At 45.2% G+C, this 72,089-nt stretch overlaps 3 protein-coding genes across 3 annotated transcripts; 2 read left to right on the forward strand and 1 right to left on the reverse strand.

Annotated features, from left to right (window-relative positions):
- The first annotated feature begins 12,259 nt into the window (after positions 1-12,259).
- On the forward strand, positions 12,260-16,457 carry LOC123181126 (uncharacterized). The gene is made up of 7 exons (XM_044593350.1): positions 12,260-12,404; positions 12,897-12,944; positions 13,641-13,815; positions 14,117-14,283; positions 14,705-15,020; positions 15,745-15,911; positions 16,020-16,457. The coding sequence occupies exons 2-7, from the start codon at positions 12,923-12,925 to the stop codon at positions 16,163-16,165; spliced, it is 993 nt and encodes a 330-aa protein (XP_044449285.1). The 5' UTR covers positions 12,260-12,404; positions 12,897-12,922; the 3' UTR covers positions 16,166-16,457.
- Positions 16,458-18,924: 2,467 nt separating this feature from the next.
- Positions 18,925-22,207, forward strand: LOC123181128 (uncharacterized protein YpgQ). The gene is made up of 7 exons (XM_044593353.1): positions 18,925-19,227; positions 19,337-19,367; positions 19,495-19,513; positions 19,713-19,813; positions 20,283-20,381; positions 21,052-21,227; positions 21,825-22,207. Exons 1-7 carry the CDS (start codon positions 19,063-19,065, stop codon positions 21,909-21,911), a joined length of 678 nt encoding a protein of 225 aa, XP_044449288.1. The 5' UTR covers positions 18,925-19,062; the 3' UTR covers positions 21,912-22,207.
- An 88-nt stretch (positions 22,208-22,295) lies between these two features.
- LOC123181127 (cytochrome P450 86B1) lies at positions 22,296-25,253 on the reverse strand. The gene is made up of 2 exons (XM_044593351.1): positions 23,859-25,253; positions 22,296-23,000 (listed from the first exon to the last, which is right to left on the reverse strand). Exons 1-2 carry the CDS (start codon positions 25,122-25,124, stop codon positions 22,617-22,619), a joined length of 1,650 nt encoding a protein of 549 aa, XP_044449286.1. The 5' UTR covers positions 25,125-25,253; the 3' UTR covers positions 22,296-22,616.
- Positions 25,254-72,089: the final 46,836 nt, after the last annotated feature.

A 72,089-nucleotide genomic window follows, 5' to 3' on the forward strand; every position in this document is an offset into this window, starting at 1 on the left:
CTAGGTATTGAGATACCGACGATCGAATCTCGGGCAAGTAACATACCGATGACAAAGGGAACAACGTATGTTGTTATGCGGTTTGACCGATAAAGATCTTCGTAGAATATGTGGAAGCCAATATGAGCATCCAGGTTCCGCTATTGGTTATTGACCGGAGAGGTGTCTCGGTCATGTCTACATAGTTCTCGAACCCGTAGGGTCCGCACGCTTAACGTTACGATGACAGTTATATTATGAGTTTATATGTTTTGATGTACCGAAGGAGTTCGGAGTCCCGGATGAGATCAGGGACTTGACGAGGAGTCTCTAAATGGTCGAGACGTAAAGATCGATATATTGGACGACTATATTCGGACATCGGAAAGGTTCCGAGTGATTCGGGTATTTTTCGGAGTACCGGAGAGTTACGGGAATTCATATTGGGCCTTAATGGGCCATACGGGAAAGGAGAGAAAGGCCCCAAAGGGTGGCCGCACCCCTCCCCATGGACTAGTCCGAATTGGACTAGGGAGGGGGGGCGCCCCCTTCCTTCTTTCTCCTTCTCCCTTCCCTTTTCCTACTCCAACAAGGAAAGGAGGAGTCCTACTCCCGGTGGGAGTAGGACTCCCCCCTTGGCGCGCCCTCCTCCTAGGTCGGCCGCCTCCCCCCTTGCTCCTTTATATACGGGGGCAGGGGCACCCCATAGACACACAATTGATCATTGATCTATTAGCCGTGTGCGGTGCCCCCTCCACCATATTACACCCCGATAATATCGTAGCGGTGCTTAGGCGAAGCCCTGCGTCGGTAGAACATCATCATTGTCACCACGCCGTCGTGCTCACGAAACTCTCCCTCAACACTCGGCTGGATCGGAGTTCGAGGGACGTCATCGAGCTGTACGTGTGCTGAACTCGGAGGTGCCGTGCGTTCGGTACTTGATCGGTCGGATCGTGAAGACGTACGACTACATCAACCGCGTTGTGTGAACGCTTCCGCTCTCGGTCTACGAGGGTACGTGGACAACACTCTCCCCTCTCGTTGCTATGCATCACCATGATCTTGCGTGTGCGTAGGAAATTTTTTGAAATTACTACGTTCCCCAATAGTGGCATCCGAGCCAGGTTTTATGCGTTGATGTTATATGCACGAGTAGAACACAAGTGAGTTGTGGGCGATATAAGTCATACTGCTTATCAGCATGTCATGTTTTGGTTCGGCGGTATTGTGAGATGAAGCGGCCCGGACCGACATTACGCGTACGCTTACGCGAGACTGGTTTCCCAATTGCGAGCACTCGTTTCTTAAAGGTGACTGGCGGGTGTCTGTCTCTCTCACTTTAGTTGAACCGAGTGTGGCTACGCCCGGTCCTTGCGAAGGTTAAAACAGCACCAACTTGACAAATTATCGTTGTGGTTTTGATGCGTAGGTAAGAACGGTTCTTGCTAAGCCCGTAGCAGCCACGTAAAACTTGCAACAACAAAGTAGAGGACGTCTAACTTGTTTTTGCAGGGCATGTTGTGATGTGATATGGTCAAGACATGATGCTGAATTTTATTGTATGAGATGATCATGTTTTGTAACCGAGTTATCGGCAACTGGCAGGAGCCATATGGTTGTCGCTTTATTGTATGCAACGCAATCGCCATGTAATTGTTTTACTTTATCACTAAGCGGTAGCAATAGTCGTAGAAGCAATAGTTGGTGAGACGACAACGATGCTACGATGGAGATCAAGGTGTCGCGCCGGTGACGATGGTGTTCATGACGGTGCTTCGGAGATGGAGATCACAAGCACAAGATGATGATGGCCATATCATATCACTTGTATTTGATTGCATGTGATGTTTATCTTTTATGCATCTTATCTTGCTTGGATTGACGGTAGCATTATAAGATGATCTCTCACTAAATTTCAAGATAAAGGTGTTCTCCCTAAGTATGCACCGTTGCCAAAGTTCGTCGTGCCCAGACACCACGTGATGATCGGGTGTGATAAGCTCTACGTCCATCTACAACGGGTGCAAGCCAGTTTTTGCACGTGATAATCAACATAGTGATGTTCACCATTGAAAACTACTCCATTTCACGTGATGATCGGTTATGGTTTAGTTGATTTGGATCATGTAATCACTTAGATGATTAGAGGGATGTCTATCTAAGTGGGAGTTCTTAAGTAATATGATTAATTAAACTTAAATTTATCATGAACTTAGTCCTGATAGTATTTTGCAAATTATGTTGTAGATCAATAGCTCGCGTTGTTGCTTCCCTGTGTTTATTTTTGATATGTTCCTAGAGAAAAATTATGTTGAAAGATGTTAGTAGCAAAGATGCGGATTGGATCCGTGATCTGAGGATTATCCTCATTGCTGCACAGAAAAATTATGTCCTTGATGCACCGCTAGGTGACAGACCTATTGCAGGAGCAGATGCAGACGTTATGAACGTTTGGCTAGCTCAATATGATGACTACTTGATAGTTTAGTGCACCATGCTTAACGGCTTAGAATCGGGACTTCAAAGACGTTTTGAACGTCATGGACCATATGAGATGTTCCAGGAGTTGAAGTTAATATTTCAAGCAAATACCCGAGTTGAGAGATATGAAGTCTCCAACAAGTTCTATAGCTAAAAGATGGAGGAGAATAGCTCAAGCAGTGAGCATGTGCTCAGATTGTCTGGGTACTACAATCGCTTGAATCAAGTGGGAGTTAATCTTCCAGATAAAATAGTGATTGACAGAATTCTCTAGTCACCATCACCAAGTTAGTAGAACTTCGTGATGAACTATAGTATGCAAGGGATGACGAAAGTAATTCCCGAGCTCTTCGTGATGCTGAAATCGACGAAGGTAGAAATCAAGAAAAACATCAAGTGTTGATGGCTGACGAGACCACTAGTTTCAAGAAAAGGGCAAAGGGAAGAAGGGGAACTTCAAGAAGAACGGCAAGCAAGTTGTTGCTCAAGTGAAGAAGCCTAAGTCTGGTCCTAAGCCTGAGACTAAGTGCTTCTACTGCAAAGGGACTGGTCACTGGAAGCGGAACTACCCCAACTATTTGGTGGATAAGAAGGATGGCAAAGTGAACAAAGGTATATTGGATATACATGTTATTGATGTGTACTTTACTAGTGTTTATAGCAACCCCTCGGTATTTGATACTGGTTCAGTTGCTAAGAGTAGTAACTCGAAATGGGAGTTGCAGAATAAACAGAGACTAGTAAAAGGCGAGGTGACGATGTGTGTTGGAAGTAGTTCCAAGATTGATATGATCATCATCGCACACTCCCTATACTTTCGGGATTAGTGTTGAAACTAAATAAGTGTTATTTGGTGTTTGCGTTGAGCATGAATATGATTTGATGATGTTTGTTGCAATACGGTTATTCATTTAAATTAGAGAATAATTGTTGTTCTGTTTACATGAATAAAACCTTCTATGGTCATACACCCAATAAAATGGTTTGTTGGATCTCGATCGTAGTGAAGCCAAAAGATGCAAAGTTAATAATGATAGTGCAACTTATTTGTGGCACTGCCGTTTAGGTCATATTGGTGTAAAGCGCATGAAGAAACTCCATACTGATGGGATTTTGGAATCACTTGATTATGAATCACTTGATACTTGCGAACCATGCCTTATGGGCAAAATGACTAAAACTCCGTTCTCCGGAACAATGGAGTGAGCAACTGACTTATTGGAAATAATACATACTAATGTATGCGATCCGATGAGTGTTAAGGCTCGCGGCGGGTATCGTTATTTTCTGACCTTCACAGATGATTTGAGCAGATATGGGTATATCTACTTGATGAAACATAAGTCTGAAACATTTGAAAAGTTCAAAGAATTTCAGAGTGAAGCGGAAAATCATCGTAACAAGAAAATAAAGTTTCTACGATCTGATCGTGGAGAAGAGTATTTGAGTTACGAGTTTGGCCTTCAGTTAAAACAATGTGAAATAGTTTCACTACTCACGCCACCTGGAACACCACGGTGTAATGGTGTGTCCGAACATCGTAACCGTACCTTATTAGATATGGTGCGATATATGATGTCTCTTACCGATCTACCACTATCATTTTGGGGTTATGCATTAGAGACAGTTGCATTCACGTTAAATAGGGTACCATCTAAATCCGTTTGAGACGACACCGTATGAACTGTGGTTTGGCAAGAAATCAAAGTTGTCGTTTCTTAAAGTTTGGGGTTGCGATGCTTATGTGAAAAGGTTTCATCCTGATAAGCTCAAACCCAAATCGGAGAAATGTGTCTTCATAGGATACCCAAAGGAGACAGTTGGGTACACCTTCTATCACATATCCGAAGGCAAGACATTCGTTGCTAAGAATGGATCCTTTCTAGAGAAGGAGTTTCTCTCAAAAGAAGTGAGTGGGAGGAAAGTAGAACTTGATGAGGTAATTGTACATGCTCCCTTATTGGAAAGTAGTTCATCGCAGAAACCAGTTTCTGTGATGCCTATACCAATTAGTGAGGAAGTTAATGATGATGATCATGGAACTTCAGATCAAGTTATTACTGAACCTCGTAGGTCAACCAGAGTAAGATCCACACCAGAGTGGTATGGTAATCCTGTTCTGGAGGTTATGTTACTAGACCATGATGAACCTACGAACTATGAGGAAGCAATGATGAGCCCAGATTCCGCGAAATGGCTTGAGGCCATGAAATCTGAGATGAGATCCATATATGAGAACAAAGTATGGACTTTGATTGACTTGCCCAATGATCGGCGAGCCATTGAGATTAAATGGATCTTCAATAGGAAGACAGACAGTGATAGTAGTGTTACTGTCTACAAAGCTAGAATTGTCGCAAAAAGGTTTTCGACAAGTTCAAGGTGTTGACTACGATGAGAGTTTCTCACTCGTATCTATGCTTAAGTCTGTCTGAATCATGTTAGCAATTGCCGCATTTTATGAAATATGGCAAATGGATAAACAAAACTGCATTCCTTAATGGATTTATTAAAGAAGAGTTGTATATGATGCAACCAGGAGGTTTTGTCAATCCTAAAAGTGCTAACAAAATATGCAAGCTCCAGCGATCCATCTATGGACTGGTGCAAGCATCTCGGAGTTGGAATATACGCTTTGATAAGTTGATCAAAGGATATAGTTTTATACAGACTTGCGGTGAAGCCTGTATTTACAAGAAAGTGAGTGGGAGCACTACAGCATTTCTGATAAGTATATGTGAATGACATATTGTTGATCGGAAATAATGTAGAATTATTCTGCAAAGCATAAATGAGTGTTTGAAAGGAGTTTTCCAAAGAAAGACCTCGGTGAAGCTGCTTACATATTGAGCATCAAGATCTATAGAGATAGATCAAGACGCTTGATAAGTTTTTTCAATGAGTACATACCTTAACAAGATTTTGAAGTAGTTCAAAATAGAACAGCCAAAGAAAGAGTTCTTGCCTGTGTTACAAGGTGTGAAATTGAGTAAGACTCAAAGCCCGACCACGGCAGAAGATAGAAAGAGAATGAAAGTCATTCCCTATGCCTTGGCCATAGGTTCTATAAAGTATGCCATGCTGTGTACCAGATCTATTGTATACCCTACACTGATTTTGGCAAGGGAGTACAATAGTGATCTAGGAGTAGATCACTGGACAACGGTCAAAATTATCCTTAGTGGAATAAGGATATGTTTCTAGATTATGGAAGTGACAAAAGGTTCGTCGTAAAGGGTTACCTCGATGCAAGTTTTGACACTAATCTAGATGACTCTAAGTCTCGGTCTAGATACATATTGAAAGTGGGAGCAATTAGCTAGAGTAGCTCCGTGCAGAGCATTGTAGACATAGAAATTTGCAAAATACTTACGGATCTGAATGTGACAGACCCGTTGACTAAAATTATCTCACAATCACAACATGATCACACCTTAGTACTCTTTGGGTGTTAATCACATAGCGATGTGAACTAGATTATTGACTCTAGTAAACCCTTTGGGTGTTGGTCACATGACAATGTGAACTATGGGTGTTAATCACATGGTGATGTGAATTATTGATATTAAATCACATGGCGATGTGAACTAGATTATTGACTCTAGTGCAAGTGGGAGACTGAAGGAAATATGCCCTAGAGGCAATAATAAAGTTATTATTTATTTCCTTATATCATGATAAATGTTTATTATTCATGCTAGAATTGTATTAACCGGAAACATAATACATGTGTGAATACATAGACAAACAGAGTGTCACTAGTATGCCTCTACTTGACTAGCTCGTTGATCAAAGATGGTTAAGTTTCCTAGCCATTGACATGGGTTGTCATTTGATTAATGAGATCACATCATTAGGAGAATGATGTGATTGACTTGACCCATTCCCTTAGCTTAGCACTCGATCGTTTAGTATGTTGCTATTGCTTTCTTCATGACTTATACATGTTCCTATGACTATGAGATTATGCAACTCCCGTTTACCGGAGGAACACTTTGTGTGCTACCAAACGTCACAACGTAACTGGGTAATTATAAAGGTGCTCTACAGGTGTCTCCAAAGGTACTTGTTGGGTTGGCGTATTTCGAGATTAGGATTTGTCACTCCGATTGTCAGAGAGGTATCTCTGGGCCCACTCAGTAATGCACATCACTATAAGCCTTGCAAGCATTGTAACTAATGAGTTAGTTGCGAGATGATGTATTACGGAACGAGTAAAGAGACTTGCCGGTAACGAGATTGAACTAGGTATTGAGATACCGACGATCGAATCTCGGGCAAGTAACATACCGATGACAAAGGGAACAACGTATGTTGTTATGCGGTTTGACCGATAAAGATCTTCGTAGAATATGTGGGAGCCAATATGAGCATCCAGGTTCCGCTATTGGTTATTGACCGGAGAGGTGTCTCGGTCATGTCTACATAGTTCTCGAACCCGTAGGGTCCGCACGCTTAACGTTACGATGACAGTTATATTATGAGTTTATATGTTTTGATGTACCGAAGGAGTTCGGAGTCCCGGATGAGATCAGGGACTTGACGAGGAGTCTCTAAATGGTCGAGACGTAAAGATCGATATATTGGACGACTATATTCGGACATCGGAAAGGTTCCGAGTGATTCGGGTATTTTTCGGAGTACCGGAGAGTTACGGGAATTCATATTGGGCCTTAATGGGCCATACGGGAAAGGAGAGAAAGGCCCCAAAGGGTGGCCGCACCCCTCCCCATGGACTAGTCCGAATTGGACTAGGGAGGGGGGGCGCCCCCTTCCTTCTTTCTCCTTCTCCCTTCCCTTTTCCTACTCCAACAAGGAAAGGAGGAGTCCTACTCCCGGTGGGAGTAGGACTCCCCCCTTGGCGCGCCCTCCTCCTAGGTCGGCCGCCTCCCCCTTGCTCCTTTATATACGAGGGCAGGGGGCACCCCATAGACACACAATTGATCATTGATCTCTTAGCCGTGTGCGGTGCCCCCTCCACCATATTACACCTCGATAATATCGTAGCGGTGCTTAGGCGAAGCCCTGCGTCGGTAGAACATCATCATTGTCACCACGCCGTCGTGCTCACGAAACTCTCCCTCAACACTCGGCTGGATCGGAGTTCGAGGGACGTCATCGAGCTGTACGTGTGCTGAACTCGGAGGTGCCGTGCGTTCGGTACTTGATCGGTCGGATCGTGAAGACGTACGACTACATCAACCGTGTTGTGTGAACGCTTCTGCTCTCGGTCTACGAGGGTACGTGGACAACACTCTCCCCTCTCGTTGCTATGCATCACCATGATCTTGCGTGTGCGTAGGAAATTTTTTGAAATTTCTACGTTCCCCAACAAAATTTGGGGTGCCAAAATGTTTTTTGTAAAATATGGGAATTTCCCACATAAATACAATGCAATGTTTGGCACAGCCACAAAAAGTTTTGAATCTAATTGAAGCTGTTAGAATTTTGCATAAATGGAAAAGCAATTAACTTGCTGATTTGGCACTGTTTTAAATTGCTATAGTCCATCTTGGCTTGGAGGTGATGTTGTTTTCCTTAACAATCAAATGTTATGGAATTTTGGGTAAAAGATGAACTATTTTGCAACAACTTTTGTGCAACTCCATATTTCACTTGCAAATTGAATTTGACTTGAAAGTGGAAATTTCAAAGGATATCTAAATCAAAGGTGATCAATCACTGTTTAATAAAATGATTAGCTTAATCACAGAGGGTTACTGTAGCATGACACTCGGGGTGTTACATGGGGCTAGGGCAATTTTACCAAAGAAACATTTGTGCATTATTTCTTATTTTCTCTATTACGCAAACTTAGTTTATGGACGATGGCAAGTTTAATACAATTGCCATGGCAAATTTCATTTTTGCGTCATGGAAAATTTGTTTTACATACAAGGCAATTTCCTTGTACAAAGCATGAAAATTATAAATGAAACAAAAATGTCATCTTTCTAATATGCATCTGCCATGACAAATTTTGTTCATTTTTAATTATGCCCCCTTCAGTTTCTAGTTTATTGAGCATATCATGGCAAAAGAAAATTTGTATGCATTGGTCGCATGGCAAAAAAAAATCCAAAAGTGCGTCTCATACATCATAGCAAATTTTCAAACATTTTTTTGGAATATCACATGATAAATGCAAGAAAATTTGATCATCATAACATTTTACCCTTTAAGAACATGGCTAATTTTACTTTGCAGTATGGCAACTTTCTACTTGATTCGCATGGCAAATTTTACTTTTTAAATTTGCCATGGAAAATTTACCTATATTGCCATGGGAAAGATTTAACTTTTATTGCCACGGCAGAATTACCTACATTGCCATGAAAAAAACTTTTACATACATGTCAATTATACTTTAATAGTTCATGGAAAACTATTTCTTATTTTTTCAGGACGCCGATAACGCCCACACGTGTGGCATACTAAATATCCGCCCACACACCGTGTATGGCGTGAGCAGGAGGCAGCCCACACGGGTTGTGTGAGCGAACATTAGAATTGCCCACATGTGTGGGCGCAGCTACTTCGTGCCACACGCCCAACAAGTACTACTCATCTCCACCCCGCGCGTGTGGCATGAAGCAAAAATGCCCACACGTCCTGCCGCAACTACGTTACCCCCGCGGGATGACGATTTAGTTGCTATCCGGGATGGCAGATGTAGTTACCCGGGATGACAAATGTAGTTACCCGGGATGACAAATGTAGTTGTAAAAGCATGGCAACTCTATCTGTTCTGGTTAACTATAGTTGTCATGTCTAATTTATGGTAGTTGCCGCGTGTAATCAAACCATAGTTGTCGGGTGTGATTAACTACTTGCCACATATGGTCAAACAGTAGTTGCCATGTGTGTTTACCTAGTTGCCACGTGTGGTCCAACCACAATTGCCATGTATGGTTAGTCACAGTTGCCGTGTGTTTATCTGGTTGCCATGTACGCGTAACTACAGTTGTCGTCTAGCAACGAATCATAGTTGTCATGTGTGTTTACCTAATTGCCATGTACGCATAACTACAGTTGCCATCGAACAACGTATGAGTCTCGTGTGGGCGGTGGTGGCTGTGTGGGCAAAAACTAGTTCGCCCACACAGTGCAGCTGGCAAACCGCGTACTGCGGGGCGTGTGGGCGAACTCTTAAACGCCCACACACCAGCCTCGTCCTACGTGGCACACAAAATCCGCCTCAATGTGTCAAAATTCGTGCAAACTCGACTGGACGGTGATCCACGTGGACGAGTTGCAAAACTGCCACACGTGTGGGCGTTAGTATTTTTATTTTTTCATGGCAATTACTCTTATGGTCCATGTAAAATTTTACTTTTAATGCCATGGTAAATTTCACCTTCATCTTTTCCATGGGATTTTTTGCTTCTAATGGGACATGGTACATTTCCTTTATGAAACATGACAATTACTGCCGAACAATATATGGTACACTTTTTTGTGTTCTACATGGCAATATTTAATCCACATTTTTTGTGTGTAAAATACCTCACAATTTTTAATGCACATTTTTTCTACCACTATGTACAAATGCAAGTTGCTATGACTTTTTCATTTTTGCGCCGTTGAACAAATCTTGAACCATGGCAAAATTTGCTTCTAAATATTTTTTGGCAATCCTTTTTTTGATGGTCTATTGGAATTTGTTCTTTTTGAACCATGTATTTTTCTTTTACTAAAACATTCCATGGTATTTTTTTTCCACAATCCTACACAATAAAATTTTGAGTATAAGCAAAATGCCCCGAATCCGGGAGCACAACCGAAGCTAAACTAGCACATACCCCATCATCTTTACACTTGACGAACACCCATCCGGGATATTCCGGCGTCGTAGACACGCGGCGCAAGACCTTCCGTGGACAGTCGTCGCACTTATGAGCGGCAATGGTGCGTCGACGAGCCTTTGGGCCAGCACTGAGCCCGGACGACGGTCGTTGGTGTATTTGCCGGCGAACAGACGACAGGGTAGATCCGAGCGACTAGAGGCGGAGTCTATACCTACATGCGGCCTAGGGGCATTGCTGGGGCTGTGCGGTCTGGTACCCGGCCAGTCCATGGCACGGCGCGGCCTCCGACAGCTAGGTGAGCTCAAATCCGTCCGGGTCCGCCCCAAATCCGACTGTCGGATGCACTAAAATCAGGCGGCCGCGGTTGGACAGCTCGGGGCGTCGAGGAACGGGGGTTGCGACAAGGGTAGGGGCGGGCGCGCAGCCGTGCTGGACAGCGACACGGCCGAGAAAAATGGCAGCGGTGGTGGCTAGGGACGAAAGGGGAGTGGGCGCGGGGTGCGGCTGGAGTGGGGGGATAGAAAAAGGGGCGCATGTGTCCCGACGGGCGGGCCAGGGAAGGACACGAGTAGGCGCCGCGCGTGTCCGTTCGACCGCAAACACGGCCAAAAGTTGGGTCGTGAATGGGTCGAAAGCGGACCGAAAAGAACAATGGTCCATTTACTCCCGCGCGTTAGGCCGCCTGTTCTGTCCATTTACACCCAAACGGACGCGCCGGACCATTTGGGTCATGCGTTGGAGTTGCCCTTAGTCACTCCTTGACACTCCCCTCCACTCCACTCAGCCACCCAAACTCTCGCCGGACGATCTTCGGTCTTCTTCGACATGGAGGGCAGTGGATCTGAGTCCTACACCTCTAGATCCGTCGACGCCGATCTCAACCCATGCGGCCCTAAGGAGGAGATGACCGTCCGGCTTGCGCTCGGCCGATTTGGGGAGGAGGCCACCCGACGGCAACGCTCAGACTCCTTTCGTTGGGAATCCATTGAGTCCATCCAAATGGCGCATGGATCCGCTGCGAGGTGTGTCGTCGCTGCCTCACCGGCTTCCCAAAGCGGTGGCAGACGCGCAACCCCTTGGCGCGTCGAGGCAGAGGTGAACGCAGGGGCGTTGTCCGACGCAAATATGGTGCGGCGTGCCCGCCGTGCAAGGCAGCGAAGCGGAGACTGCGGCAACCCTCGCTGTGGTGGACGTTGACGAGGCGGAGTCGCATTCTCCCGCGCCCCGTATGGTGCACCAGTCCGGGCACCACAACCGCGTTGTGGTGGATGTCGCCGGCTCCTCTCATGACGGATTCATCATAGATCTCACGTCCACCGGCATTGTCAAGGTACCGGACTCTGACGAGGAAGAGTAGGGAATGGGAGAGGGCGGCGCCTTGAGTCCTGTGAGCTGGTTCGTGTCACACGTCATACTGTACCTCGCTGATGACCAGACCAACACTCCGAAGGGCGCAGCCGGCCGCTGGATATGGGCACAACGGAGTCAGGCGAGCTCCACTTAGATTATGTTTTACATTGCATATAATAGTATGGATTTGAGATTTTTTTTTGCGGATCATGGATTTGAGATTTCTAAATTGGGGTATTCGATTGTGAAAAAATATATTTGACGACTTACCAATCACTGTCCACGGGGTGCCCCATAAGCGTCGGCGAATGTTTGAGAAATCGAATTTGCTTATCCGGCTGTAGACGCTCTATATCTCCCATTCGCTACTGAACTGAAAAGCCAATTAAATTCCGAGCACGCAGAGCCTAATAGGTAGAAACAAACAATCCAAAAAAAACAGCGCGTAAGATAAGTAAAACATGTATAAAAGTTGATAAGTTATAGATATGCCTTGTGGAAAAAAATCAGGGAAAGATGTGCCTTGTATGAGTCGCAGTACCTGGGTGGATGATGAATTGGCAAATTGTCTTCAGTGATCTCGCCCACCAACGGGAATACGCCGAGTGCTGTTAAAAAAAAAGCAGAGGGGTAAGAGGAAAAAAAAAGAGATGGGGAGGAAAACGGAGCGACCGACGGGCGGAGAGAGAGGAGAGGAAAGTGAGGGGCGTGACTGGTGACTGGAGCGTGGAGAGGCAAACCCCCTCCGGGACCCCGACGAACGCCGACGAACGCCATTGTGAGGTACTCTCGGTCTGCCCCCAAAATCCAGGTCTCTCTCTTCCTTCGCTTCCTCATGGGAGTCGCAAATCCCGTCTCGTTGCCGCGGATCGCGCGCTTGCCATCCTACTGTTCTTCACTTTTTTCTTCTGTAGTCGAGGGTTTTTCAGACTTCCAGTTCTTCCCTTTTCACGAAACAGGGGTTTCAGGGTTTTGCGCTGCAAGTTCTTGGCTTCCTTTCGTGATCGACCGAGGGGCAAAGCGCGTAGCCGTAGCTTTTTAATCGACCTGCTCGTGGAGTGTGATTTTCACTTCCTGTTCTCCCCTTTATTTATTTATTTCGCGGGTAATGATTTTTCTACGGCGTGGCAGTAATTATTTTGGACCTAGATTGGCTCTACCTCTCAAGATTCTGTTAATTACCTTCTTTGTCTACCGTGGTTCTTAGTACTAGTATTTTATATGCTGATCTGCTACCTTTCCCTGAGATATGGTATGATTTAATCTCACTTGCAGAGGAGAGAAGAGGAAGGAGCAGATCCATGGGCAACTGCAGGAGTTCATGTATGTATGCCTGGTCAATCGTGATGTTTGGATTGTGTCTTTTATAAACCAAATTTTGGATGCAATTTGCAGCACTAATTCCTTGGCAAAAGTCAAGGTATAAGAACATGAGATCCTAGCTCTGAATTGAGGAAGCACTTGCCTTCACCATCATGTTGATATATTACCAAGATGGCTAAGAATTTAGTATATTCTTTAAAAGTATTCTATAAAAAATATTCTGTAAAAAATGAAAGGATAATAAGAAAATTCCAAAAAAGGAGAACTAATTAAAAACATTTGATTTTTATTTTCCCATCCTCATGGCCTTTCTATCTTTCTAATCTAATTTGAGGTAGTTGATCTTGATATCTTAGTGATTAGAAGCAATAAGAAGTATCTTCTGCCTTGTTCTCCCCTTGATTGGTGACATGAATAACTATTCTGATTGACCAGGGCTCACTTATCACAAATAATTGCATTCAAGAGTTTGATTCATATAATCGGAACATAAATACTCCCTCCGTCCCACAATATAAGATGTTTTTGCAAGCTTATATTATGGGACAGAGGGAGTAACTTATATGTTGTTGGCCATTTTTGCGGTGGTCGATATTTTATCCTGTTTATTTGGAACTGCAACATACACATGAATATTGCATGTTCTCTCTTTCTTTGTTGTGTAACTTTGAGTTACTGCACTTGTGCAAATATCAGCTCATGCACTCCTAGGGAAACCCCAAGTTGTTCCGGATTCAGAATGGGGGATTCAGGACTTCGGAAAGACCCATGTTCCAGGTTTTGAATGGAGGATTCAGGACTTCTCATCACTGCTTAAGACTGGAGCTAAGAGCACAACATCTGGTGCTTTTCACTGCTCTGGGTATAACTGGTATGCACCATAATTGCAAAAGGAACTCTGCAAAATTCATGTATTAGATGTAAATACCATCTGGATTGTTTTGTAGAAAAAGTAACTATATGTTATCCATATACACATGAATTTAGGATGCCGTCTACTCACCAATGATGTTTTGATTGATGTAATCAAATTGGCAATCACAATCTCATAAACAATCAGTCAGACGCTAAAGCTTGATACGGTGCATGAAGTCAAGAAATTAGACTTCACTCCTACTTCAGTTATGAAATCTAGACTGAGTTTGGTTTCCTCCCATGATTTCATTTACCAGGTTCCTGCAAGTGATTCCAATGCATAAAGAAGCTGGTGCTGGAACTCCATATGTTGCTCTTCGTCTTGTGCCATCCCAATTGAGCTTGGTGCCAGGTCACACGGTGCACGCAGTGTTTGAGTTGTCAATATACAACCATACAAAAGGAATGTACTGTGGATGCAAAGGTAGTCTCATGGATGTGTTCTTTCAAGCACATCCATCCTATAGCAGCTAGGAATCCATACTTTGTGCATCATAAGTTTGAGATATAAATGCCATGATTCCATCATTACAAGTCAATATCTGCAATTTGGTAATACAATCAAATATCACTTTTCCCATGAAGAAGTTGCTTTGTATTTTCTTTGCTGTCAAGTTTGTCTGATTTGGACTACGTACACATGTTCTCTTTAAATTTGATAATCATTATTTGGATATAATTTACTATCTTGATATCTTCTTGCTTTCTGAACTGGGGTGAAGTTTGGTTATATATATATTTATACACTTTTTTTTAATGGGATTTGGTCATATATTATTTGGTATATTTGCACCTTACCTACAAGTTCTTCATTCTCTAATCTTTCAGCGTTTACCTAAAAGCAGCTACCTACAACTTTGACTTCAAGAATACCTACTCGAAGGAGCGTTGCTTGATTCCTCTTCAGGAGCTACTGAAATCATCTGCTTTTCTAGTTGATGATAGCTGTGTCTTTGCTGTGGAGATATTGAAGATTGATGTCTCTTCTCCTGAAAAGAAGGCTGTTGTGGTTCAGAAGAAGGCTACCATAGTTCAGAACCTCTTTGTCCAGAGTAAGGGATTCATCAAAGGGACATACACTTGGACCATGAACAATTTCCTTGAATTGGACTTGAAGCACTTCATCCAGTCTCCTACATTTGAAGTTGGTGGACAGAAATGGTATACATCTGTTACCAGTTAAATGGTTACATAACAAATGATTTATACAAATAGTATGCATGTGTTATCCAACATTTTAGCTTATTTGTATCCTTTAGCTTACCATACCTAGTCAGCGTACTAACTTAATAGTGGACAGAGAATATTTTATGCCAACGGACATTAATGATGGCCAGATTTTTGTGCAAGGCAAGGTCCTGCAGATATCCAACTGGATATTTTAGCTTGTTCTCTAAGCATACAACCAAAGAATTGTACTTCTAGTATATTTACAGATATGCCGCAACACATTCCAATTTCAATAGAGAAGGGGTTTTGTAATCATGTGTACCTAAATTCAGGAACAAATTTGAAACGTTATAGTACTATATAAAATCTATGTTAGCCTATAAAATTTCATGGTCAAGCCTTATGCTGTTTATGAGTTTTTTTTTCAGAAATTTCATTCACATTTATATATTTGGTACCACCGGTTCTTGTATGTGTCACATACCATCAATTATTTTCTCTGATTGTTTCTGGGTAACATTGTATTATCTTGTACTGTAGTCAGGGTTTGCTTAGTTTTTTTGTACAATTGCAATGCCACGAAGTTGTGTCCAAAGTTGATGGTTGGCTACACCCAAGCTCAGCCACAACTTTCCGATTTCAATACTAACTTCAAATACATTTTCCGGGGTACCCAATTATACTTGAAGTGTTCACTTCCCATTTTTGTCAACAGGTACATCGGCATGTATCCGCGTGGTGACAAGTACAGCACGGATTGCCTCAGCTTGTACTTATACCCGGATGTCTCGGATGAGCTCCAACTCGAGTCCAAGAAGGTGGCTGTAATGACTCTGTCCATCCTGGACCAAAAGAATGGGAAACACTTCACTAGAACTTCAGGTTCAACTTTCCTTAGCAAGTATCAGTGCTACTGATGTGTGATTCAAGCAGCTAGTGTCTGTAACCTGATGATGATTGCAGTTGATCTTACTTTTGTGGTGATCGCAGGTCTCTGGGTATGTGGACAAGGATGGGGATGGCCTAACTTCCTTGGACTCAAGAAACTCAAGGACCCGTCGGGAGGCTATGTTGTAGGATCGAGCTGCGTTGTGAAGGCAGATCTCACTATCGTTGGTTCATCCAATGATGGCTAGATCTTTACCTCATGGCCTGATGGAGAGATAACGCCCTTTCATCCTACTAAGTAGACTTATATATGAGATAATGATGTGGTAGCACTACTAAAAACTTGTGGGATGATTAGTAGTAATGAGCCGGATTTGAGAAGTGAGATGATTCACGCATATATTTCTAGGTATATGGATGATGCAACAATGTTAAGTCAGCTTGTCTCGCTAAACGGATGGTGTATTCAGCCGAACCATGTTATCACTCACTATATGTATCATGTTCCCAGTTGATGAATCAGGGTTCTTTGCTTTGTCATCTACTATCAATTCGTTTACATCCCATGGACCATGTTTTAGTTTTCTTTACGTGATGTTTTAGTTAACTCTTAGGGCATACCTAACAAACCTTTTTTGAGCCCGACCCCAGGGGGGATAGATCCTAGCGCCGCCAGCCCGCTACCCCAAAGCGAAAGATCCTGCCACCGCGGTAGCGGTGGCGCCCGGTGCCAAGGCGCTGAGGCAGGAGGAGGCGGCGGCAACCACTCGAGGCGGCTGGGGCACCTCGGGCTGGGGGCTTCGCACCATGGCCAGGGCGGCTCCCTGACCGTGCGGCGGCAACCGACGACTCCATGGCTGCTGGCGATGGTCGGCATGGCGGCGACCACGGATCTTGATCCCACCCAGATCCATCGTTGATTCTTCACTTGGATGGTCGGCGGCGCGATGAGAGCTCTAGTGAGGGGATGGTTGGCGGCATACGTCTTCATGGCGAAGCTCCGCGCGGTTTCAGCCAGCCACGAGATCGAGACGACACGGCTTTTGGTGAAAACCACGCCTGACTGCGGTCTTGGTGGACGATGGCAACGTCTCTGACATTCTTTCCTTCTCGAGGCATCGTTGTTGCAGGCCACGTCAACTCGATCGGGATGTTCTAGGGGAAACCTTAGATCTGGGTCTATCGGATCGGACGATGACGGCGCCTTCAGTGCCGTTCTCTCTCCTGGGGGCATCGTTTTGGAGCAAGTGTTGCCTAGAGGGGGCAAGAGGAGGAGCGGTGTTACATCTACCGCAAGGACGACGATGGGTCTCGACGGCATGGCGCTGTGATGTTTCGGCGAGGGGCGCGTGTGGATGGATACGTACAGGACGGTGGCGTTTTCTGGCGCCGTGGTGGTGTCGACAGCAGGCCTGACAAAGGTCAACGCGTCAGTACCTGCTCTAGAGATGGATCGGTGGAAAACGGCGGCGGTGGCTTCTGAGAGTGCGTCGGATCGGTGTGTGACTCAGTCCCGACGTTGTGGCTTGGCTGGGGCATCCGGCTTTAGATGTTAGGCTTTGGTGCGATGTGTGTTTGGTATTCGTCTCGGACATTCGGCACCCCTTCATCATGGGGATAGGAGTAGCGACAGGTGTTGCTAAGATGGTGGCTTTAGGCTTACTGATGTATTACTTTGTAAGGTCTTTGCGAATACTTAATAAATGGCTGCATGCATCGCCCAGATGCAGAGACCGAGGTATATCCTTCTTTTCTAAAAAAATAAAAAAAATCTAGCAAACCTTTTGAGTTAAACCTCAACTAACCGAACCCTCAAACATATAAGTAACTTCTAATTTTCTTTAGGAGTTGAGCCTAAAAAATAATTGTTTTTTCTCAAATTTGAGCAGCCCACACATTTTTTTCTCTAAATCCTCTCATTCTCCCCTGACGCCCAACAACACGCAACACCTCCCCGGCGACCCATCTACCTCTCCGGCGATGCATACAACCTCCCAAGGGACCGTCGTGACCATGCATGTGCACCCTCGCTGAAATTCGGTGAGATTCCGCGGAGAATCCTATGGGATCGCCTCCCATCAAGGACGGAGGTGATAAAGCGGAATGGACCTAGGTATGGTCGTTGCTCCCTTTGTATTGTTTGAGAAACGGGACACCACATCTTCTCATACCTAGTGGCGCTGTTCCTATGGTGCTATGTCCATGAGGCTCTGGGGGCCTACCAGGAGGTCTGGACTTGTTTTCCGACTGCTCCAAACCCGGGCCAACCAAACTGAAAGGAGAAGATGCCTGTTCTAATTTGTGTTTGTGGCGTTGGCATGGATTCTATGGACAATGCGTAACAAGTTGGTTATTACGGTTTTTCTTTCCAGCGGGCCCATGACTCAGTATTAAAATTATTGGTCTTTTTGTAACATTGACACCCGCTATCTAGACAAAAGGGTCGTGATCCGCTTGGCAGCATAATGGAGGCGATGACTATGACCGTGCAGTGCCTCGCCTCGCCTCAGGGTTCCTGAGATGCCAGTCACTTGGTGGCCTTTTTTATTCTTTGTTTTATTTTCTTTGGATGTGTTTGTGTTGATGCTCCATCAAATATTACTATTTTCTTTGCTGCATTTGGACTTGTTTGTATTGACTATGCGTTTGCTTTTATTTATAAAGTTGTGTGAAAGTATCAAGTATGTTTTAAGAGAAAATTATTCTAATGTGGCCGTATTTTTTGTGAACCCTCGTATCCAGCCCATACGTTACCAATGTGTTCGAGCAGTCGGTCACTTTGGATTTAGCACATCCGGATCACGTTTTTATTTATTTTTATCTTCATCTTCAGTAATCATACCGGACGTATACATATATAGAGGTTCAAGCGTACGGGACAGCGTCCGAATCGCCAAATTAGCGCAGCAAGGTGAAATTCAGTCTTACTATCAGAGTAATCAGACTGACCGGAGGATAGCAGACTTCTTCAATACTCGCACTGGCATGTGGACCGGGGCCCACATGTCAGTGGCCCCACTTCAGGGGGCAGTACGTCAGACGATCCCGCTCCGACGGCAAGACCCACCTTCCTCTGTCCGTGTCTCAGTAGCAGCCTCTGACCCCAACGGACTCTCAGCCGCCTCCTGCTCTGCACACCGAGAAAATGGCGGCGGCGGCGGCGGCGGTGCGCTGTGCTGAGCAGCTGGTTGAGAGGGAGATGAGCGGGCGCGACGCCTCCCACGACGCCGCCCACGCGCTCCGCGTCCGGGACCTCGCGCTCTCCCTCGCCGCCGAGCAGGGCGTCTCCTCCCCCGACCGCCTCCTCATCGTAACAACCCCTCGCCTCATCTTCTGTCCTCCGCCAGTTCTTCCACTTGATGTGTGGAACTTTGTTTATCGATATTGTTGGTTTAATCCGTGAGGGGTGGTTGCTCCAGGTGGAACTGGCTGCTCTCCTGCACGACATCGGTAAGTCGCAATTGCTCTGCTGCTTCGTTATTGATTGTGTCTACGGATTTACTTGAGCCGATTAGCTCTCGATTTGAACAAAAAACTGATGGGGAACTCCCATTTCTTGCTACCTCTGTTCGTGCAGGTGATTACAAGTACACCAAGTGAGAAAACTTCTCGTTGCTTTGCTAAATGTCTTCTTTCGACCTTGAAGAGTGAGATGAAAGTTGAACTAAGAGTTAGCTAAGCTGTTGATCTCACAGAAGTCTTGTAGTGTTTTTTGTTTGACGGTTGTATTGTCTTGTCCGGTCGTTGAGGAGTGTTCTGTGCTTGGTAAGTGAATCTGATGGGATGTTTGGATAGGGATAATGTGGAGGATATGAGCATCGTCAAAAGGTTTCTTGAAGAGGTGGGGTTGGAGGAGGGGCAGAGGGAGGAAATAGTGGCCATTATTACAGGGATGGGTGAGTTGTCCGTCTTTGTGCATCTTTGGATGAAATTTGTTATGTTATAATTGAAAAAGAAGCAACTTCCTGTCTTCGGTCATGTTTTTTCCTTTCGGTCGATGTTACAGCTCACTTGGAGCACTTTGGTCAAATTTTAGTTCTTTTTAGAGTAGTTCAAATAAAAATTTAAACGCCTACATTGGCTTATTCTGCATGTTAATGTTTTCTCTGTATATGATGTTATTATTATTTTTTGACCTGGTATATGATGTTATTTTTTAGCAGTCCATATTATCTCTTCATGCATCAATTCTCATATTTTTATGCAATAAAAACAATTCATTGTGCTATTTCAAAGATTACGGGTTGTTATCTGTTATTTGAACCGAATACCCATTAGTAGTGCTTAGTGTGTTGAGATTTCTTGTAACACCATTGCACAATTTGTCTAATTCTTACAAAGTTACACCCGCAATGTTAACTGCAGGATTCAAAAACGAGGTTTCAAATAAGCTTAATGCGGAGCCCACTCTTGAGTTTGCAATCGTGCAAGATGCAGATCGTCTGGATGCAATTGGTGCGATTGGTAAGTACTGCTCAACCATAAATGTATGTATCCATTCTGCATAATGGAATTTCTTTGATAATTCTAAAACCGTACAACTATGCGGAGCTCTGGTTATACACATTCTTTCTGCACATCCAGTCTTCCGTTTGTCTTTATTTTGGCTCTGCTGTTTTAAGTTCATTCAATGATTGTCTCAGCATTTGGTTTTGGCACATAGAGTAGAATTAATTACAAAATATACCACTGTTTGTATATCTGCAAGCAATGCACACAAATAGTATGTCTAGGTGTCTAGCTCCCTGGCACATTATTGATAAAACAAAAGCATCACTGATAGAATGCAGATGTAAGTCATGTGAATGTGGTATGCCGCTAGAATCTGAAGATGAGCTAGTACATGGAAATATCAAAATAGGACACATCCTGTGTCGTTTATTTCCATGGTTGTACCCAATCTGACCAATGTTACAAGAAATGTTCTGGATCCTACTGAGTTCACTAGAACTGAGAAATACTTACACATTCTCAATTTTTTAGCTACAAAGTTTGGCCAAAGAAAATTGAGAATGCACTTTGCTTTTTTGCTACACATCTGGTCATATTTTGTTTATTGTTTGACCGCAAAAGGATGGTCATATTTTATCTGAATATGTGGTGTGTCCCCTAATCTTCCCAATTAACATTGTAGGTGTTGCAAGATGTTTTACATATGGAGGGAGCAAGAACAGTGCATTGCATGATCCTAACGTACTTCCACGGGATAATTTGTCAAAGGAGAAGTATATGTCCAAGGAGGAGAAGCAAACATCAATTAATCATTTCCATGAGAAACTTTTTAAGTTGAAGGACATGATGAAGACCGAGGTCAGGGCTGAGCTATGAAATACTGGTCCTTTTTATTTTCTTCTGTACTTTGTCTTGTCTAAACCCAGAAAGAAAGAATTGCCGCTTTAGACCTATTGAGCTTAGTAAGATTAGTAGAGTTATGTTAAGGTCTACTTGGCTTCGGTTACACATAGCATGCAGGTGAGATCCAGCTTACTAATAATCCCATTATATACATTAATATTGTCTATGTAAAAATACATTCCGTTTATAATCTCTGTCAGTTAAATTTATTTTTAACGCACAACGAATAACCAAGGCCAGTCATTTAATGCACAAGGAATAACCAACATTGACAACATCAACTGATACTGCCTGATTCATCATGAAATTTCTTGCATATATTTTTTAATTTAGAACAATTTATTTTCAAAGAAGTTGATGGCCATAGTGTCATGGCGGGTATCATTTCGAACTTTCGATGTCGTAATGAACATAAATTTCGACATGGAGGTAGTACCAACTATAATCGCTTGTTATAAATACTATGTATGGTTCTCAGTACAAACATGACGTATATGCTGTAGCCTTCCATTATGTATTCCATACATGACACATAGTTCACTCTGCACACAGGCTGGGAAAAAGAGAGCAGAGAAAAGGCACAAGTTCATGGAGAATTTTGTGGCTGAATTCTATGAAGAGTGGAGTGGCAGGGCTTGAAGTTGACCAACCAGACCGTGGGCTGGGAGGGCAAGGCTTGAAGTTGGCCAACCAACTTTCACCAACTCACATCGATAAAAATCCATGGATTACCATCTGGTTTTACATCACTGTTTAGGTTCCCATGAAACTTTCCCCAAAACGCTAGAGCTCTGAATATAATGAATAAATGACAAGACTATTTACCAGATATTTCACAGAGTCCCTGGATGTTGCCTATGTTTTTCTTTTTCTGATTAAAACTCTGAAAGATTGCTCTTTGGTAATATAAGCAGTTCTATCTGATTGAGAGCACATTTATTTAAAAAGATCTCATCATATCTTGCAGGTGTTTTGTACTATAGTTAGTACAAAGTTTAGTCACTTATTTTGGGACAGGGGGAGTATTCAAATAATACCATGAATATTTTCGCCAGTAACAACACCTGAAGCTATAGTCATGCTGTGCTTCACCATTACAAAGTACACATATACAGAGGTTCTACATTTGTTGGCTAAACTATATAGATGCTAACAATGCAAAACGAAACAAATCAAGGACATAGTAACAATATCATCAAAGTGTAATAAGCAGAAAGCGAAAAAAGAAAGAAGGGAGGAAAGCTTTTTTTCTTTTTCTTCACACACCATCAGCTTTTCTCTTGCAAAGTATCACTGGAGAGAGCACACCACCACTTGGGGAACACCAGACGAGGCTAATGTGGTTCAGAGCTTGGCCTTGTCGTCCCTCTTGGCCAGCGTCACCTTGAGGCCATGCTTCATGAAGAGCGTGAGCGCCAGCTTGGGCGCCACCGGGTGTCCCTGGACGACGTCGACGCGGTAGCGGCGGAGGATGGAGGCGGCGGCGAACTTCATCTGGTAGTAGGCGAAGTCCTTGCCGAGGCAGAGGCGCGGGCCGCCGTTGAAGGCGGTGAACTTGTAGGCGGACTCGCCCATGAAGCGGTCGTCCTTGAGCCACCGCTCCGGCCTGTACTCCCTGCAGTCCTCCCCCCAGATGCTCTCCATCCTCCCCATGGAGTACATGGCGTAGATCACCTTGGTGCCCTTCTTCAGCACCGTGCCGTCGGGGAACACCTCGTCCTCCACAACCTGATGGATGGACGGATCATGAGAAAATTATGTACGGGTTATCATGGTGACATGCTAACTTGTTGACTGTCACTGCTTCAGTTTTGTTATGATGTGCTCTGACCTACTCAATCCAGGTAGATAAGGTTAGGTGATCTGACTAAAGATGCTGTGATCTACTTTTGAGTTTTGTACAAGCAAGATAAAGAGCACCCTTGTTGGCAATCAACTTAATTTGCAGACCTAGAATTAAGTATGCTAAACCTTAGCACAGGTGCAAATGCAATTGAATCTGCCAGACACGTGTCTCTGTCAACCTTTTGAAGCCTTACAACAAAAGATACCCAGAAACATCAGTAGACGACCAACCGGCAACCTACTACCTAGTAGTATAAATCTCGCGTAAATTCTTTTTACACGTTAGCTTCATGATGATGCAAGTTCAAAACTCCAGTTAGTGAGGTGCAACGAAGTAATTGGAATTCGCATGCGTCCATCGACTTGGGTAAGCGTCAACCTCAGTGGCAGTATCCACAATAACCCAGTGACTTGTCATCGTTTCTATTTGACCCGAGGTACAAAATTGTACGCATCGTGCACCATTTAGCTAGTAGTACAAAATTGTAAAACATGGTTGTTTTGTACAGGAGAAGCTACAGTGGCTTGCTTTAATTTCCTCATGCAGATGATGGGGAAGGGCCAGCCGCGCGCTCACACACTTGGGAACTTGGTGTCATGAGGTCAAGTTAGTTCCACCAAACACCAACGCCGAATGCAAGGTCGCAACATGAGACAATCGTGCCATGCATGTATAGCATCGTGTGTGTGTGCATGCATGTACGTATTATACGAGCAAGATACGAAGTACGTAGCACGTACCTCCTTGTGGTCGACGGGGACGGACGGGTAGAGCCGGAGCGCCTCGGAGAGCGCGGCGTGGAGGTACTCCATCCGCTTCACCTCCTCCGGCTGGAACACCAGCTCCTCCTCCACCTCCCCACAGCGACCCCGCGCCGCCACGATGCCCTCGACCTCCTGCAGGATCTTGGCCTCCACGCCGCGGTTCTTGCTGAGCAGCCAGAAGAACCACGCCAGCGCCACGGACGACGTGTCGCGCCCGGCCAGGATGAAGTTGACGCAGATGTCGCGGAGGAACTTGTCCGAGTAGGCGGGGGCGCCGTCGGCGCCGCGCATCTTGGTGAAGATGGTCAGCAGGTCGGCCCGACGGAGCCCGCCGGCGGCCTCCTCGTGGCCGGTTGCGGCGGCTGCGGCGAGCTCCTCCCTGCGCTTCCTGATCACGTCGTACGCGAACTCGTCGACGCCGGCCAGCGACCGCCGGAGCACGCGCTCGTGGCCCACGCCGAGGGCGCGCATCCCGCGCCACACCGCGGTGGGCGTGACGAAGCGCACGATGGTGGCCTCGGTGGCGTCCTCGAACGCGCGGGCGAACGGGATCTCCGGGAGGCCCTTCTGGAGGCACCCGGGGTCGGCGCCGAAGGCGATCATGCACACGTTGTCGAACGTGAGGCGGAGGAGCACGTCCTGCAGGTCCACGGCCGCGCCGGCCGCCTCGGTCTCGGCCAGCACGGGCAGCAGCCGCCGGTGCACGAGCTCCACCAGCGAGCTCGCCGTGAGCGCGCGGAACTCGGCGGAGTGGAACTCGAGGCTGGCCGCCTTGCGCTGCTGCCGCCACACCTCGTCGTCGGCCCCGAAGATGCCGTCGCCGAGGAGGTCGCGCACGGTGTCGCGGAAGTAGGGGCCCTTGGGGAAGTTGCCGAACTTGGTCTTGAGCAGGTGCTCCAGGTTCCGCGGGTCGGCGGTGACCACGCAGTGCAGGTTGGTGAACCACGGCCCGCAGAACGTGAACGTGCCGCCGCGCGCCTTGAGGACGCCCGTGATCCACTCGTACATGTCGCCCCGGACGCCGAGGAGGAGGGACGGGAGCATGCCGACCACCGGCCACGACGGGAGGCCCAGCGAGCGCCGCTGCCGCAGCGAGTGGATGGCCACGAAGATGGAAACGGCGACGAGCACCTCCACCGTCTGCACCTGTGGGAGCAGGCTGGCGAGGCCGCCGGCGCCGATGAACGTGGCTGTGGTGGCGTTGTGCGCGCCGCTGGAAATGAGCGCGTCCATGGCGCCCATGGCGTGCGTACGATTTGGATATGCAAATAAAGGTGGTGGCCGGTGGTGTGGTGGTGTCCTGGCGTGCGTGTATGTGTGTGTGTGCGCGCGCGCGCGCGTGCCTTGAGGAACGAGGAATGTGTGATTTTGGAGGGTTTCTTGGGGCGTTGATATAGGGGGCCTCGTGGTGTGGTGTGGTTGCTTGATGGCAACGTATGGCCGTTTGATTTGGTGAGCTAAAAGACCTGCGACAACGAACTAATCAACACTTTTGTGGCCTTCCTTGAGCGACTCTTTTGACCGGAACCCTGAGCGACTCTCAACGGTTTAATCCCTAGGTGGCTTCATGGAGACTGATCTGCTTCTTGCCCTACAAATTGCATTGGCATTTGGCATTCATGTTTCGGCTACTTTATCTCTTGCAAGCACTTATCACAATCTTATAGAAGACTGGTTTTTCTACCATGCCCGGCCCGTGATATATCGTACATGGATTCTCTTGGTTGCTTCGAGATTTGTGCCACGATTTCTGGTTCAGTTTGTCTAATTCACATCTAGATGTTTTTAAGGATATCACATCTAAGCTCCCACAAATATATATTACAGCAACAAGAAACAAAAAAAAAACTAGAACAAAAAAATAGAGCACAAACAGAATGGACATCAGCTTAGATGTGACATAGTTATGTCACATCTAGATGTGTCCTAGACAAACCTTTCTGGTTTTGGCAAAGTTTGCCCTGTATCACAGTATTGCATATTGCTTTATTTGCCTTTTTGTTTTCCTGTTCAAAGTGTATCACAATGCACCGCCGCATACTAGTAAATAAGGTGCACTCGTTTGCCACGGTACACAATGAGACAAAAAAAACATCAAAACTTTATGCAATACTCTAAAATAAGAAAAACTTTGTCAAAAACCAAAAAACATGGCATGAATCTCGAAGTAACTATGAACGTTGGATACATGTACGGTATGATGTGCATGTTAGAATGTCATTTCTAAGTTTGAGAAACAAATCTATCTATGGACAACAAAATAGATCTAAAACTCTAGATCACAACTGACTGCACTTTTGGATGTTTGAGGGTAGGTAGGAGTTGAAATTTGTGATTTAGCAATCTGAAAGTTGGGTGAAATCTGGATGAAAGGATCATCCCAAATTTGGGAAAGCTCATGCCAAAATTTGGAGGGCTCTCTTATTATAACTTTTTACAACTCTCATCTCTGAGGCACATGACCTCTCTTGCCAACAAAGTAGTAAACCCATGCCTACTTTTTGAAACGTGAACTTGGATGGAAGTACACACAATTTTCTATAGGTAGACGTTCCATTTTTTTGGAAGCTATCTTCAAGTTCTTATTGAGGTCGGAAGTTCACAACATTCATTTTGGAAGTCTGTACAAGAAATTGGAAGCCGCTTTCAATGGTCTATGAAGTATGTATAGTTGTTGATAAGGCAACCCTTCACTTAGCCATGCACGTGACCATGAGAACAAATCATACGATTAGTTATACCTTGGTGTTAACTCTAGCTATTAGTGGTTGTGTCCTCGTAAAATTATGGAGTTGTTAAAATGAAACTCGAAAACATGTAACTACAAGAGTGCATCCATAAAATGGAGAAAAAACTATGTACCTTCTTTAACCAGGAGATCATCTTTTACATTAAATAAAAATCTCTCTCTTCCAACTTAGTACCCATCCTATGTAACATTATTGAGACAATATCATTGTTGATGTCCTAGTTGGCTGTGTGAAGTGGGTGTTTGGGTCTGTTAAGCAGACTAGTCCAATTACAAGGAGGTATCAGTAAAGATATGATGCCAGCTACTTCAGATTGATTTAAGGGTTCAATGGTGACGCCTGCAGCTTCAGGGCACTGATCCTTCAGGGCAGTGGAGGCATCAGGCCTCAGGCAACCCTGGTGCTGGCCTAGGCCGTGATCCTCGTGTGCTTCGTTGACTTGACTGCAGCATGCACTGTAGCTACAATGTTAAAGTGTAGGAAGGTTGCCTGAGTCCCTGAGTCATGGCATGATCCTGCCGCCGCTATTGCTTAAGGGCACATGCACGAAGACTTCTCAGCTGTTATCGACAATGATAGGGGAGCGGCGACAGCGACGCGTCGGCAACTCGTTTTGATGTGAGCCTTGCTACACCTACGAAAGGGTAGCTACAAAATTTATGTAAATGATGATGTGGTCTTATTTGATTGGATGGCACCGGGCACCACCCTAAAAATCAGGGGGGGGGGGGGGGAGGGGAATTAGTGGGGATTAGGAAAAAAGTTGATTTACATAAGTCTGGCATGTAACAATACGTAGGTGTTAGCATTTTTGTTTTGATGGCAGTAGTGGTCCTTCAGTTCGGTGGCTCCGGGGCCTCAGTGTAATTTTCATTATATTTGGATTGTTTGAACTTTTGGACAATAGATAGATATGGTTTTTTTTTCGGAAAAGAAAAGGAGACTTACGGTAAAGCGCATATTTTCTTTGTGTCGTTTTTGTGCCATAGAGAGAATGATAGATTGGAGTTGGAAAGCGAGCGGACGAGTCGATCGGGACTATACTGCAGGATATGTAGCCGGTGGGTGAGTCTCTCCACCTCTCGGCCGGGTGCTGGCGGACGGTGGCCAAACGCAGCTACCGCGCGCTTCCTGCGGCCGCCCTCCGTCTTTCGGCCACCGTGCCACTTACGTATCCTTCCTTCTCCACGGCCAGGCTAGCCGCCCCGCCCAGTTGCTATCAGCTCTGCTCCATGGGAAATGCTGTGGAGCGGTGAGCTAGATCGTTAAACAGCGGGCTGTACCGTCCGATGAATCCTAGGTTTCAGAGTTCAGCCCGAATACGCGCGATCGTTTGTCGCTGTCAGCACACAGAGCATCCCGTTTAAGTGACGGGGCTTGTAGTTTTATAATAAAAAATGAGGGCTGCTACGAATCAGCCGGATGATTTCTTAGAGAAATCATCCGGCTGAATTTGGATTAGCGTGCTGGTGACCGTTGGATCACAGCAGCAGCGAGCGCGACAGCTTCGACACGGTCAACACGGCGCCATCGCAGCCCCGGCGGAATTCCAACGGAGCGCCGAGGGCGTCCGGCGAGCTCCATTGCAGCTCCAACAAAGCACCGATGCTCCGACGAAGCTCCGTTGCAACTCCGGCCAACCTCCATTACAGCCCCGGCGGAGCTCCAATGCAGCGCCGAAGACTCCGGCGAAGCACCATTGCAGCCGGACGGAGCTCCAACGCAGCGCCGACGGCTCCGGCGAAGCTCCATTGCAACTCCGGCAGAGCTCCAACACAGCGCCGACGGCTCCGGCGAAGCTCCATTGCAACTCCGGTGGAGCTCCAACGCGGCGCTGACGGCTCCGGCGAAGTTCCATTGTAGCCCTGACGGAGCTCCAACGCAACACCGAGGCCTCCATCGCAACTCCGGCGGAGCTCCAACGCAGCGCCAATGGGCTCCGGCTCCACGAGTTGTGTGCAGCTTGCTGCATTGTAGATCCGCCGCCATGGCGAGATTCACGTTGCAGCGTCCCTCGTCGACGGCGAAATCGTGGGTCGCAGGCTCGCAGCGCTGCTGTGCTTGCGTCTAGAAAGAAAAGAAAAGAAGCAAGTGGAGCGATTGCAGCAGCTGGTGGCGATTGGTTGGCTCTTGCAGCTGTGGCTGCCGCCGATGACGACGGGCCGGTGGCCGATGGTGTCTTGCTGTTGCTGCGTCGGAAGGAGACGGGGATTTGAACAAGCGGATAATATTTCAGCGGTGAGTGGTGGAAGACGAGAGAAACAGGGGACACGCGGAGGGGATAAGCCGTGCGCGTTGCCGGTCCACGCGGGGACACGCGTCGCTAGGACGAGGCGACTTATGTATCGCTGTTATCATCCGACTGAAAATAAACGATTTCCATAAAAAATGCTACACCTACGTATACTTATGTTCCCACCTTACGTAAACTTCCTAACTAATCTCTCCACCCCCTGATTTCAACTAGGTGGGCCCCCTCCTCTAATTTCGCCCAACAAAAAGATGCCACCTAGCCTATTACATTAATTACGTAAGATTGATTACGTAGATGTAGCATTGCTGTTTTATAATACTTCACTCGGGTGACGTGTATACGTGATTACGATACAGTTTATACACGACATCGTGTTTTAGTTAAACTTAGACCCATTACCCATGACATCTACTCGTAATTCCTTCTTCTTTCTAGGTGATCCACCGCTGTCGTCAGCCCCGCGTTTTGCTTTTTCTTTTAAGAGCTACAGTTTTGTCCTTTTAAGTAAAATTATTATGGAGTGATACTGTACATCAGTACGTAGGTCCAGGCTGGAGCCAAACCAAACGAAAACGACAAAAAGGAGGCATACTCTCCGGGCATTAGGCTGTATTATTAAATATGGTACTGCTTGACTCCTGCAGTTTGCCAACTTTTAGCTCCATTTTTGATCCAGCACTCGCCATGATCCGCCATCTACGACATCGTATTTTAGTTAAACTTAGACCCATTACCCATGACATCTACTCGTAATTCCTTCTTCTTTCTAGGTGATCCGCCGCTGTCGTCAGCCCCGCGTTTTGCTTTTTCTTTTAAGAGCTACATTTTTGTCCTTTTAAGTAAAATTATTATGGAGTGATACTGTACATCAGTACGTAGGTCCCGGCTGGAGCCAAACCAAACGAAAACGACAAAAAGGAGGCATACTCTCCGGGCATTAGGCTGTATTATTAAGTATGGTATTGCTTGACTCCTGCAGTTTGCCAACTTTTAGCTCCATCTTTGATCCAGCACTCGAGTCGGTCGAGGAAAACGCTCTCGGGCCTCGCGTCACCTCCTTGGGCGACGGCGCGACACGGCCGCGGCGACCCCTAACTCTTCTCCCGCCTCCTCCTCCTTCCTTCCTTCCTGCTGCCGTCGACGAAGCCCACGCGGCTGGCGGCGGCAGGCTCGTGGTGGCAGTTTTCTCTTCTCTTTGCGGGCATGAGGGGTTTGAGAGATTCGGGTGTGAAGACGACCCCCGACAGCTGATGGCGGTGTCTGCCGACACGCAAGCCGTGTTTGGTTACCTGCATCATTTTTTGTCACTTTACATACTTGTCTTAATTGGCCCTGGCTGAGCATATGCATTCAAAAAACCAACATCTGCATGTTGATTGGTTGCATGCATCCCCTCTAGCCTGCATGTGCTAAAACGAAAGGCCTGCTATTTGGTTGCAGACTTGTTTGAGGGGGAACACAAGTCCGGTTGTTTGGTTACATCCACGACAGTTGTGTGGTAACCTCTTCCTCGATGTGGTGAGGTTACCAATGTCACATGTGAACTACTAACAACTGAACTAGTAGCAATAGAATAATCTTAGGCACAAACACAAGTCTTAACCACGCATCACAAGTTTTAAATCAACATAGTACAATAAGTTTTAAACGAAACCCAAGTCTTAAAGCAAAAGCCAACAAGGAACGGACAACAGGAGCTCAGGCGGTCGCGGTGAAGGCGTTGCCGTGCTCCTTGCACTTGGTGACCACCTCCACGCCCTCATCGTTGAAGACGATCACCTTCATGGTGTCGGGGGTCAGCAGCGAAGGTGGCCCAACCGTGATCAAGGGCGACCCTGCCCTTGATCACCCTCACCGTCACCCTCCATGCACAGCCGGTGTTCGTCTTGAGCTTGAACTCTGTATGGATGGCGGGGAAGTACTTCGTGAAGTCCAAAGGCAATGGCAGACTCTCCAGCTTTGGAGCAAGATAACCTTGCAAAAGTGTTTTGGTCCCGACTCCTGATGGTAGTTGCCATAGTTCCTCCGCTTGGGGCTTTGGGTGATCCTATACTGGCACTTCGACCAATTGAGGCACAACCTCCTTGCCCTTCTCCACCTCCTTGCCCTTGCCCATCTGCATTATGAATAACACGCAGTTCAATGGTCAATATTCATTCATATCGGCCTAACGCTCCTATATTAAACCACCCCACTAACCCAGCACCGCACTCAAACCCCTTCTGTTTCACCACCTCTCCTCTTCCACCTCTCTGTTTCACCACCTCTCCTCTTCCACCTCTCTGTTTCACCACCTCCCCCTCGCCATGAACTCCAACTCCAACTCCAACCCCAACCCTTTCCCCTGGGGCATTGGATGGAGGGCCTTCTTCCTTGGGTGCTCGCTTAGTGACCGCAAGAAGTTCGAGCACACCATATAAGTGTGCTCGAACTTCAGCAACATCGATGACATGCACAAGTATGCCGATGTTGTGAATAAGGCTACGCCGGACGAGTTGAAGACACTAATTCTGGACCCAGCCAAGGGCGCGATGTCAGTGGACATTCCGCGTTGGGCCATGAATCGGGCAGACTCCGGTGACCCTGGACAACGGGCAAGATGGGCCAAGTACAGTCAGTACAAGGCGCCTCAAGACCAGCGTGCCGTGGTGTACTGGAGTAGCACATTCGGGCCGCCGGAGGCCGACAACGACGAGGTGCACATGGTGGCCAGGGCGTCGGCGGCAGGCGATCGTGCAAGACCCATCGTTCTTCACGAAGACGACGAGGACGAAGACGGTGAGGAAGAAAAGAAGATGGCTACGCCCCCCCCCCCCCCCTCGACGCGACTCCAGGATCGCCGCGGCTAGACAAGAAAGGTTGTGCCCCAATTCCCACCCTCGATGTAATAAAAAATAACCTATGAACCCTAGTAGTCGTCGATGCAGAATCGATTGATGGCAATCCTTCACCCCCGATGTGTTCAATCCCCTCCATAACTCTTAGATCGCGTGCTCTAATCTAATCTAGCCTGAGTCGAAAGCAGTGGATGTACAGAGAGGACGAGGTCTTACCGCCATGGCCGATGCGCTCCGGTGGAGGTTCGGAGTCGCTCCGGTGGTTGCCGCCACCGTCTTGGATCTATTCGCACTAGAGCTCAGGTGGTTGCCACCGTCGCCGCCGCCGGTGTGAGTGGGGAAGAGGGGAGAGAGTGATGAGGAAGGGAGGTGAGGGTAATTTATGACGACGCGTCTGGAAACAACACGACGTCTCGGGACCGCACCCACGCATGCAACCGCCCACGCCCACGTGCCTAGGGTTGCACCGCGCGGGTCTGGCTCCACAATAATGGCCGATTTGAGCGTTCCTCTAGATGCAGGTCTAGAGGTGCTTTAATCTTCGTGCTATGCAGACCCAACAGTGAATGCAGGTAACTAAATGGGCTATTTTCTTCAAGCGCAGGCCTCGCTGAGGTATATGCAGCCTACCAAACGCATTCGTAGGGTACCGAAGGAGACTGTGACCAATGAGGTTGTAGTTGCTCGTGGCTGGGGGCGCCGACCATATATGACGGGGCGGTGGCAGTCGTTCTTCTAGTGGCGCAATGTTCGATCAGGGATGTCGGGGCGGCAACCCGACAAGCGGGCTGCCCGCTCGTGATTGCGGCAATGGATGGGTTCCTTGGTCATGTGGGCGGTGAGGGGTATGGCAGCGGGTCATCCTGGCACGTTAACTCCCAGCGGTAGCGATAAGAAACCAGATCTTGATCTTGAGGCCTTGATGTGTGATGTCTACTACGCAACTTTATTCTTGTAGACACGTGTTGGCCCTCCAAGCGCAGAGTTTTGTAGGACAGTAGCAATTTTCCCTCAAGTGGATAACCTAAGGTTTATCAATCCATGGGAGGTGTAGGATGAAGATAGTCTCTCTCAAACGACCCTGCAACCAAATACAAAAAATCTCTTATGTCCCCAACACACCCAATACAATGGCAAATTGTATAGGTGCACTAGTTCGGCAAAGAGATGGTGATAAAAGTCTAATATTGATGGTAGAAATATATTTTCATAATCTGAATAAATAAAAACAGCAAGGTAGCAAATAGTAAACGGGCACAAAAACGGTGTTGCAATGCTTGAAAACAAGGCCTAGGGTCCGTACTTTCACTAGTGCAACCTCTCAACAATGCTAATACAATTGGATCATATAACCATCCCTCAAAGTGCGATGAAGAATCACTCCAAAGTTCCTATCTAGCGGAGAACATAAGAATAAATTGTTTGTAGGGTACGAAACCACCTCAAAGCTATTTTTCCGTTTGATCTATTCAAGAGTCCGTACTAAAATAACACAAAGCTATTCTTTCCGTTCGATCTATCCTGGAGTTCGTACTAAAATAACACCAAAGCAAATTCATATTCATAATACTCAATCCAACACAAAGAACTTCAAAAAGTGCCCCAAGATTTCTACGAGAGAAACAAAGACAAGAACGTGCATCAACCCCTATGCATAGATTACCTCAATGTCACCTTGGGAATCCGCGAGTTGAGTGCCAAAACATATATCAAGTGAATCAATACGATACCCCATTGTCACCCCGAGTATTCAATTGCAAGACATATATCAAGTGTTCTCAAATCCATAAAAGTATTCAATCCGATAACGATGAAATCTCAAAGGGAAAAAATCAATTCATCACAACAAGGTAGAGAGGGGAAAACACCATATGATCTGACTATATTAACAAAGCCCGCGATACATCAAGATCGTGACTGATACGTCTTCGTCGTATCTATAATTTTTGATTGTTCCATGCCAATATTATACAACTTTCATATACTTTTTGGCAACTTTTTATACTATTTTTGGGACTAACATATTGATCCAGTGCCCAGTGTCAATTCCTGTTTGTTGCATGTTTTATATTTTGTAGAATATCCATATCAAACGGAGTCCAAACGGGATAAAAACGGACGGAGCTTATTTTTGGAATATTTGGAAAATCTGGGAGAAAGATCAACACGAAACGGTGTCCGAGGTGGGCACGAGGCAGGGGGGCGCGCCCCTGACCCTCGTGGGCCACCCGTAAGGCGGTTGATGCCCTTCTTCAGCCGCAAGAAAGCTAATTTTTGGTAAAAAAATCACGGCGAAGGTTTCAGTCCAATCGGAGTTACGGATCTCCATATATATACGAAACGGTGAAAGGGCAGCAGAGGAGAACGCAGAAACAGAGAGAGACAGAGAGACAGATCCAATCTCGGAGGGGCTCTCGCCCCTCCCATGCCATGGAGGCCAAGGACCAGAGGGGAAACCCTTCTCCCATCTAGGGAGGAGGTCAAGGAAGAATAGGAAGAAGGGGCCCCTCTCCCCCTCTCCTCCGGTGGCGCCGGAATGCTGCCATGGCCATCATCATCACCGCGATCTTCACCAACACCTCCGCCATCTTCACCAACATCTCCACCACCTTCCCCCCCTCTATCTACAACGGTCCACTCTCCCGCAACCCGCTGTACCCTCTACTTGAACATGGTGTTTTATGCTTCATATTATTATCCAATGATGTGTTGCTATCCTATGATGTCTGAGTAGATTTTCGTTGTCCTATCGGTGGTTGATGAATTTCTATGATTGATTTAATTTGCTTGTGGTTATGTTGCTGTCCTTTGGTTCCCATCATATGAGCGCGCGCGTGGATCACACCATAGGGTTAGTTGTATGTTGATAATTGGAGGGCAAGAGTGACAGAAGCTTCAGCCTAGCATAGAAATTGATGCATACGGGATTGAAGGGGGACCAATATATCTTAATGCTATGGTTGAGTTTTACCTTAATGAACGTTAGTAGTTGCGGACGCTTGCTAATAGTTCCAATCATAAGTGCATAGAATTCCAAGTCAGGGATAACATGCTAGCAGTGGCCTCTCCCACATGATACTTGCTATCGGTCTAGTAAAGTAGTCAATTGCTTAGGGACAATTTCGCAAATCCTACCACCACTTTTCCACACTCGCTATATTTACTTTAGTTGTGTCTTTATCTAAACAGCCCCTAGTTTTTATTTACGTGCTCTTTATATTCTTGCAAACCTATCCAAAAACACCTACAAAGTACTTCTAGTTTCATACTTGTTTTAGGTAAAGCGAACGTCAAGCATGTGTAGAGTTGTATCGGTGGTCGATAGAATTTGAGGGAATATTTGTTCTACCTTTAGCTCCTCGTGGGTTCGACACTCTTACTTATCAAAAGAGGCTACAATTGATCCCCTATACTTCTGGGTTATCAGTGACATCTCCAGAACACACGAGAGAGAGATTAAACACATAGCTACTGGTACAAACCCTCAGCCCCGAGGGTGGACTACTCCCTCCTCATCGTGGTGGCCGCCGGGATGATGAAGATGGCCACCGGATATGATTCCCCTCCGGCAGGGTGCCGGAACTGGTCTACACTGGTTTTTGGTGGCTGCAGAGCGTTGCGGCGGCGGAACTTCTGATCTAGGTTAACCCCAAAGGGTTTCTGAATATTTGGGAATTTATAGTGCAAAGAGGGGGTGCGGGAGGCCATCGAGGTGGGCACAACCCACCTGGGCGCGCCATGGGGCCCTGGCGTGCCCTGGTGTGTTGTCCCCCCTCGGGACACCCCCAGGTGCTGCTCTGGCCCAATGGATGATTTCTGGTCCATAAAAAATCTCCGCGGAGTTTTGTTGCGTTTGGACTCCGTTTGGTATATATTGATTTCCTGCGATGTAAAAAACAAGCAAAAAACAGCAACTGGCACTGGGCACTGTGTCAATAGGTTAGTCCCAAAAAATGATATAAAGGTGCTATAAAATGATTGTAAAACATCCAAGAATGATAAAATAACAGCATGAATACTTCATAAATTATAGATACGTTGGAGACGTATCAGCATCCCCAAGCTTAATTCCTACTCGTCTCGAGTAGGTAAATGATAAAAGAAATAATTTATGAAGTTTGAATGCTAGCAAAGTGCACAAGTTTGATCAATGACAATTTCAATCACTTTTCCTAGCATCATAACAACAATTCTTTCTTATAAAACTTCTCATGTTATAGTAGCAACCAATTCACATGTTAAGGTTCAAACAATGAACTCTCTTGAAACTCAACAACCTATGTTCTTAGTCACCAAGCAATTGCAATTCAACTTATTCAACAGAGTTTAAGTAAGAGCTCCACATACTCAACCATCATATAATCTTCTATGATTGCTAACACTCACCGCATACACATGAGCAAAACGTTTCAACCGGACACATAGAAAGATAGGGGCTTATTGTTCTGCCTCCCAACGTATTCACCTCAAGGGTGATGTCAACAATAATAACTCATGCTACCCATATTCAACTGGACATATGTGCCTAGATATTTCCTCACCACATGATGCTTTCCAAAAGAGAAAAACAAAAAGGAATAGAGAGAATAACTTTGACTCTTTGCATAGAAATAAATACTGAAAATTAAAAGATAGGCTCTTCGCAGAGGGAAGTAGAGGTTGCCATGCACTTATTTGTTTGTATGCTCAACCCCTTAGTGCAAAAGAACGTCATGTTATATTGTCCCTTATGATAGCAACCTTTATTATGCAGTCAGTCGCTTTTATTGCTTTGCCATCATAAGTTCGTACAACGCTCAATTTTCCCTTACACTAAAATAACACCAAAGCAAATTCGTATTCATAATACTCAATCCAACACAAAGAACTTCAAAGAGTGCCCCAAGATTTCTACCGGAGAAACAAAGACAAGAACGTGCATCAACCCCTATGCATAGATTACCCCAATGTCACCTCGGGAATCCGCGAGTTGAGTGCCAAAACATATATCAAGTGAATCAATACGATACCCCATTGTCACCACGAGTATTCAATTGCAAGACATATATCAAGTGTTCTCAAATCCATAAAAGTATTCAATCCGATAACAACGATAATTACTTGGAACAATCCGAGGGGAGATAGGAAGCTAGTTCTGATTAAGGTCAGGGTTATTCATTTGAGGCTGGTTCCAAAGAGCTTCGTCATGCATCAGCTTGGTGGTGAACGGCTTTGCTGGACAGTGTGCGTAACCATGCTGGGGAGTAGTGATTGGAATGCCCATCTTCCTGACATCCCACCTGCAGGCATCGATCCACCACCTGCTGATGAAACTCCTCATCCATTGCATGGTGATGGTCTTACGGCAGAACAACTTTACCAAGCTCAGTTAACAACTGGATGGCTCAGAATGCTGCCATGAATGCCAATGCAGCAAATAATGCTGAAGGAGGAAATCAAGGTCATGAGGTACATTTTCAGGTGAATTGGGGACAATGGCCACCGTCGCCACCCCCAGTTCTATATGACTTTCAGGAATAGCTTGCTTCAGAAGGCCTTCAAGTTCAGGATGGAATTGTGCCCAACAATAATCTGCATGACAGCCCTGGCCTCACTTGGATTGACTCAATCTCCACTTTTGGTAGCTCTGATTCCAGTGCAACGCTCTCTGACTCTTATGTCCTGGTACCAGTTAACTTGTTCCACTCCATGGTTACAGGCGAGAGCTCTACTGCAACATCATCTGCTAACCATGGGGTTGTGGCTCAACCTACTGTTCCAAGTAACACACTTGAAGTTGCAGTATCACTTTCCCGTATGGGTTTGCAGTTTAGTATGTCTGAACACGGTGATGTTGTCTCCTCAATGTTGATTAATCAAGGTATTCCTTATATCAGACTGAACTCTTTCCTGAGATCCGCCATCATGCTCCTTGTTGCCGCTTATGGACCTTGGAGTACAGGCTTTGGTCTGAAAAATGAGTGGGTGGAAACTAAAGCTGTAATCACCAAGGACAATGACATGCTGATTGTTACTGCTACCAAACAGACTCATGTGACTTCTACATCCACTGTGCAGCTAGAAGAAATTCATAACATACCTGACCTGAGCCTTGCTGCTCCTTCTGAATCTATGATGGTGATTCCTTCAGACATGACCATTTCTGCAGCTCCACACAGTACTCAGCTTGATGAGTTTCAGAACACATAAGGTCAGAACTTCTCTGCTCCTTCTGAAGCTATGATGTTGTTGTCTTCAGATATGAACAATGCTGCAGCCTCTATGTAGCACCCACGATGCGGCTATATCTCCCACGTGTCGAGGCACGACTTAGAGGCATAACCGCATTGTGGTTTTGTCGCAAAAAGGGTCATCTTCACACAATCCCATGTAATGAACAAGAATGGGATAAAGAGTTGGCTTACAATCGCCACTTCACACAATACATAAATAAATCATACATCAATCAGAGTACACACATAGGTCCGACTACGGAACCAAAATAAAAGAAGACAACCCCAAATGCTAGATCCCCGATCGTCCCAACTGGGCTCCACTACTGATCATCAGGAAAACGAAACATAGTAACGACCAAGGTCCTCGTCGAACTCCCACTTGAGTTCGGTAGCATCACCTGCACTGGTATCGTCGGCACCTGCAACTGTTTGGAAGTATCTGTGAGTCACGAGGACTCAGCAATCTCACACCCGCGAGATCAAGACTATTTAAGCTTATGGGTAGGAGAAGGTAGTGAGGTGGAGCTGCAGCAAGCACTAAGCATATATGGTGGCTAACATACGCAAATAAGAGCGAGAAGAGAAGCAACGCAGCGGTCGTGAACTAGAAGTGATCAAGAAGTGATCCTGAAACTACTTACGTTCAAGCATAACACAAGAACCGTGTTCACTTCCCGGACTCCGCCGAAAAGAGACCATCACGGCTACACACGCGGTTGATGTATTTTAATTAAGTCAAGTGTCAAGTTCTCTACAACCGGACATTAACAAATTCCCATCTGCCACATAACCGCGGGCACGGCTCTCGAAAGTTTATACCCTACAGGGGTGTCTCAACTTAGCCCATCACAAGCTCTCACAGTCAACGAAGGATATTCCTTCTCCCGGGAAGACCCGATCAGTCTCGGAATCCCGATTTACAAGACATTTCGACAATGGTAAAACAAGACCAGCAAAGCCTCCCGATGTGTCGACAAATCCCGATAGGAGCTGCACATATCTCGTTCTCAGGGCACACCGGATGAGCAAGACGTCGGGTTGGCATAGACCCTGGTTGCCCAGGGGCGCCGGACATCGCTCGGTTTGGACCAGCACTCGAGGGAGCACTGGCCCGGGGGGGGGGGTAAATTAAGATGACCCTTGAGTCTGCAGAACCCAAGGGAAAAAGGCTTAGGTAGGCAAATGGTAAAACCAAGGTTGGGCCTTGCTGGAGGAGTTTTATTCAAAGCGAACTGTCAAGGGGGTCCCATAAATCACCCAACCGCGTAAGGAACGCAAAATCAAGGAACATAACACCGGTATGACGGAAACTAGGGCGGCAAGAGTGGAACAAAACACCAGGCATAAGGCCGAGCCTTCCACCCTTTACCAAGTATATAGATGCATTAATTAAATAAGAGATATTGTGATATCCCAACATAAACATGTTCCAACATGGAGCAATCTTCAACTTCACCTGCAACTAGCAACGCTATAAGAAGGGCTGAGCAAAAGCGGTAACTTAGCCAAACAACGGTTTGCTAGGAAAGGTGGGTTAGAGGCTTGACATGGCAATATGGGAGGCATGATATAGCAAGTGGTAGGTAGCGCGGCATAGCAATAGAGCGAACAACTAGCAAGCAAAGATAGAAGTGATTTCGAGGGTATGGTCATCTTGCCTGAGATCCCGCAAGGAAGAAGAACGAGTCCATGAAGAAGACAAACGGACGTAGTCGAACGAATCCTCACAACTCCGGAACGAAACCGAAGCTAACGAGAGAAGCAAACCGGAAAGAAGCAAACAACATGGTAAACAACCATCACAGAAACATGGCATGATGCACAATCAAGTATGATGCATGTCCGGTTTAAAGAGGCATGGCATGGCAAAGTGCACAAACAATACTACAAATTAAGTGGAGCTCAATATGCAACGAGTTGCATATTGACGAAACACCACATGACTCATTAAGTTCTCTCTCGGTTATGTACCCAACAATATTAAATGTTATTAAACATGGCAAGGGGTGAAGCATAACAAAACTACCTATCTAGGCAATTTAAATGAGGCCGGAAACAACAAACAACAATTCCGGAAAATCCCCATATGTCATTTAGCAATTTGATGCAAACAACAATTTTAAACATTTTAAATGTTGTTATCATGATGCGGGTGACATATGCAAGTTTTATGCAGTTTTTATGAAAATGTTGACATGAGCATGTTATGAAGCATTTGGTCAGCATGGCGGAACGAAAAAGGGTGCCACAGCGGCGAAACGGAAATGGTGCCATGGCAACATTCCGGTCCGGGTAACTCGATTGAGATACCGATGCAAAAGAGAAGTGTGCGGATGTGTGGAACACGCAAGAGATGGGGAGTGATCCCGGATTCCGGGTTCCCACGGGACGGCGGCATGGCGAACGAGGAGGAACGTGCAAAGACAACTCGGGCACGGAGCAAACTAGGGTGCATCTCATACAACACATGCATTTGTCCACGGGCATCGTCTCGAGGTTATACCTTCGAAGCGTGCATTCGGGGCGGAACGCGTTCGACGAAGGAAGTAGTGGTACACGGGCCGTAGTGGAAGTAGTCGTTCTCGCGACGGTAGTGGAAGTAGTGGTTCACGGACGTCGTGGAAGTAGTCGTTCACGGCGACGGTAGTGGTACATCTCATAGTGGAACTTGGTGCATCCACGGTATTCGGGCGTAGTGGTACTCATTCCGTAGACGAACTTGACGGACATGGTTGTCGTGGTACTTGACGTTATCCGGGACGGTCTTGGTGTATCCGTGCGTAGAGGTACTGGCAGTTTTGTGTAGTCGATCTTGTCGGTCTTGACGATCCAAAACGAAGCAACACCAGGGCCTCGGGTGGCAACAACAAGGAGGCAATGGAACAGCGGGCTGAGGAAGATGCGGCGCTGGGCTGGGCCTTGGCGTGCTAAGGCTGCTGGTAGCCTGAGCGAGCGACGCAGAGGTGGGCTCGAAGCGAAGCAGGGGCGGTGGCGTGGAGCTTGACGGCGGGGACTTGAAGCGGGCGAGGAGGCAGGGGCTCGGCGACTCACGCGATGCAGGGGAGCTTGGCGCAAGGCTTCGGTCGCCTATCGCCCTTGCAGACGAGGGCGAGGCAGAGGTCGGGCAAGGAGGAGCTCGGGCGGCTTAGCGGTGCGGCTGACTTCGAGCGCAGGGAAGGAGCACCTGGCGCGGGCTGTGGGGACCAGCGCGCACGGGCGCTCGTGCAAAGAAGGCAGGGGACTCCGGGCTCCTGGTGGAGCTCGTCGTCAGCGGCGATCGCAGGCCGGCGCGACGGGATCGAGAGGCACGGGAGGAGGCCTCCACGCGTTGGGGACGAGGCAGAGGAGGAAGGGTCGCGCGCAGGGGAAAGGTCGAGGCCGGCAGCGCAACAGCAGGAGAGGAAGGCAACGCGAGGAAGAAGGAGGGGATCGAGCAGGAGGCGAGGATGTGCGTGTGGCGGCGCGAGGGAACGAGGAGGAGGGGATCGATCGGGATTGGGGGTATGGTTAGATAGGCGCTAGAGTTGGGCCTTGGCTGGACCTTGGGCCGGCCTGGGCATAGGTTGCAGCTGGGCTGGGCTCTCTCTCTCTCACTCTAAAGAAAATAAAAACAAAATGGAGATAAGAAAGAAAAGAAAGAGAGGTTAGGGGAAGAAGTTGGACACGCGGGTAATTTTCCCGGACTCACAAAAAAATGAGCTTGATCCAAGAAAAATAGAAGTTGGCACGAATGCAAGATTTAAATCCAAACTCATCTAAATTTAATTCAAATGGTTTGAACTAGGACAAGGTTTAGGAGTGGCCAAAATGTTGAGATTTTTGGTGGAGCTCCAGAAAGTGATGCAGGAATTTAGGGCAAAGTTTGGAGACCAAACTTGAAGCAGAAAAGGAACGGAATTATTTTGCAAGTGTGTTTATGGGTGATTCCGAAAAAGTGGAATATTTAATATAGCTCCCTAATATTAGTAGGAGACTTTGAATATGTTTTAAAGAGAAATCACCATGTGAATTCCCTCGATTTAAATGGATCAAAGATCCATGCAGTTTATTTAGCTGATTTTAAAAAAGGTTACAAGATGAAATGATGCGATGCAAAAGATGCAACGATGAATGCAACAAACAAAAGTAAAATCAGGCGGCGAAACTCAGAATAGCTGGAAGTCTTCTAGAGCGTCGGTCTCGGGGCGTTACAACACTCCACCACTACAAGAGGATCTCGTCCCGAGATCTAGGATGGCACCAGAGAGAAACGGAAGAGGAAGAGAAGAGGTAAACTAAGTTGCTTCATTGACAAACGAATGAAACCACGAACCTTGGGAGATTGAACAACTTGAAAGAAATAATACAACAGAGATGAATGAGACTGCAAACTGTCCGTTGGACAAGAGGAACAAGGAATACAGCGAGAATGACAAGATAGCCAATGAAACCACTCCGGTTAAAACAAGATATAGAGGGGATAAGAATGAAATATTTCGAACAGCACTCCAACTGAAAATGGAAGGAATTAACATTAACTTGATTGGATGATGCTTGTTGAAATCAACAACACACTGCCTCCGGAACTATAAAAAGAATGGCACCAGTGGTAAGAAGGATTTCAGATAGCGCTCCGATTGAAAAGAGAGGCAAAACTTGTTAAGATGAGAGAACTTGAATGGAGGACACGACACTCCTGTTAATTGGGCCAGAAAGGAAAAGAAAACATGATCTTGATATGAAAAGATGATGGTTCGAAGAGAGCAATACCAGAAAGCCTCCGAAATGAATAATGGAGTGAAAAGAACGAAGAAGAAGAACATCTTCTACTAGAAATGAATTTGAGAACATCCTTACGAAGAAGGGTTGAACAGAGTTGTTGGAAAATCAACAACGAAAATACGCTTGTTGTGGGCTTATGGAAAACATCCAACATTTGAGGATGTTTGATGAACCACCATGTAGAGCCTTCGTGAGAACTCCCGTAATAAAAGAATGATAGAAAGGAAGAGAAGTTGAAAGAACAAGGTGATCCTTGCAATGATTTAGATGGAGCTTCGCGACGAGATAAAGCGGAAAACTTGGAACTCCAGAAAAGAAAGATGAAGCAACTCGAACCGAGAATGTGATATGATGAACAACTCCGGAAAGAAGAAATTAATCACTTGGATTAAACAAGAATAAGAATTATGTTATGCATATCCTTCACCAATTTAAATTGATGGCAAGCAACGGATTTGGCATGCCACTTATTTCTTTTGCAAGGATTGAAGAGGGATATAGCGCCAACTTGAAGAATTCTTCGCCGAATCACCGGGAGGATTGGAAAGAACGAATGAAATGATACGATAATAAAGGAATAGGAATGTTGAACAAACCACCGGTAGGATTATGAGAGAACAAATGAATTGATACGATGCCAAACGAAGAGGAATCTTAAACAAACCATCGTAAGAACTGAAAATGAAAGTAGCAAAGGCACAATTCACCGGGAAGAATTGGAAAACGAAAGAAGATACTTGAGGGGATTTAGATACAAGTGAACGAATAGATGACGAGCTGATTAGAGAATACTTGAATGATGCACCGGTAAGATTTGGAGAATGAGATCTGAAAGCTGAGAATGAATAATTCTGAGATGATGAGTTCCAGAGAATCAAACTGAAAAGACTCCTGAATTGCTCCGGATGGGTGAAAAGAATACTCGCAGTCAAAAACAATTATGAGAGGATGGCAACAAGTTAGAACCACGCATCTTTGAGAGAACGGATAAGATTGAAGAGGAACTCTTCTTCGGTCTTCAAATGTTGAGAATGATGACGAGAAACACCACCATGAATTGTTGAGGCACTCCGGAATGACAATTAGAAAGATTGAACCAACAATGAAAAGAATTTGAAAGATCTTGGAGAAAGACATTTGACTGATGATAATTCATTCTTACGTCAAACTTTGCAATGAATTTGAGAATAACTCCGGAAAGAATTAGAAGAGTTAGGTAAGATCCTGGGAAAAGACCTGTGGGTTAGGGCCCACTCAAGAGAAACACCGTTGAACAATTTAAAAGAGAGATTGCGCCGGTTGAATTAAATGGCTTGAATGAGATAACAACCTCGAAATAGCTTGAACGGATCTTGAATGAAAACACGAATCTCCTGAGATATCTTCAACACTCCGGAACACATGGAAAGCGAGAGGTGAATGATTAAGAGATACACCGGCATGAGAAAAACATTTGAAACAAGGAAAGGAATGTGACCAACATTGAAGGCTTGAATTTAGTCCACCGGAGAAGAAAAAGAAGAATGATAAACTTGAAGAACATCTTCATGAGAACCACCGGGTAAGAACATTGATTGAAAAGAATGAAGGGACTTCACATGAATAAAATGGATACTTGGTTAAGACATCTGATTCCTTGAAGGAAAAGGGTGGGAGGGCGGGAAAAACAAAGGCAACTTGGGACGGATGAAACAAACACCGTTGAGAAAACTTAGAGTTGATCTTGCGGATGTTGAAAATGATCGGATCCACTTGAAGAGAAGCACACCGGTTGGAAATAGAATTGGGATGACACTCTTGATGACCAAGAAGGATTAACACTCCCATAGAAACATGAGAACACCACTTGGAAAAGGTATGGAATCAACACTTGACATTGAAGCAACTCAAATACCACAACTTAAAACAAAACAAAGGATTGGCTTGCAAAATAAGCCAGAAACAAACATATGATAGATCCCATATCGTATCATGTGTCTGTTGGAAAGATATTCTAGGAACTACTTGAATTCCCACCTATAAACTCCCGAAACTTTCTGGTTATGCAATTAGGTGTTGGGGATACAGGGGACGCAATATATCTCACCCAAACTAACAATCCCTAGATCCAGCTGTATCCATCCTCAACACATAACCAAGAAAACTCCGGAAATCGTGTACCTCAACCTTCGAAAAGCATCCGTTATACGAGTTATGGCAATACTCCCGAACTCCCGCCCCAGTACTGGGTGGCGTCGAGGTGATCTCACCAACAACTTCATAAAAGAGATTTTCAATGTCGGCGAAACTCAGGTATTCCAGTACTGCAACGATAAAATTGTGACGACAACACCTCGGAGCTCAACTCCCCGGGACACTGCCACAACCCCTAAATGTCAGGAGGCACCAAGAATAATGTTCTCGTCACAAAACCATCGGAACGATTCCAAGATACCCGCGTGATCCTAAATTTTTTCTAGTGAAATTTGAGGAGAGGAGAGTCAAAACTTCTACGTCAGGGGGCCTCACCAGAGCGACGAAGGGACTGAGGAGTAAAAAGAATCCTACTCTCCGATATATATAATCCTAAGACTCAAAACACTTTTGTTCTAGACTCAACAACGTCAGCGATTCGATCAAGCAGGGGGCTCCTAAGTCGGGGATGGCTCTGATACCAACTTGTAACACCCACGATGCGGCTATATCTCCCACGTGTCGAGGCACGACTTAGAGGCATAACCGCATTGTGGTTTTGTCGCAAGAAGGGTCATCTTCACACAATCCCATGTAATGAACAAGAATGGGATAAAGAGTTGGCTTACAATCGCCACTTCACACAATACATAAATAAATCATACATCAATCAGAGTACACACATAGGTCCGACTACGGAACCAAAATAAAAGAAGACAACCCCAAATGCTAGATCCCCGATCGTCCCAACTGAGCTCCACTACTGATCATCAGGAAAACGAAACATAGTAACGACCAAGGTCCTCGTCGAACTCCCACTTGAGTTCGGTAGCATCACCTGCACTGGTATCGTCGGCACCTGCAACTGTTTGGAAGTATCTGTGAGTCACGAGGACTCAGCAATCTCACACCCGCTAGATCAAGACTATTTAAGCTTATGGGTAGGAGAAGGTAGTGAGGTGAAGCTGCAGCAAGCACTAAGCATATATGGTGGCTAACATACGCAAATAAGAGCGAGAAGAGAAGCAACGCAGCGGTCGTGAACTAGAAGTGATCAAGAAGTGATCCTGAAACTACTTACGTTCAAGCATAACACAAGAACCGTGTTCACTTCCCGGACTCCACCGAAAAGAGACCATCACGGCTACACACGCGGTTGATGTATTTTAATTAAGTCAAGTGTCAAGTTCTCTACAACCGGACATTAACAAATTCCCATCTGCCACATAACTGCGGGCACGGCTCTCGAAAGTTTATACCCTGCAGGGGTGTCCCAACTTAGCCCATCACAAGCTCTCACGGTCAATGAAGGATATTCCTTCTCCCCGGAAGACCCGATCAGTCTCGGAATCCCGGTTTACAAGACATTTCGACAATGGTAAAACAATACCAGCAAAGCCGCCCGATGTGCCGACAAATCCCGATAGGAGATGCACATATCTCGTTCTCAGGGCACACCGGATGAGCAAGACGTCGGGTTGGCATAGTCCCTGGTTGCCCAGGGGGCGCCGGACATCGCTCGGTTTGGACCAGCACTCGAAGGAGCACTGTCCTGGGCGGGGGGGGGGGGTAAATAAAGATGACCCTTGAGTCTGCAGAACCCAAGGGAAAAAGGCTTAGGTAGGCAAATGGTAAAACCAAGGTTGGGCCTTGCTGGAGGAGTTTTATTCAAAGCGACCTGTCAAGGGGGTCCCATAAATCACCCAACCGCGTAAGGAACGCAAAATCAAGGAACATAACACCGGTATGATGGAAACTAGGGCGGCAAGAGTGGAACAAAACACCGGGCATAAGGCCGAACCTTCCACCCTTTACCAAGTATATAGATGCATTAATTAAATAAGAGATATTGTGATATCCCAACATAAACATGTTCCAACATGGAGCAATCTTCAACTTCACCTGCAACTAGCAACGCTATAAGAAGGGCTGAGCAAAAGCGGTAACTAGCCAAACAACGGTTTGCTAGGAAAGGTGGGTTAGAGGCTTGACATGGCAATATGGGAGGCATGATATAGCAAGTGGTAGGTAGCGCGGCATAGCAATAGAGCGAACAACTAGCAAGCAAAGATAGAAGTGATTTCGAGGGTATGGTCATCTTGCCTGAGATCCCGCAAGGAAGAAGAACGAGTCCATGAAGAAGACAAACGGACGTAGTCGAACGAATCCTCACAACTCCGGAACGAAACCGAAGCTAACGAGAGAAGCAAACCGGAAAGAAGCAAACAACATGGTAAACAACCATCACAGAAACATGGCATGATGCACAATCAAGTATGATGCATGTCCGGTTTAAAGAGGCATGGCATGGCAAAGTGCACAAACAATACTACAAATTAAGTGGAGCTCAATATGCAACGAGTTGCATATTGACGAAACACCACATGACTCATTAAGTTCTCTCTCGGTTATGTACCCAACAATATTAAATGTTATTAAACATGGCAAGGGGTGAAGCATAACAAAACTACCTATCTAGGCAATTTAAATGAGGCCAGAAACAAAAAACAACAATTCCGGAAAATCCCCATATGTCATTTAGCAATTTGATGCAAACAACAATTTTAAACATTTTAAATGTTGTTATCATGATGCGGGTGACATATGCAAGTTTTATGCAGTTTTTATGAAAATGTTGACATGAGCATGTTATGAAGCATTTGGTCAGCATGGCGGAACGAAAAAGGGTGCCACGGCGGCGAAACGGAAATGGTGCCACGACAACATTCCGGTCCGGGTAACTCGATTGAGATACCGATGCAAAAGAGAAGTGTGCGGATGTGTGGAACACGCAAGAGATGGGGAGTGATCCCGGATTCCGGGTTCCCACGGGACGGCGGCATGGCGAACGAGGAGGAACGTGCAAAGACAACTCGGGCACAGAGCAAACTAGGGTGCATCTCATACAACACATGCATTTGTCCACGGGCATCGTCTCGAGGTTATACCTTCGAAGCGTGCATTCGGGGCGGAACGCGTTCGACGAAGGAAGTAGTGGTACACGGGCCGTAGTGGAAGTAGTCGTTCTCGCGACGGTAGTGGAAGTAGTGGTTCACGGACGTCGTGGAAGTAGTCGTTCACGACGACGGTAGTGGTACATCTCATAGTGGAACTTGGTGCATCCACGGTATTCGGGCGTAGTGGTACTCATTCCGTAGACGAACTTGACGGGACATGGTTGTCGTGGTACTTGACGTTATCCGGGACGGTCTTGGTGTATCCGTGCGTAGAGGTACTGGCAGTTTTGTGTAGTCGATCTTGTCGGTCTTGACGATCCAAAACGAAGCAACACCAGGGCCTCGGGTGGCAACAACAAGGAGGCAATCGAACAGCGGGATGAGGAAGATGCGGCGCTGGGCTGGGCCTTGGCATGCTAAGGTTGCTGGTAGCCTGAGCGAGCGACACAGAGGTGGGCTCGAAGCGTAGCAGGGGCGGCGGCGTGGAGCTTGACGGCGGGGACTTGAAGCGGGCGAGGAGGCAGGGGCTCGGCGACTCACGCGATGCAGGGGAGCTTGGCGCAAGGCTTCGGTCGCCTGTCTCCCTTGCAGACGAGGGAGAGGTAGAGGTTGGGCAAGGAGGAGCTCGGGCGGCTCAGCGGCGCGGCTGACTTCGAGCGCAGGGAAGGAGCACCTAGTGCGGGCTGCGGGGACCAGTGCGCACGGGCGCTTGTGCAGAGAAGGCAGGGGACTCCGGGCTCCTGGTGGAGCTTGTCGTCAGCGGCGATCGCAGGCCGGCGCGACGGGATCGAGAGGCACGGGAGGAGGCCTCCACGCGTTGGGGACGAGGCAGAGGAGGAAGGGTTGCGCGCAGGGGAAAGGTCGAGGCCGGCGGCGCAACAGCAGGAGAGGAAGGCAACGCGAGGAAGAAGGAGGGGATCGAGCAGGAGGCGAGAATGTGCATGTGGCGGCGCGAGGGAACGAGGAGGAGGGGATCGATCGGGATTGGGGGTAGGTTAGATAGGCGCTAGAGTTGGGCCTTGGCTGGACCTTGGGCCGGCCTGGGCATAGGTTGCAGCTGGGCTGGGCTCTCTCTCTCACTCTAAAGAAAATAAAAACAAAACAGAGATAAGAAAGAAAAGAAAGAGAGGTTAGGGGAAGAAGTTGGACACGCGGGTAATTTTCCCGGACTCACAAAAAAATGAGCTTGATCCAAGAAAAATAGAAGTTGGCACGAATGCAAGATTTAAATCCAAACTCATCTGAATTTAATTCAAATGGTTTGAACTAGGACAAGGTTTAGGAGTGGCCAAAATGTTGAGATTTTTGGTGGAGCTCCAAAAAGTGATGCAAGAATTTAGGGCAAAGTTTGGAGACCAAACTTGATGCAGAAAAGGAACGGAATTATTTTGCAAGTGTGTTTATGGGTGATTCCGAAAAAGTGGAATATTTAATATAGCTCCCTAATATTAGTAGGAGACTTTGAATATGTTTTAAAGAGAAATCACCATGTGAATTCCCTCGATTTAAATGGATCAAAGATCCATGCAGTTTATTTAGCTGATTTTAAAAAGGTTACAAGATGAAATGATGCGATGCAAAAGATGCAATGATGAATGCGACAAACAAAAATAAAATCAGACGGCAAAACTCAGAATAGCTGGAAGTCTTCTAGAGCGTCGGTCTCGGGGCGTTACACTCTACCTATGCTCCTGTGGTTACTGATTCTGCCTCCTCGGGTCTCGCAAATCCAACTGCACCTTCTGATGTTGCTCTGGCCAACACTGAAAACACATTGAGTATCAGGTCTGGCTCTTCCAGTGCCAGCCGGTGAAGGAAAGAAGGTTGTTCCTGAATGTGCAATATCTTTGAGGATAAGCACGAGATCCAATAAGTATGATGGCTTCAAAATTCCACCAATGAATGACAGCAAGCCTAGGGTCTCCAAAGTGAAGCCTCAGGTGACTCCCTCCGCCAAAACTTCTGTGGTGATCTCCGAGATTGAAGATGATGTTGCAGTCCCTCCTCCCACTCCCATTGCCATGATCCAGCACATTGGCACGGTTAAATGTGCTATACCAGCAGAGGAGCTTTCTGAAGCCGCACTGAATGAGGAGTTGGAGGCGGCCCCTTCCTCTGACACTACATAATCTCCTTTTATTTTCTGTCATGGTTCTTTTGGTCAACTGGAACGTTCTTTGTTGGAATGTCCGTGGGTTAAATTCCGATAAGAAACATTTAGCTTTGTTTAATGCCATCACCTCTAGTGGATGTGCGGTTATCTGTTTGCAGGAGACTAAGAAACAAAACTTTGATAATAATTTCATGGGACAATTCCATTTATCCCCCTAACTTGAGCCACCACCTGGCATTTGCCCCTAATTTTCAGGTATGCTCAAAAATACCCCTCTTCCGTCAAGTCACCTTACAGAAATGCCCTTGCCGTCCGGTCAAAGGGGTTTGACCGTTTGATGAATAGTAACATGGGGAACAGTAAATTCGAAAAAAATAGCAAAAAAAATCAAAAAAATCTGAAATTTTGTGGGATCGAAGATACTTAAGGGCGCAAGGTGTGTGCAAATTTTCGCATTGTTTGGACATTCCAGGAACTCGCAGGAAAGGAAAAAATTTAAATCTATATGCTGTGAACTGTAAATTCAAAAAAATAGCAAGAAAATTTAAAAAAATATGATTTTTTGGCATCAAAGAGGCTTGGGTGCGCAAGGCGCTTGCAAATTTTTGTGATCAAATGACATGCGAGGTGCTCTAGCAAAAAAAAAAACAAAATAGTGCATTTTCAAAGTTTTTTTCTGCGCCAAATTTTGTTTTTTTCTCCACGAGCTCCTACAGTGTCGAAACGCAAAAACAATTGCACGCACCTTGCGCACCCCAGCCTCTTTGATGCCAAAAAATTTCATATTTTTTAAATTTTCTTGCTATTTTTTTTAATTCACTACTCACAGCATACATTTTAAAGTTTTTCGTTTGACACGGGCTGCTGGAATGTCCAAACTGTGCCAAAATTTGCACGCGCCTTGCTCCCTTGAGTATCTTCGATCCCACAAAATTTCAGATTTTTTTGAATTTTGTTGCAATTTTTTTGAATTTACTGTTCACCATTTACTATTCACGAGACGGTCAAACCCCTTTGACCGGACGGTAACGGCACAGAAGGGCATTTCTGTAAGGTGACTTGACGGAAGAGGGGTATTTTTGAGCATACCTGAAAATTAGGGGCAAATGCCAGGTGGTGGCTCAAGTTAGGGGGACAAATGGAATTGTCCCTAATTTCATTAAGTCCTGCTGTCCATGCCGCTTTGATAAATTTGAATTTATCCCCTCACGTGGAGCTTCGGGTGGTATAGCTACTATTTGGAATAGCTCGTTGTTTACATGCACTGTTATTGCCTTCCCAGAGTTTGCCCTAGTTATTCGTTTCCAATCGACACAATCTGCACAACACTAGACACTAGTGAATGTCTATGGCCCTTGCCAAGGGGATGAACGCAAGGATTTCGTCAATTGGCTTTTCTACCTGGATATACCACAAAAAGATGATTGGCTCCTGGTCGGAGACTTCAACTTCATCCGCTGCCCAGAAAATCGCAATAAACCAGGAGTTAACTTTGGAGATATGATCACTTTTAATGATTTCATCAGATCACAACAACTAGTTGAATTACCAATCAAAGGGCGTGCTTATACTTGGAGCAATATGCAGACCGGTCCTCTTCTAGAACAAATTGACTGGTTTTTCACGAGTATAAACTGGACCACATCTTATCCAAAGACCCTAGTAAAACCTCTTGGCAGACCGGTTTCTGACCATATACCATGTGTAATATGCATTGAGACTTCCATCCCACGTTCCAAGATTTTCAGATTCGAGTCATATTGGATAAATCACCCGGGCTTTCTTGACACAGTGACCAAATCATGGTCCAAACCTGTCCATGCATCCAATATGGCCACGGTTCTCTGCAGAAAATTCAAGGTTCTAAGGCATGACTTAAAGAGTTGGAGTAAGGGCATATCTAAACTTCCTATTGCTATAGAGAACTCAAACAGAGCCATCTTCGAATTGGATGAACTTGAAAATTAGCGTGTTCTTACTACACCTGAGGCTAGCTTTCGGAAAATTCTCAAAAATCATATTTTGCGCCTCCTTGCATATCAAAAAGAATACTGGAGAAAGAGTTGTACTATTCGATGGGTCAAATTTGGGGATGAAGACCCTAAATTCTTTCAAGCCATGGCGTCGGAAAGATATCGAAGGAATAATATTGCCTCTCTCACAACTGAAAATGGCTATTGTGTTGAAGATCACGCAGGTAAAGAATCAGTTATCTTTCAAACATTCAAAAACAGACTGGGCACCTCGGCCCATCATGAAATGAAAACTTGATCTAGCCAGAATTATCAAACGGATTGAAGGCCTTGACTAGCTTACTGTGCCATTCACACGGGATGAAATTGATAATGTCATCAAATACATGCCTGTGGATAGAGCCCCTGGCCCGGATGGATTCACTGGACATTTTCTCAAAGCTTGCTGGCCGGTGATTAAAGAGGACTTCTACAACCTCTACAATCAATTCTTTGACGGTAAGCTCAACCTTGAAAGTATCAATGATGGATTCATTATGTTGATTCCGAAAGTTAACGCGCCAAGCACAGTTAATGACTTCAGACCAATAACTCTGCTTAACAGCTGCCTGAAAGTAATCACCAAGTTACTTGCCAACTGACTACAGAAAATCATTTTAAAGATTGTGCATTGAAACCAATATGGATTCTTGAAGGGCAGATCCATTCAAGATTGTCTCGCTTGGGCGTTTGAATACATATACCAATGCAAATCTTCTAGAAGAGAGATCGTTCTCCTTAAGCTTGACTTTGCAAAGGCCTTTGATACGATTGATCATGAAGCAATGCTGGAAATCATGAAACACATGGGGTTTAACGATAAATGGATTGGATGGATTAGGTCCATTTTCGCCTCTGGTAAATCTTCAGTGTTACTTAATGGAGTTCCCGGGTGCCAATTTCATTGCAAAAGTGGAGTTCGACAAGGTGATCCGCTGTCCCCACTCATTTTCCTGGTCGCGGCAGATTTATTACAGGCGGCCATTAATTATGCTTTCTCCCAAGGAATAATTAATCTGCCCTTCCCATGTGATACTCAAAAGGACTTCCCAGTCATTCAATACGCTGACGACACCATATTGGTTCTTCCGGCATGCGAAACTCAAGCAAATATCATCAAGAACATATTGTCAGACTATGCTACTTCCATTGGCTTAAACATCAACTTCCACAAATCCACGCTCATACCAATCAATTGTAGCAGCTCGGTTTGTAATAACATTGCCCAGATCTTTGGTTGCATGGTTGGCAGCATACCATTTACATACCTTGGCCTCCCCTTAGGCTCTATGAGGTCCTCAATTCAAGACTTAATGCCCTTGGTTTGCAAAGTGGAACGATGCCTATCGGTCACACTGAACATGATATCCTATGGTGCCAAACTATCACTTCTCAACTCAGTAATCACATCGCTCATGATATTTGCATTGTGCACTCTCAAGATACCTGTCACCATCCTGGAACTACTTGACAAGATAAGACGCAAATGCCTATGGACCAAGAAGATGGAACAAGGAGAATCATGTAATTCCTTGGCAGCTTGGGACATGGTTTGTAAACCAAAATCTTGTGGAGGGATGGGCATCCTCGACCTCAAAACACAAAGTGATGCGCTTCTACTCAAATATCTACACAAATTGTACAATCATTGGGACTTGCCATGGGTGGAACTAATCTGGAACACTTACTACACTACGAAAATACCTCATGCTTCAGATCCCTGTGGCTCTTTTTGGTGGCGTGACGTCACAAAACTTATGCCCATTTATAGAGGTATCACAAAAGTATCTGTGGGGAGGGGAGACAGTACCTTATTCTGGAAAGACCTTTGGCAGGAGAATTTATTAGCTGACAGCTACCCCAGAGCACTATCTTTTGCAAGAGATGAGGACATCTCAGTCTATGATTTCCTTCAAACCACACGACTGGGAGAAATGTTTCACCTGCCACTGTCGGAGCAGGCCCATGCAGAGTTGCGAGAGCTCCAACAACTGATGTCCCAGGTGAATCTTGATCAAACAAACCATGATAAATGGATATGCATTTGAGGAAAGGGTGAGTACACTGCAAAACAGTACTACTCATACTACTTTCGGGACATCAATGCTCATCAATCCTACAAGTGGCTCTGGAAAACAAAAGTGACGATGAAAATAGAAGTATTTGGCTGGCTGCTCCTTTCTGATAGACTCAACACCAGAAACATGCTCAAAAGAAGACATTATAACATCGGAGACGTCCACAGTTGCCTTCTATGTGATACTAATGTGGAGGAAACACTAGAACACTTATTTTTTACTTGTCCATTTAGTCGGCAATGCTGGGCACACCTAGGTATTAATTGGAGCATACCACACACAAGATACCAGTGGATAGAAGAGGCCAAAAATGCATGGACAAGACCAATGTTTATGGAAATCTTCCTTCAGGCAGCTTGGAGCATTTGGAAGGAGCGGAACAACAAACACTTCAGAGGGATTCCACCTTCAAGATCAGCATGGCTCGAAAGACTCAAAGAAGATCTCTCCCTACTCTTATATAGGGTGGGGGAAAACAGAAACCTTTTCTAAGATCTTTTATAATTAATATCTCTTAGCTTCTTTTCTCCCTTGTATTTATTCTTTTCTTCAGTTTTCCTTCTCCTTGCTGACCCACCCCCACAATGGCGATGGATGTAAGGTTATAATCTGTAAGAATCTTTTTTTGATACGTTAATTAAAACACAGTAGGAGCCTCTCCTACTGTTTCAGGTGTAAAAAAACAACGAAATCTCAAAGGGAAAAGCTCAATTCATCACAACAAGATAGAGAGGGGAAAACACCATATGATCCGACTATATTAACAAAGCCCACGATACATCAAGATCGTGACATCTCAAGAACACACGAGAGAGAGACTAAACACATAGCTACTGGTACAAACCCTCAGCCCCGAGGGTGGACTACTCCCTCCTCATCGTGGTGGCCGCCGGGATGATGAAGATGGCCACCGGAGATGATTCCCCCCTCTGGTAGGGTGCCGGAATGGGTCTAGATTGGTTTTCGGTGGCTACAGAGCCTTGCGGCGGTGGAACTGCTGATCTAGGTTAACCCCGAACGGTTTCAGAATATTTGGGAATTTATAGTGCAAAGAGGGGGTGCGGGAGGCCACCGAGGTGGGCACAACCCACCTGGGCGTGCCAGGGGGCCCTGGCGCGCCCTGGTGGGTTGTGCCCCCCTCGGGGCACTCCCAGGTGCTGCTCTGGCCTAATGGATGACTGATAACCCACAAGTATGGGGGATCACAACAGTTTTCGAGGGTAGAGTATTCAACCCAAATTTATAGATTCGACACAAGGGGAGCCGAAGAATATTTGAAGGTATTAGCAGCTGAGTTGTCAATTCAATCACACCTGGAGATTAGTTATCTGCAGCAAGTAATCAGTAGCACAGTAATATGATAGTTTTGATAGTAGTAGTAGCAGCAGCAACGGTAACAGTAACAGCGATAGCAGTAATTTTGTAGCAAGTGTAACAATGATGATAACAATAGTAACGCAGCAAGATCAATAAGGATAAATTCGTAGGCATTGGATCGGTGACTTGTTGGATGATATTCATCATGTGACAGTTATGACCTAGGGCGATACAGCACTAGCTCCAGTTCATCGATATAATGTAGGCATGTATTCTGTAAATAGTCATACGTGCTTTATTAAAAGAACTTGCATGCCATCTTTTGTCCTACCCTCCCGTGGCAGCGGGGTCCATATTGGAAACTAAGGGATATTAAGGCCTCCTTTTAATAGAGAACCGGAACAAAGCATTAACACATAGTGAATACATGAACTCCTCAAACTACGGTCATCACCGAGAGTGGGCCCGGTTGTTGTCACTCCGGGGTTGTCGGATCATAATACGTAGTAGGTGACTGTAACTTGCAAGATTGGATCTAAAACATGGATATAATGATGAATTCATAAACCGTTCAGATCTGAGTCCATGGCACCCGGGCCCAAAGTGACAAGCATTAAGCATAGCAAAGTCATAGCAACATCAATCTAAGAACATAGTGGATACTAGGGATCAAGCCCTAACAAAACTAACTTGATTACATGATGAATCTCATCCAACTCCTCACCGACCAGCGAGCCTACGAAGGAATTACTCACTCCTGGTGGGGAGCATCATGGAATGGGCGATGGAGATTGGTTGGTGATGACGAAGAACGAAGACCCCCCTCTCCGGAGCCCCAAACGGACTCCAGATCTGCCCTCCCGAGGAAGAACAGGGCTTGGCGGCGGCTCCATCTCGTGGATCGCGATAATTCTTTCTCCCTGATTTTTTCTGGAATAATGTGATTTTATAGTATCAGGGGGGGTCATCAGTGGGGCCACCAGGTGGGTACAACCCACCTGGGCGCACCAGGAGAGGGGGCCGCGCCCTGGTGGGTTGTGCCCAACCAAGGGCCTCTCTCTGGTGGGTCTTGGCTCCAGAAATTCTTATTATTGGTATAAAAAATCCTCGCAAAGTCTCGTTCCATTCCGAGAACTTTTATTTCTACACAAAAACAACACCATGGTAGTTCTGCTGAAAACAGCGTCAGTCCGGGGTTAGTTTCATCCAAATCATGCAAATTAGAGTCCAAAACAAGAGTAAAAGCGTGAGAAAAAGTAGATACGTTGGAGACATATCAACTCCCCCAAGCTTAAACCTTTGCTTGTCCTCAAGCAATTCAGTTGATAAACTGAAAGTGAGAAAGAAAAACTTTTACGAACTCTTTTGCTCTTGTTTGCATAAATAAGCTTAAACAACACCCAGGTTTTCAGCCAACATTATAACTAACCATGTCAACAATAACATTTAAAGATTATAATGACTCATATCAATGACATAATCAGCTAGCGAGCAATAATAAGATATCTCAAATAATAACATGTTGTCAAAACAACCATGATATAATATGACAATAACGGTTTCTTGCTAGCCCTTTCTGAGACTGCAAAACATAAATGCAGAGCACCTCCGAAGTTCAAGCAGCGGCTAAACATTGTAATTCATGGTAGAAAAGATCCAGTCATGATGCACCCAACATTAGCTATACATAATGCATAAATCATGACAGTTGTGCTCTACTCAGTTTCTGCCGCTTGTTTTTAGAAGGTGATGACACAACATAAAACTAAATAGAAAGTCCCTTCGTAGAGGGAAGCAGGGATTTGCAGAGGTGCGAGAGCTCAATTTTTAAAACAGAGATAAATGATATTTTGAGACATGCCCCCTTCTCATTCACTTCACGGCCATCAGTTATCAACATCTTCCATGCTAAGCATGCTAGTGGCGGTTCCCAAGCGGTAAAAGTAAAGGTTTACTCCCCCTCCACCATCAATCACACTCCACGGCTTGTCCGAAACAACGGGTGCCGTCCATACCAACATCAGTCCCGGGGGAGTTTTGTTTAATTATTTGCATTTTTTAGTTCGGGACTGGGAATCCCTATTACTGCCCATTTCCTCGTGCGACGGCGAGTGAATAAACACTCGACCTAAGGATAACATGCTTAGCACGGAAGATATCGACCACCTCCTGTCGTTCCATGAACGATCCAGGCACACAAAACGGATAATTTTTTAGAAGTTTTTAGAGGTGGCACATGCAAATTTACTTAGGACGGCAAGGTAATACCGCATATAGGTAGGTATGGTGGACTCATCTGGAATAATTTTGGGTTCAAGGTTTTGATGTACAAGCAGAATTCCCACTTAGTACAGGCGAAGGCTAGCAATTAAGATTGGGAAGCGGCCAGCTAGAGAGCAACAACGATCATGACCAGGCATTATGCATAAGTAACATTGGACACTAGCATGAGTAGGATATGAACACCATGAACATAAACATTACAGAGGCTATGTTGGTTTTGATTCAACTACATGCATGAACATGTACCAAGTCAAGCCACTCGAACATTCAGAGGAGGATGCCATATCATCATACTACATCACAATCTTTTTAACGCTATGTTGATCTCCAAGATAAATCATTATCAACTCCCAGCTACTTATGCATGGCATGAGAAACTATAATCTCTAATTGTCATTGCAAACATGTTTAATCATAATGGGCTGAATCATGGGCACTAGGTTAAACATATTTACACAACAAGAACAAGTCGAGTTCGTACCAGTTTCTCTTTGCCACGGCCAGCTCATCGAATATCGTCATTATTGCCTTTCACTTGCACGACCGAATGATATGAAAATAATAATAGTGCAAGAGTGCCATGGACTAAGCTGGAATCTGCAAAACATTTTATTCAACAGGAGAAAACAAGGTAAAATGGGCTCTTTATTAGTCCAACAATTATTCATATGAAAGCCACTCAACATTTTCATCGTGGTCTTCTCCTCGGCACAACTCGAATAAAAAGAAAAGAAATTCAGAGAAACACACTGAAATATTTTTGGAGTTTTTGGTTTTCTAAAGCAAGCAAATAAAAAGCAAAAACGAGAAAAACTATTTACATGGGAAAGCTCCCAACAAGCAAAAGAAGAACAAGGAAATCTTTTCGGATTTTCTTTTTAGTACTACTACTAAGCATGCGTAGAAAGTAAATTGCTACAACTGTTTTTTTGGTTTTTCTAAAGTTTTTCAAACACACAAGAAGAAAGCAAGAAAAATAAATCTAAGCATGGATGATACAATGAAAAAGTGTGAGCACCGACAAATAGAATGATATGTGAACATGAATATAATGTCGGTGAGAAACACGTACTCCCCCAAGCTTAGGATTTTGGCCTAAGTTGGTAATCGATCAGTAGCCTGGAGGGTAGTAGTCAGCGTGGTAGCTCACGGAGGCTCTCAGTGCGGATGCCTCGGCCTGCCGGGCTGCCACCACTGCTGCGTTGCGAGCTCGGGCCTCGCTCTTAAGAACAAAATTTCTTCCCCTGCTGTTACAGTCAAAGAGAGCAGGCGCAGGCAAATATGTGTCCACAACATGTGATTGGTTAAACAACAAATTATAAGTGAAGTTATCAGCCCTTCCCTTAAGAATCTTATGATCTTTTAAGGCATCAAAGTCTAAATATCAAGTGGGTAAGATAGGGTCAAAGGGCAAAGGTGAAACTCCCAATCCTCGTGCTAAACGTGTGTCATAAATTCCACCATAGAACCAGCCACTTTTGGCGTTATGCTGAAGTCTACGTGCAACAATTGCTCCAAGGTTATAATTTTTTTCACCAGTGAGAGCGGTGTGAATGAGGCTCAAGTCTGGCGAACAAAGTATGCTGCAGTCTTGCTTGCCTACTATGCATTTCCCATTAAATAATGCAAAATACTGGATTGCGGGAAAGTGAACACTTTTTATTCTACCTTGTCTCACTCCTCTATTTTCACCGTAACAAAGGCTAGTCAAAAAGGTCTCATACTCAGCCTTTGCTGGCTCATCAAGCGAACCCCAAAATGGAAGTTTGCAGTGGTAAGCAAAATTCTCTAGTGAGATAGTAAATGGTTCATCATAAAGCATAAAAGACACCCTAGACTCACGTGGAAAATATTTAAATCCTTTGACAAATGATTCAGTGAGAAGATGACGCTTGTTCACACTTATCTGAGAGGTAGGGACCGAGATCGGCATTGTGAACATATTGCTCAAATTCCTCCTTGATGCCCACTTGCACGATATATTCATCGCAAGGCCATAAGCATGTTTTGGTGGCGGCATCTCGCGTGGAACTTTCACTTGGTTCAACATAGGACCGACGAGCAGAACTGTCACTAAAAGATGCCCCCGAGGATCGTCTCCTCGAGGAACTCCTTCCAAATAGGTTCATCATGTCTGCGTACAATTTTTCCTATGAACAAAAATCTGAATTTTTAGTTCACAAATTTTTTCCAACAAAACTTCACAAAACTGATAGCAACTACTCATAGGGATACATAGAGGCCATAGCAAGCATTCAAACTACTTAGAACACTAAGAATTGAACATGCAAGCACATCTACAACAGCACCAAGAGTAGCTATTTATTCAAAGTATAAACCACAAAAACAAAAACTAATTGGACAAGTGGTGGAGTCACATACCAAGCAACAAATCCCTGAAATAGTTTCGAAAGCGGAGCTTCGAGCAAAGAGATGGAAATCCGCGGTTTCGGGAGGAAGAACACGAGAGAGACAGAGCTAGAGTGTTTTTTTTCTGGAGGTAAGTGACTGTGTGGGAGGAAGAAGTAAGTGAGGGGGCCACGTGGGGACCACAACCCCCTAGGGCGCGCCAGGGGGTGCTGGCGCGCCCTGGTGGGTTGTGCCCACCAGGTGCACCCCCCTCTGGTAATTTTTGCACCAAAAATTCTTAAATATTCAGGAAAAAATCATATAAAAATTTCAGGGCATTCTGAGAATTTTTATTTTGGGTCATTTTTTTATTGCACGAGAAATTCAGAAAATAGACAAAACATGGCATTTTATTTTATTTAACTAATAAAAATAGAAAACAAAAAGTGGGGACAGAAGGTAGTGCTTACTAAATTCATCAACTTCATACCGTTTAAAAATGATCTATTAATAAGGTTGATCAGGTCTTATTAACAACCACTTTCGATTAGCATGAAACCGAAGAACTTTCGTAAATCACTAAGTTACCTCAATGGGGATTTGCATTTCCCCAACAATAAGAATTTCATATTCTTTTTGACAGTAGGTAGAGGTATTTGAGAAGTCCCAATAGTGATTGTCGGAGATTTTTCAATAACATTAATACCATTCACTTGGAATTGTTTCTTCGGAAAATGCACCGTATGCTCATTACCATTGATATGAAAAGTGACCTTGCTTTTATTGCAATCAATAACAGCCCCTGCAGTATTCAAGAAGGGTCTACCAAGGATAATCAACATGTGGTCGTCCTCGGGCATCTCAAGTATAACAAAGTCAGTCAAAATAGTAACATTAGCAACAACAATGGGCACATCCTCACAGATACCGATAGGTATGGCAGTTGACTTGTCAGCCATTTGCAAAGATATTTCAGTAGGTTTGAGTTTATTCAAGTCAAGTCTTTTATATAAAGAGAAAGGCATAACACTAACACCAGCTCCTAAATCACACAAAGCAGTTTTCACATAATTCTTTTTGATGGAGCAATGTATAGTTGGTATTCCCGGACCTCCAAGTTTTTTAGGTACTCCATCTTTGAAAGTGTAATTAGCAAGAATAGTGGAGATTTTAGCTTCCGGTATTTTTCTCTTATTAGTGATGATGTCTTTCATATACTTTGCATAAGGAGGCATTTTCAAGATATCAGTCAAGCGAGTACGCAAAAAGACTGGCCTCAGCATTTCAGCAAAGCGTTCAAATTCTTCATCATCATTCTTTTTAGTTGACTTGGGTGGAAAAGGCATAGGTTTTTGAACCCACGGCTCTCTTTCTTTACCGTGTTTCCTAGCCACAAAGTCTCTTTTATCATACCTTTTATTTTTAGGTTGTGGGTTATCAAGATCAACAGGTGGTTCTATCTCAACATCATTATCTGGTTCCTTATTATTATTTGGTTGAGTGTCTTCATGAACCTTATCATTATCTTTTTCATTATCACTAGGTGAGTGTTCATTACCAGACTGAGTTTCAGCATCAGAGACAGAAGTTTCATTATCATTATCAGGAGGTTTTTCTATTTCAGGTTCACTAGAAGTGTGCAAAGTCCTATCATTTTTCTTTTTCTTTTTCTTTTTAGAAGGACTAGGTGCACTAGTGTTATTTCTTTGTGAATCTTGTTCAATTCTTTTTGGGTGTCCCTCAGGATAAAGTGGTTCCTGAGTCATTTTACCTCCTCTAGTTGCAACTCTAACAGCAAAGTCATGCATATTATGACTCATTTCATCAAGTAATTCTCTTTGAAATTTAGCAACTTGTTCTAGTTGGGTTTGAACCATAGAAACATATTTTCCAACACCTCTAACATCATTTGAGATTCTAAATAACAAGTCACTCAAGCGAGCAATCATATCAAAATTATATTTCGATTGTTTCACAACATTTGCATTGAACTGATCTTGTTTTGTAATGTAGTTTTCAAACTCATAAAGGCATTGGCTAGGATGCATATTGTGAGGATTATCATTATCATTGAACTTCATTAGAGAATTTACCTCTACCACCTTAGGCAGTGGTGGTGTATTAATCCCATGTATTTCTTCAATAGGAGGTAAAATTTTAACATCCTCAGCTTTAATACCTTTTTCCTTCATTGATTTCTTTGCCTCTTGCATATCTTCAGGACTGAGATATAATGTACCCCTCTTATTCGGAGTGGGTTTAGGCGGTGGTTCAGGAATAGTCCAATCATCATAATTTTTCAATATGTTATTCAATAATTCTTCAGCTTGAGCAATAGTTCGTTCCCTGAAAACACAACCAGCACAACTATCTAGGAAGTCCCTAGAAGCATCGGTTAGTCCATTATAGAAGATATCAAGTATTTCATTTTTCTTAAGAGGATGATCAGGCAAAGCATTAAGTAATTTGCAAAGCCTCCCCCAAGCTTGTGGGAGACTCTCTTCTCTAGTTTGCACAAAGTTAAATATTTCCTGTAAGGCAGCTTGTTTCATATGAGCAGGAAAATATTTTTCAGAGAAGTAATAAATCATATCCTGGGGACTACGCACACAACCAGGAGCAAGAGTATTGTACCAAGCTTTAGCATCACCCTCTAATGAGAAAGGAAATAATTTGAGAATAAAGTAATAGCGAGTTTTCTCATCATCAGTAAAAAGGGTGGCTATATCATTCAACTTAGTAAGATGTGCCACAACAGTTTCAGTTTCATAACCATGGGAAGGATCAGATTCAACCAGAGTAATTAACTCTGGGTCGACAGAGAATTCATAATCCTTATCAGCAATACAGATAGGTGAAGTAGCAAACTTAGGATCACATTTCATTCTAGCATTCAAAGATTTTTCCTTATACTTGCATAGTAATTTCTCTAGATCATCTATATCATTGCAAGCAAGAATATCTCTAGTTGCTTCTTCACTCATAACATAACCTTCCGGTACCTTAGGCAATTCATATCTAGGAAGGCTAGTTCTAGCAGGTGTTTCAGGAGTTTCAATTTCAAGCTCATCATCAGATTCAACAACATCATGTTGTATAACTCTAGCAATTTGTTTATCAAGAAATTCATCAAGTGGCACATCATCATTATCAAGCAAGGTACTAGCATCATCATAAGCATCATTCATAGTAGAAGTAGCATCATCAATAACTTGCGACATATCGGAATTAATAGCATGTGGTGGTGTTGCAAGTTTACTCATAACAGAAGGTGAATCTAAAGCAGAACTGGATGGCAGTTTCTTACCTCCCCTCGTACTTGAGGGAAATATCTTCGGTTTAGGATCCTTCAGATTCTTCATAGTGATAATATGATAATAATCCCAAGTGACTCAACAAATATAGCTATGCTCCCCGGCAACGGCGCCAAAAAAGGTCTTGATAACGCACAAGTATAGGGGATCGCAACAGTTTTCGAGGGTAGAGTATTCAACCCAAATTTATAGATTTGACACAAGGGGAGCCAAAGAATATTTGAAGGTATTAGCAGCCGAGTTGTCAATTCAACTACACCTGGAGATTAATTATCTACAGCAAGTAATCAGTAGCACAGTAATATGATAGTTTTGATAGTAGTAGCAGCAACAATAGTAACAATAACAGTGATAAGAGTAAATTTGTAGCAAGTGTAACAGTGATGATAGCAATAGTAATGTAGCAAGATCAATATGGATAAATTCGTAGGCATTGGATCGGTGACTTGTTGGATGATATTCATCATGTGACAGTTATAACCTAGGGCGATACGGCACTATCTCCAGTTCATCAATATAATGTAGGCATGTATTTCGTAAATAGTCATACGTGCTTTATTAAAAGAACTTGCATGACATCTTTTGTCCTACCCTCCCGTGGCAGCGGGGTCCATATTGGAAACTAAGGGATATTAAGGCCTCCTTTTAATAGAGAACCAGAACAAAGCATTAACACATAGTGAATACATGAACTCCTCAAACTACGGTCATCACCGAGAGTGGGCCCGGTAGTTGTCACTCCGGGGTTGTCGGATCATAATGATACGTCTCCAACGTATCTATAATTTTTGATTGTTCCATGCTATTATATTATCTGTTTTGGATGTTCAATGGGCTTTATCATACACTTTTATATTATTTTTGGGACTAACCTATTAACCGGAGGCCCAGCCCAAATTGCTATATTTTTTGCCTATTTCAGTGTTTCGAAGGAAAGGAATATCAAACGGAGTCCAAACGGAATGAAACCTTTAGGAACATGATTTTCTGAACAAACATGATCCAGAGGACTTGGAGTGGACGTCAAGCAATCAACGAGGAGGCCACGAGGCAGGGAGGCGCCCCTACCCCCCTGGGTGCGCCCTCCACCATCGTGGGCCCCTCGTAGCTCCACCGACTGTGACACCCCCGATTTGACCGTACACTAATCATGCACGCAAATGTGTACGATCAAGATCAGGGACTCACGGGAAGATATCACAACACAACTCTACAACATAAATAAGTCATACAAGCATCATAATACAAGCCAGGGGCCTCGAGGGCTCGAATACAATTGATCGATCATAGACGAGTCAGCGGAAGCAACAATATCTGAGAACAGACATAAGTTAAACAAGTTTGCCTTAAGAAGGCTAGCACAAAAGTAGCAACGATCAAAAAGGCAAGGCCTCCTGCCTGGGACCTCCTAACTACTCCTCGAAGCCGAACTCCATGTAGCATCATCCTCAGGATCTCTAGCTCCTGGACTCCAGCATCTGGTTGAGACAATCCGGTATAGAAAAAGGGAAAAGAGGGAGAAAAGCAACCGTGAGTACTCATCCAAAGTACTCGCAAGCAAGGAGCTACACTACATATGCATGGGTATATGTGTAAAGGGCCATATCAGTGGACTGACCTGCAGAATGCCAGAATAAGGGGGGATAGCTAGTCCTGTCGAAGACTACGCTTCTGGCCACCTCCATCTTGCAGCATGTAGAAGAGAGTAGATTGAAGTCCTCCAAGTAGCATCGCATAGCATAATCCTACCCGGCGATCCCCTCCTCGTCGCCCTGTTAGAGAGCGATCACCGGGTTGTATCTGGCACTTGGAAGGGTGTATTTTATTCAGTATCCAGTTCTAGTTGTCATAAGGTCAAGGTACAACTCCGGGTCGTCCTTTTACCGAGGGACACGGCTATTCGAATAGATAAACTTCCCTGCAGGGGTGCACCACATAACCCAACACGCTCGATCCCATTTGGCCGTACACACTTTCCTTGGTCATGCCCGGCCTCGTAAGATCAACACGTCGCAGCCCCACCTAGGCCCAACAGAGAGGTCAGCACGCCGGTCTAAACCTATGCGCGCAGGGGTCTGGGCCCATCGCCCTATGCACACCTGCACGTTGCGTACGCGGCCGGAAGCAGACCTAGCCCCCTTAATACAAGCGCGAGCTTACGGTCCAATGCAGCGCGCGCCACTCAGTCGCTGACGTCTAAAGAGCTTTGGCTGATACCACGACGTCGGGATACCCATAACTACTCCCACGTAGATGGTTAGTGCGTATAGACCAAATGGCCAGACTCAGATCAAATACCAAGAACTTGTTAAGCGTGTTAAGTATCCACGAACGCCGACCAGGGCCAGGCCCACCTCTCTCCTAGGTGGTCTCATCCTGCCCTGTCGCTCCGCCATAAAGTAACAGTTGGGGGCCGTCAGGAACCCAGGCCCACCTCTACCGGGATGGAGCCACCTGTCCTTTCAGCCCCCTCATCAGAATCACTTGCGGGTACTCAACGAGCCGACCCGACTTTAGTCACCACATGTGTCATGTATATAATGTATATAGTATATACCCGTGATCCTCTCCCGAAGTGATCACGGCCCAGTAGTATAGCATGGCAGACGGACAAGAGTGTAGGGCCACTGATGGAACACTAGCATCCTATACTAAGCAGTAGGATAGCAGGTAAGGGTAACAATTGTAGTAACAAAGACAGGCTATGCATCAGGATAGGATTAACGGAAAGCAGTAACATGCTACACTACTCTAATGCAAGCAGTATAGAGAAGAATAGGCGATATCTGGTGATCAAGGGGGGGCTTGCCTGGTTGCTCTGGCAAGTAGGAGGGGTCGTCAACTCCGTAGTCGAACTGGGCAGCAGCAGTGTCGGTCTCGTAGTCTACCGGAGAGAAGAGGGGGAAGAAACAGTAAATACAATGCAAACATAAGCATGATGATGCGTGACATGACAATGAGCAGTGCGAGGTGTGTCCTAACGCGACAGTAGGTGGTACCGGCGAGGGGGGGGGGAACATCCGGGAAGGTATTCCCGATGTTTTGCGTTATCGGACAGACGGACCGGAGGGGGAAGGTTGCTAGTTCGATAGGTTAGGGAGGTGTGGTGGATGAACGGATTGCGTATTCAGATTCGTCTCGTCGTTCTGAGCAACTTTCATGTAGAAAACATTTTCATCCGAGTTACGGTTTAAAAGATATGAATTTTCGAAGATTAATTGAATTTTCTGGAATTATTTGAATTTAGCAAAAATGAATTATGACGTCAGCATGAGGTAATGCTGACGTCAGCAGGTCAACAGGTCGGCTGACCAGTCAAACCAGACAGGTGGGTCCAGTGGGACCCACATGTCAGCCTCTGTTAGTCTAACAGTAATTTAAACTAAACTAACAGTCTAATTAGAGGGGTGGGCCCCATATGTCAGTGAGTGATTAGTTAATCTAATTATTTTTATTTATAAAACAATTGTTAGACTAATTAACAGAAGGGGGGGCCCGCATGTCAGTGGCTGGGGGCCGCCCAGTCAGCTCGTTGACCGCGGTCAACAAGTCAAGGGGGGGACCTGGGTCCACCAGTCAGTGGCCCAGGCGGTGCCACGCGGGTGCCACGTCGGTGACGTCGCCGGAATCACGCCGGCGACCATTCCAGCGGCGGAAGTTCGCCGGAGTTGCTCGGATTTCCAGCACAGGGCACCATTCCGCGCGTTTTCGGAGGCGTTCGAGCGAGTAGATCGTCCCGCGTCGATCTAGAGTGATCCCAGGAGCGGGGGTGGCCGGAGTGGAGCTCAACGATGACCGCGGGCGGCGCCGGACTACGGGCATCTCCGAAAACCATGCTACGGGCTGCGTTCTAGCTAACAAACGACGCTAGCGGGCTCTACGGACCTCCGGCAACTCGACGGAGGCCACCGCTTGGCTCGGAGATGGACGGGGTGAGCGCAACGAGCTCGCGGACGAGGCCGCATGCGGCAATGGCGACGGCGGCACCGCGAGCCTTCTACGGTGTATGAGGAGGAACCAGAGGAAGGAGGAGGGGGTGGAGGCTTACGGCGCGGCACACGGAGGCCCTCGAGTGAACGGGAGCGCAGAGGGGAGGCGGGATGAATCGCGGCGGGCGGCGGCGACCGAGGTTGGGGAAAAGCTTGACCCGGCCACTGCAGGGCACCCCAGCTCGTCCTGAAGTGCGGGGTCGACGAGGACGACGTAGAGGGAGCTCGGGGACATCGGCGGCTCGACGAACGGTGGTCGGGGCCACGCCTACGAGGCATCGGCGTCGATCTCGCTCGGGCGAGGGGAGGGCCAGAGAGAGAGAGAGCGGCCGAGATGGAGAGGGGAGTTGGTGGAGGTAGGTGGGGAGGAGGCCGAGGCGTCGAGGGGAGGGGTCAGTGGAGGCGGGGGCGCTGGCGATCTTATCCCCTCCTCGACGCCGGCGAGGGGGGTCCGGCGGGGACGCGCGCCTGTTTCGACCCTGGTCGGGGGAACAGGGAAGGGGAGAGAGCGACCGGGGGGAACGGGCCGGTTCGGCGGATGGGCCAGGTGGGCCGGCCTGGCTGCGAGCTGGGCCGTCTGGTCCAGGGGGGTCAATTTCTTTTCCTTTTGTTTTACTTTGTCTTATTTTTCCTTTTCTGTTTTGGCTAATTGTCTGGGCACCAAGTGAGTTTTGTAAAATATGATAGCTGGCCCACAAATCACAGCACAATATACTTACCACCAAAAACTAGTTTGGGGTAAATATCATTTCATATTTATTTTGTATTAATAAAAAGGTTATTAATTAATGTTTTCAGCCACTGTTTGAGGATGTTTAAGTCACCTATCAAATTTCAATAATGGTCTTTACTATTTTATCATAGCCTCTGATTTATCTACTATTTATTGAACATTTTAGTTTTAGTATTTGAAAACTTTTATTGTTTGCTTGATTTTGAACTTTGAATTTTGATCCGGTTTTGAACTAACGCGAGATTATCAACACTAACAGAGGTGATGTGTCATCACTAGCGTAGGTTTACTGTAGTATAATTATCCGGGCGTCACAATTCTCCTCCACTACAAGAAATCTCGTCCCGAGATTTAAGAGGGAAGCAAGGGGGAAGGTTCGGGTTACGAAATTCTAGGGAGTGTTCTTGGTCTTGGTTGTCCTTCTCGAAGAGGTTGATCCATTACATTGATGTCTTCATTCTGCTGTTTCAGGTCATCATGATAAAGTTGTCGTCCTTTCTTCGGGAACTCCCTCGTACTTACGACAGAGTAAGGTGGGTATTCTAGAAGAACGGACCTCTGCAAGGTTTACTATCTGGTCAATATCATCGGGGAAGGTGGCGGAAAGTAACTCTCGAACTAAATCTTAAGAAAAGCCGAGAGCAAGTAAGAAAGTACCATGAGAAGTTTCAAACGGGTAGGCAATCGTTCGAAGCCTGAAACAAAGTGTGAAAGGGATTCAAAGCAATCGGAATAAGTATTATGTCTGATGCCAGTATAGATCAGTAGGACGGTGGTCCGTGAATTACATACGAGGCCACGCGCGATGAATAAATTTGGGAACAGGGGGTACACAGGAGAGTCAGGTTTCGATCCTGTGGAACTGTGGGTTATGGGCCCACCATGTGGGTTAAAAGTAGGACGGGCGGTGACATCTTGCACGATTATGATAGCAAGGCATGTCAGAGGGTAGCCTGTCCGTCATATGTCAGCAACATCGTCGGTACCAAGGGCGAGGGACGAAGAGAACCATTTTCCCGCTCGTTGAAACGAGGCGGACCATTAGGCAAAGTTCTTGTCCATCGGTGGTTACCGAAATGTCACCAACAATAGTAACAGGGTCTTACTGACAGAGTTGTACACCGAGGTGTTTACATAAGCAGGAGAATATTACTGCTTAGATCATATAGATCACCAGAAAGGTTAAACCAAACAATGGAAGGAAAATATGATTATCAGATTAAACAGAAGAATGGAAAGGAAAATGTGTTTAAACACATATTTCAAGGGTATATCCTTCCCAAGGACAAGCAGAGCATGATATCCATGACGTGATATAATGTAGAAAACTCTTTAGGTACGGGAGAGAAATTTCATGACATTACCCATACAACGGTGTGTGGATAATTGAGCAGGAAACAATTAGCTTTGGGCTTCAAATGTTCCTGTTTAAAATCAGAGTACCATAGACATGCTTCGAGATAGCATTGACATGGTCAACAGGTGAAGATCAGACTTTGGAAACAAAAAGGATCCATCAGGAACAACTTATAGAGTAAGTCTTACAATTTCCTCATGGAAGAATAGCTAACCTTGCTAAAAAGGGAAAACTTATAACAATAGGTCCTCCGGCCAGGTGTGTTAGGCATGACATCACCTTACCGGGTCATAAATAGACCAATGTTACAACTCTTGGAAATATGTTCCAACCATCATATCTGACCGAGATTCAGATCTGATTGGTGTCAGGATACCTCAGACTCAGGATGTCTGAGAAGAAAAGTGCAACACAAATTGACGGATGACATTGTAAGGTTCTCAGGAAATGAACTATGAAAGCAAGTTCCGAAACCAGAGTTCATCATTAAACCAAAGAGAGGGTTAGGAGGTGGCTGATGGACTCAGCGACATTCCATTGAGATTTCCAAAAAATGGATTTCCACCACTATGTGAACAAGGAGATAACATTTGTCATATCAAATGATATAGTGAGGTATGCTCGAGGAAAACATACTTAATTAAACATTGGTTGAAAGGTGCACCCGAAATATGGGCTTAGGTAGAATGATCAATGTTAGAACGGTGATTCGATAACCAATAAACAAGGGATGAACTATCGTTCATTAACTTACAAGCAATAGGGTTGCTGGAAGTTTTGAATTTTACACATCACAGTTCATTTGTGGGTACTTCGGTTAAAATCAACATGGGGACCAAGAACTGAATGTAGACGGCAAGATGTATTACTATATCAAGAATTCTAAAGAGGTGGTGAAATTCTCACGACATTCTTGATATAAAATTTGGTAATACTCCAAAGTAAAGAGGAACAAATGCTGGATAGCAAGGATCTCAAGGTATAACACATAACACGAACAAGTTTGTGTTGGAGGGAAGGCAGTAAAGTGGCCGATGATAACTCAAATCATCAAGGGAAAGGATGGTCTTCCCATCATGAATTCAATCGATATTCTGGAAGGACTCAGAATGCTCATGATGATCACGACACATTTGTCGAGATATTCCATGAAGATGCAATCGCTCGGCGATGACATCAAGTCAAAGGAATGATGAAGCGAAAGGTTATTGGAACCCTGGGTACGACACAAATTCAGAATCAAGCTTGTTGTTCAAGGCGAAATGATATGACGAGGAAAGTCGGCGTAAGCTTAGCTCATCGTCGAAAATCGTGCTTCGGAAAGAAGGACCAGATAGCACAGTTAAAAAGTTGCATGATAATGATATAGCCGATCGGGCTAGGAATGACTTGAAGGGTTATTAAATCATAAGCAACGAAAATTACTTAGAGTTATTGAATCGGAGTGCGGAATCGATTCACTTAACGGTGTTCTCGAGTGACTAATAACTCAGAGCCCGTGGAAAATTGGAATCAGTGAGAATGTAGCACTTGATGAAGAACTCATAAGAAGTTATGCAGTTCCATGATAATCTCGAGATACCAGGGGGTAATACTCGACGACAGATCAATGTAGAGGCTGGACTAGGGTATTGCTCTGCAGAAGACAAGTGCTCAACTTGTACGAGAAATGGTACTTAAAAGAGAACATGGTCGGAACCACGATTGCAAAAGGCCAGATCCCAGATATAAGATGAACTTATACCAAGGGAATAATTAATTTAAGAAAAGCTTTAATGATAAGATCTACATCGTGTCCATGGGCATGAACGCAAAGTTCAAGGTCGACTCCCACTTCTTCAATGCATAACCTTCATTCACTTCTCGCGTTTGATGAAGTTGCAGTGTTGAAAAATTTTATCTGGCAAAATACCAGAAGAGTATGACTCATGAAAACTTTCGAGTTCACACATATTATGAAAGGCATAGGTTCAACCCATCAAGGCATCTTAGGAACATATACCACAAACTTCGGAGTAAATATTACAAGCTCGAAAGAAGAGCATTGTTCAAAATCAGATGATACAATTTACCAAAGGCATTATATACCCATGGAAAGGCTCACAAGGTTATTCAATAGGAAGGACACTGTCGGATAAAATCCAACAAAGGAACCGATGGTCCACAAGGGATCTGATGTGAGCATCGGTACTCAACCAGAGGAAGAAGAATGCAGGAGATCTGATTATAGAAACAACTGACTAACTCAAAGTTCAAATGCAAAAGAATTATGATTTCCAACTCAGGGGGTCAGAAGCAACGCTTTGATCAAGGATGGATAAGTTGAGTAGGCTTAGGGGTACAATTGATGGCAATTTGATAGGTCGAGATCCAGCTCATGTTTAAAATGACGTCTGAGCCGGAAGAATGAATTCTAGGATATGATTGAGGATTGCGAGCATTCGCAACAAATTGAATCAACGGACTCAAAATGATAATGACAAGAGATGCCAATAAGATTACGAGAATTTTGGGATTAACCATAATGCAAGCAAACAAGAATTTCAAGAGCAATAGGCTCCTGAGAATTTTCGGAAGATCGAATAGTATTTTGAAGACTATTGTGGAATACTTGAATCAACTGGGGATGACCGGATACTCGGTAAGTGCGAGAATTATCCGTAGGGGTATTCAGGTGACAAAGAACAGCAAGGCAGTAAGCTCAAAGGATTCTCGG

Source organism: Triticum aestivum, chromosome 1D, assembly GCF_018294505.1.
Source record: "Triticum aestivum cultivar Chinese Spring chromosome 1D, IWGSC CS RefSeq v2.1, whole genome shotgun sequence".
Lineage (NCBI taxonomy): Eukaryota > Viridiplantae > Streptophyta > Magnoliopsida > Poales > Poaceae > Triticum > Triticum aestivum.

Coding starts and splice junctions, on each gene's coding strand:
- LOC123181126 (XM_044593350.1), top strand. CDS start 12,923: ATGGGCAACTGCAGGAGTTCAT. Junction 12,945..13,640: donor GGGCAACTGCAGGAGTTCAT/GTATGTATGCCT, acceptor TGCAAATATCAG/CTCATGCACTCCTAGGGAAA. Junction 13,816..14,116: donor CACTGCTCTGGGTATAACTG/GTATGCACCATA, acceptor TTCATTTACCAG/GTTCCTGCAAGTGATTCCAA.
- LOC123181128 (XM_044593353.1), top strand. CDS start 19,063: ATGGCGGCGGCGGCGGCGGCGGTGCGCTGTGCTGAGCAGCTGGTTGAG. Junction 20,382..21,051: donor GGATGCAATTGGTGCGATTG/GTAAGTACTGCT, acceptor TTAACATTGTAG/GTGTTGCAAGATGTTTTACA. Junction 21,228..21,824: donor AGGACATGATGAAGACCGAG/GTCAGGGCTGAG, acceptor CTCTGCACACAG/GCTGGGAAAAAGAGAGCAGA.
- LOC123181127 (XM_044593351.1), bottom strand. CDS start 25,124: ATGGGCGCCATGGACGCGCTCATTTCCAGCGGCGCGCACAACGCCACC. Junction 23,001..23,858: donor TCCCCGTCGACCACAAGGAG/GTACGTGCTACG, acceptor TCCATCCATCAG/GTTGTGGAGGACGAGGTGTT.